General features: G+C 39.6%; 2 long non-coding RNA genes across 2 annotated transcripts; one reads left to right on the plus strand and one right to left on the minus strand.

Moving 5' to 3' along the window:
• Positions 1 to 205: 205 nt before the first annotated feature.
• LOC109499710 lies at positions 206 to 22,639 on the plus strand. The gene is made up of 2 exons (XR_002157167.3): positions 206 to 1,060; positions 22,330 to 22,639. It is a non-coding gene; the product is annotated as an uncharacterized LOC109499710 (long non-coding RNA).
• Positions 15,017 to 42,181, minus strand: LOC123385401. Its single transcript, XR_006597846.1, has 4 exons — positions 41,251 to 42,181; positions 22,888 to 23,095; positions 19,573 to 19,692; positions 15,017 to 16,852 (listed from the first exon to the last, which is right to left on the minus strand). It is a non-coding gene; the product is annotated as an uncharacterized LOC123385401 (long non-coding RNA).
• Positions 42,182 to 72,089: the final 29,908 nt, after the last annotated feature.

A 72,089-nucleotide genomic window follows, 5' to 3' on the forward strand; every position in this document is an offset into this window, starting at 1 on the left:
AAGGAAAGTAAATCTTTAAAAAAGAAAAAAAAAACGGAAGGACTTAATGTTGGCTATCCAGAAAGTCAGGAAAAATGATATATTAAAAATTGTTTAAATATTTATTTATTTTTGAGAGAGAGACAGACAGAGCGCGAGCAGGGGAGGGGCAGAGAGAGGGAGACACGGAATCCAAAGCAGGCTCCAGGCTCTGAGCTGTCAGCACAGAGCTCAACACCCACTAACCACAAGATCGTGACCTGATCTGAAGTCAGACACTTAACCAACTGAGCCACCCAGGCGCCCCCAAAGGAGATAATTTTTGAATGATATTTTGTCCTAAGTCTGCTAAAGAAAAAAATAAGAGAGAACTAATATTCTGGTGGAACAGCAAGGCCCTGGGCATTTAGAAAAATATTCCCAGAGCATTTACATGGATTTTAAGACCATAACAAAACAAAACAAAAAAACCCCACAATGCTTTGCTTTTTTTTCTTTTAACTCTTACTTAAGATACTTCTAATATATAACCTTATCCAAGGTTAAAGCAGGAATGAGAAGTACAGCCCATCCCATTTTAATGAATTCACCCTGGTTCCCAGAGATCTCAGCCATCACCCAGGTGTCTACTTGATATAGAGCTAGGCTGCCACCAAGTGGCGGACCGTGGTTGTTCCTGCTCTGTCTTCCAGGAAGTATAACTGATTTTGTGTTTCCAGGACGTGATCTTTGGCAATTTCCTCTCTTTTGAAGTCAAGTCCAAATCTAAAATCACACTTTAAGTGTCCCAAACTGCTTTTGCTGGTTGATTTTTTCCACCAAATAAATAGGCGTTGGAGCTCGCTGGGGCCCTACTCCTAACTTCTTGAGAAAGGGGTTCAGAACAGTCCAACATCCAGTAACCATCAGATTAGTTGAGAGTTTCATTTGTAAAGTAAATTCAACTCAGACTGTCTTACACCCAAAATCTGAATTTATTTTCTCCTGTAACTAGGAAGTCTGGCTGTGGAATTGATCTCAAAGACCCCCCAGCACCCAAGGCATGTGTGGTGTAGGACACAACTGGGAGTCACAGAGCAAGGTTTGTTTTGCTGTTCCCTTGCGCTCACGCTCAGCATCCCCACTGATTCAGAGGTCGCCTTTCCTCAAGAAAGGATCAGGATTGTTATAGCAAGAAAGCAAAGAGGAAATATAGTGCTTATCTTTTCAATTTCTACACATATTTAACAATTTTCCATAACACAGATTTTTGAAAGAAAGCTTTGGATCTGCAAAACCAGAGAGTTCTGAGAGAAGAAAGACTTATCGAGAATCAAAAGAGCTAAACTCTAAAGGAATCAGGGGGTAGGGGATATGCCTTGACCAGTAGGTAGAAGAGGAAATAGTTGGCCCTGGTCCTGCAGACCAAATTAGGATTGCCCAGATGTGGAGTTTGAAAGAGGAAGAGATGGAGTATGATCTAGAGGGAAGCTGGTGATCCTATGAATGGAGGAGTGCACCTGGGGGGGATTTTCCCAAGAGGCTCTGGGGTCAGCACTGGGGTACTGCCCAGCAGCATTTGAGATTAAATACCTCGTTTGAATCTCCCACTGAAATTTAAAAAAATACATATTTTAAACAATCTTCTTAAAAGCATTGATGACCTGGAAAAAACGTAAAGAGTATTGAGGATAAAAGCTATCATAGAAACATGAAGTGATGAGAACACAGATGTTGTTCTTCCGAAAGGAGTAAATGTGAGTTTTGAGTTTTAAAGGACTTGCTAAGGGGCACCTGGGTGGCTCAGTTGGTTGAGCATCCTCACTCTTGATCTCAGGTCAGGTCTTGATCTTAGGGTCATGAGGTCAAGCCCCACATTGGGTTCCATGCTGGGTATAGAGGACCTACCAGTTACAGAGTACAAGAAAAAAAAGCCCCATAAAATAGGAGACATCACCCTGGGTTCTGTAAACAGAACCTTCCATCACCAGCTTCATAATTTTTTGGGCCCCATGCAAAATGAAAATGTGGGGGTCTTCATTCAAAATTATTAAGAATTTTAAGACAGTAACAGCAGAGCATTAAACTAAGTAAGGGGCTCTTCTGAGCTCACTGTCCTATGCAACCCTTTGTGAAAGGGTGAACTAGATGTAAGCCCAACTCCCACCAACCCCAGCAGACTGCCTTTCTAAACAGTCACAACACAGCGTTCGTGTGAGTTTGTAACTGAAATTCGGACTGTCTGGGTCATCCCAAAATACCTCCAGCAAGGAATTTAGTGTAAGGGAGACTTGGGTTGGTAATCCCACAGGGCACTGGACAGAATCCAAGACAAATCCTGTTTGATAGAATCCAACTTCAATCCAAAGACTAAATCAATCTCCTTATTTCCAGATCCAAGTAAAACAGTTCACAGCTACAAATCATATACTACACAAAGAAGCAAGCTACCATGAACAAGAACCAACAGAAATAAGAAAATTGCAAAACAAACAAACAAACAAAACAGAGCTACAAAACACCGAACATTAAAAGGCACTGTTTTTTAAATTAAATTAAATTAAATTAAATTAAATTAAATTAAATTAAATTAAATTAAATATGTAGTGTCCCGATGTGCCACTCCACTACAGTTTGGCAAGATATTACCATGGGAGGAAACTGGGTAAACAATGCATGGGATCTCTTTGCATTATTCCTCACAACTACATGAGAATCTGCAATTATCACAACATAAAAAGTGTAATAAAATTTTGAGGAAAAACTAGATAATATGAAAAGTGAATAGGATAATTAAAAGGATGAACCAGTAAAAATTTTAAAGTAGGTAGAATTGAAAAGAAAGAAAGAAAGAAAGAAAGAAAGAAAGAAAGAAAGAAAGAAAGAAAAAGAAAGAAAGAAAAAGAAGGAAGGAAGGAGAGGGAAGGCATAAAGAAGAAAGAAAGAAAGAAAGAAAGAAAGAAAGAAAGAAAGAAAGAAAAGAAATGAACCAAAAAAGAAAAGAAATGAACCAAAAAAGAAAAGAAAAGAAAAAGAATTAGTTAACTAGAATCTTCCAAAGAAATTTTACGAATGCAGCTCAGAGAGAAAAAGAGACGGAAAAAGCTGACATGTTAAGAAATGAATGGGGCAGAGTGAGTAGATCTAACATGTCAAATTAGAGTTCTCCATGAAGAGGAGAAGGTCAGAATAGGAGAGAGGAAATACTTAAGGAGATGACAGCTGAGAATTTTCCACAATTGGTGAAGGACACTAATCCACACCAAACATCATAATAAAAATAAACGACAAAACAGCCATGGTGAAGACAGGATTACTTCCAAAGGAACAAAATCAGACCAGTGACTTGTTGACAACTCATTTAGAACCTTCCCACATGCATTGAAAACCTTTCAATAATTTCCCATCAGTTTCTGGGTAGAGGCTAAAATATTTTGCATGGTCTACAATGCCATACGTCAACAGTCTTCTTTAGGAGCCACTGTCACGTCAGCAATCTGTGCTCCACGGTTTTCTTCCAATTTCTGGTATAACTGCCATATTCCCTCCTGACTGGAAACTTCAGACATTCTGTCACTGTCTGAATCACCCACTCCCTCCCTCCTTCACAACCGTTTCTCACCCTGCAGGACTCTGATAAAACATCTTTTCCTTAGGAAGTGCAGCACACAGTTGTTGAATCTGTGTTTGTTTTTTGTTTTACAACCCAACATCTGAGCTCCACCTCAAGGGGATTCTTATAAATTGTATCCTTTGACTGATAAGGCTTCAAATGTCATATTCAGAATAGCTATTAGAAAGTATTCAGCATATGTAATACGACTGCCAATAACTTCTTGATCCTATTTTCTTAAAAATGGCCTTGCCACTTTGTAGAAGTGTTTCACGTAAATAGTTATCTTCAACTGAATTTACACTGGAATTTAGAAAATTTGAAGATAGAGTAGTTCACATAAGAAAAATACACTTTCTTGATTAAAAAAAAAGTACAAAACTTTTCACTATTCAATATGGAGACATTTTACTCCAGCCCCACGTGCCACCAACCACATCCTCTCCAACTCTAGCTCTTGGATGAGAGAGCCCCATTTAAGTCAGTCAATAGGGACCCCAAAAGGAACTTGGAGGGAGGGAGCACTGCCATTCCCCGAAGCTCCCTGTGCCATCACCTGACACTGGCTGCATCCTAACATGCTGTTTACAAGGTGGCTCTCTCCATTAGCATCCCCATTACCACTCCCTCCCTTTGCCCTGGATTTGAAGGTAGTAACCTCTCTGCTGCTAATGCTCTGCTTTACTTTTGGCGCTCTCTCTCGTGTGCCCCTGCACCTTACCCACACATTAGTAAATAAACCCTCCTGGGACTTGGGCATGCTACCTGTTTCCTGCTGGGACCCTGACCGAAACACTTTCCAGCTTCTCCAGGACACGATGTAAAGTCGTTGAGAGTTAGAACTCACTTTTTCTTGCTTTGAATCTCTCTTACAGTCCTCCATGCTCGGGGGGGGGGGGGGGGAACGTTCTATAAAGGCTGTGAGAAGTACTGGCATTACAAAATATGAACATAAAATATGTGACCGCTAAAAGTCTTCCTTGGAAGTGATCTGTTTCCATCCGAGATGAAATGATGAGGGTTGAATGTTGCTCTGTCTCTATTGGAGCCACTGTGGTCCACGTGAAGGTGGTTTCTTGGGCTAGTTCTCATGTGACACAAACCTACGTCTCCACGGTTCCCTTTGAGTTGGCTGCATGAAATCACTGCAAGGGGGGAATTATTGGAAGTGTTTGAATACACCTAGGAAGGCCAGTGTAGCCCCTGGGCAGCTGGCTTTCTATCCCTGAAGTGGACGTGTGCCATGTTGCTATTGACGTAAACCACTTTCCAAATAACCTCAAAATTCCCTTCTTTCCTTCTCTCTGAAGGAGCCAGCTGTCATGTTCACTACAAGATAGTGTCATTACTCAAAGGTGTTTGAAGCAAATGCTACCTTTTACCTTTGGTTTCTACTCTTCTCCCGGTACAATTCCAAAGGAACCTTCCTTGCTGGATGCTTTATTCTGTGCTTGTTTTATTAGGAGCTACCTATCAACCGCTGCAGTGGCTGAAATTTTGAAATGCTACTAGCGTCTGAGCTGGGGCTGCTGCTCTGCTCTGCCCTCTAGTGGCAGCAGGATGTCAGAGCGGCGGCTCCTCTGCCCTCCTGCGGCCGAGGCTGCCAATGCTGAACCTTCAGCCCCCGGCAGTTTCTCAGTAATGGAGTTCTTGCTTGATGCAGCTTTCTTTCCAGAAGAGGATCGACTTGAAGGGACAGCAGCTGTCTTGGACCCTCGTTTGAATCAAGGTGCCCAAGAAATGTAGGCCATCCTGATGCGTACAATATGCTACTTTGGAGTAACTACTACGGGATCCAGGCCCTTTAATGGGAGCCTACAATTCAGCATGCTGGAAAAAGGATGTCAAGATGTCAGGGATGTGGCAGGGCCAGAGTCCCGTCTTCACCATCACCTCTGTCTTTCTCTGTCCTCTTGTACTCCCTCCTGATGGGGAATGTATTAGTCAGGTTCTCCAGAGAAACAGAAACAATAGTAATCTGTCTATGTGTCTATCTATTTATCTGGAGATTTATTATAAAGAAGCTGGCTTACACAATTACCAAAACTCAGAAGTCCCATAATCTACTGTCTGTAACTTAGAACCCCAGGAAAGCTGATAGTTACAATTCCAGTCAGAGCCTGAGAACCAGGAGCTCCAGTGGTGTAAATCCCAGGCCAAGGGCAGGAGAAGACCCATGTCTTAGCTCAAACAGTCAGGCAGAGAGAGAGAATTCAACCTCCCTCTGTCTTTTCATTCTATTCATCTTCCCAGTAGGTTGGATGATGTCCACGTTGGGGAGGGCAACCTACTTTACTCCGTTCACCAACCCAAATGCTCCTCTCCTAGAAACACCCTCAACAGATACACAGAAATAATGTTTAATCAGATTATCTGGACCTCCCATGGCCCAGTCAAGTTGACATGTAAATTCACCATCATAGGGAAAAATTATTTGAAAGACAATGCAACATGACAAAATTAAGGAATGTGCTAGCATAATAATGAGAGCAGGCTAATGGTAGCAGTGTCAGCCACATAGATGCTGTAAGATAAAGAGATGAAAATTGCCAACCATCACCACACATACTGTATAAGATAGCACAGAGGGGGCTGCCACCCAAAGTCCAGAGTGAAGCAGAGAAGGAGCTTCAGAGGCTGGGGCATCTCACTCTGCTCTTCAGAGATGAGGCTGGGAGCCCCAGGGAGGGGCAGAGTGGGAGCCAGAGCATCCCGAAAGGATGATGTAAGAAAGACCAGAGGGAGGGGCGCCTGGGTGGCTCAGTCAGTTCAGTGGCTGACTTCAGCTCAGGTCATGATCTCACGGTTCGTGAGTTCAAGCCCTGCATTGGGCTGTCTGTTGTCAGTGCAGAGCCTGCTTAGGATCTGCTGTCCCCTACCTCTCTCTCTGCCCCTCCCCTGCTCATTCTCTCTCTCTCAAAAAATAAAAAAACATTAAAAAAAAAAAAAAAAGAAAGACCAAAGGGAGGAACTTTCAGATGCCCTTTTGGAGTATGTGTGTGTGGGGGACTCTTTAGAAATTTAAAGTTTAAATAAAAAAAAAAGACTAATGAAAATATTTTGCAATGTTTTCTACCCTCTGTGGATTCATTTTAGTTGTAATGTTAATTTCTTGTGATAACGTATTTTACCTACAAACCATTCCAGGTGCAAAAAGTTTAACACAGGGTTCCGTTCATTCCTGGTGCTCAAGAAAGTGAAGATGCCCATATCCTAATTGGGATTTTGTGTTTTCCCTGTGGAATGTCATCAGTGTATAACTCAATAGGCCTCCACCCTGACTTCACATTAGAATAATCTAGAGATTTTTCTAAAATTAAATCACAACAGGGAGGGATTGTGGGGCTCGACATTTGCATTTTAGAAGCTCCGCAAGTAATCTTGGTATTGCCAAGACTGAGAACCACTCTATGAGCACTTCAGACACGTTCGGTGGGTTAGCTAGACATTTTGGAGAAGGGGAGACAGGTTCTAAAATGACTCCTAGACTGGCCTGCAGGGGTCCCAGATGCACCCCTGCGCACACAATAAGAATGATATTCAAATGGCTTCTTTCAGTGCAGTGTGGTCATGTTATTGTTTTCTTCCTAAATTGCTTTTATCCCAAACCTTCTGAAATCTAGAAAAGTGCATAGTTGAAAAAACCATGGTTTTTCTGTACCAGCTATTGACTTTTCTCTCTTATTTTGCATTTGGATATTTTTTTTTCCTGTTACATATTCTGTTGCACTGAAAGCACTTTATCATATTTACCCGCTAACTGGATTTTTCTCACCTCAGCCCCCTTGTGAGAAAACGGAGATTTTTTTTTCCCCAACAAATGTGTGCAAGTGAGATCCTTGGAAATAAGCAAGTAATCAGATTAAACCTCTTTCTGCCTTGTCTTTCTCCTTCCCTCAGTGACTTCTGATTTGGTCCTTGAGCCTCTGGCACATTCACTTATTAAATCTGTGGGGAAATAAATGCTACCTGCTCACTCACACCCAAATCTGGCTTAGATTCTCTGAGCTGTACTGCATTTAGAAAGCTGTATTCTCTTGATTAATTCACCTGTGTTGGCCTTGCTGCCTAAATTGTAAGCCTGTAGAAGGGAATACTCGAGAGCTACTTGGATTATTTTCTCAGTGCCTACCAGTCTCTGGCACATGGAAAGGGCTGAAATATTTTAATATATGAAAGTTATCAAAGGCAAGATTCTCTTCTTCAATGAAATACTACATTTCAATGCAATTGATGCCGTGCGTGCCTGCTCTTCCTTCTGCCCCTAACCTTCAGAGGTGATGCACATGTTGGGTGAAGTTAAAAGGTGGAGAGACTTTTCTGTGCAGAGAGAGGTCTGCCCAGCATTCAGCCCTTCCTTCAGAACTGGTCTTTCAACTTTTCGCTGGGGAAAACGTGTGGAAGTGGTCTGCTCCGCCCTCTAGTGGTGGCCAAGTTGCAGAACACCTTCAAAGACTAGGAATTACTACTCTGTAAAAGCTCTCCAGAATAGTATCGAAACTCCAGTTAGTATAGTAATCTGTGTATTATATATACGTTGTTATCTGAGCCTTCATTTTCTGTTTTTTGTAAGAGGCTTTCAGTCCTTTGGTCAAAGGTCTGTAGTCATACATGGGAGGATGTCTCCAGAAGGGTGTTTAAAATCAGAGTCCTTCCCGCTCTAAATGTTGGGCGTCCCAGCAGCCCCATCAAAGGAGTACATAGGCCCCTTCGAATGTTTTCTCCCTTCCATACCCAGGTGTTTTCCCATATGGAAAAGGGGTACCTGTGCAGATCAGGTTTGGTAAGGCCCCAGGTATTACAGTCCCTTAGGGTAAAAACTCAAACACAATTCTACAATAACAGTCCAATGTGGTCCAGAACAGTTGATCCATTATATACCCCCAGGTGTTTAAACAAGCCTCACTGACTTAAATAAAATTACTTTGTTTCTGAGTTTTGCTGTTGTTGATAGCAGTGGTGGTGTGGTAATTTTTTGTTTGTTGGCTTTTTAATTCAATCATGACAATAGAAACTATTGCTGGTGCTTGGGGGAAGAAATCTAGAATATCACTGAAGCCAGCAGCTTTGTGGAACCTACCACATAAAATATGTTGATAAAGGTAAAGGACATGCTGATTCTAATCTGACCTTTTCCAGATAGGGGCTATGTAGAAGATGAGGGAAAATAGGGGAAAGAACGTAGCATCTGCAAAGAGAACATGCCCACTGCCTGAGAACGGTGCTGTCTTCTGTGGACGGCATTTTGTTGGCAAATTGCAAACACTTTCTCCAAATTGCAGGCACATTTTGAGTCCTGACAATGTGGCTCATGAGGCAATTTGTAGTCAGTTTCTTTCACAAAATGATGATGTTTAAGAACATCTTGTAATTAGGTCAAAGGAAAACAGTGTTTATTCTATGAGCTGAGAATAGGCAGCATGTCTGAGTTCTAATTAACCCAGTGGTTGATTCACTAATGCCAAGCGTCTGTTGTCAAGGAAGATATTAAAGCAGTTCCACAGGTAACATTTTGCAAGGGGCTCTTTCTAACAGCAGTTCACATGGGCAAACGATGGTAGCAATGCATACCCTAACCCAGTCTGATGAAATGTTTACCTACGAATTGGATTTTTCTCACCTCAACCCCCTTGTGAGAAAATGGAGATTTTTTTCCCCAACAAATGTGTGTAAGTGAGGTCCTTGGAAATAAGCAAGTAATCACAGATCAAAGTATTAGCCCATGCATTCTGAACAAGCACAAACAGCAAGGCTCAAGAGAGAAAGCTCTGTTTTGTTTTCAATGCTAGATCACAATCGGCTCCTTCAGAGCCCCAGAGAGCCAGAGTCAGAACAGGCTGCCTCGGGAGCTCTTGTTCCACATTATGCTTTCCTTTTGCAGAGTTAAGGCTTTGACTGAAATGCTAATTGTGAAAAAAATCTCCTCAGGAGCTTGTAGGGTTCCACTCTGTCCCACTTGGAGATAGTTATGAAGTCCCTTTCTGATAAAGCTCCACAATCCTACAAAAAGTCAGACTAATTAATGAAAAAACAGGACTTCACCTGGTACCTCAAAGTTGAAGGATGGAGTAGAAAATTAACCTTAGTCACTTCAGTGTGGCAGAAATGCTAGGTATTCCTGCTGCCCAAATTCCTCTGTCCATTCTCGATAACACATTAAACACACACACACACACACACACACACACACACACACACACACACACCTTTTAGTCTTTTTGGGGAGTGTGTTTCCTTCCTGATGTTTCTTCACGTGGGAGGCAGGTTAAGGAGAGAAGGGATTGTCTAGGTGGAGGGAAGAGGCTGGATTTAAGAACCTTAATCCTTTTCCAGAGGCACGAACCTAGACATAGCAGGACTCCAGTCTCTGCAAATTTAGATAGATACCCAAGCTATGGCTCTCATGCTCAGCGCCTCACTTTCCCTCCTGTGCAGGCTGCCACCCTCAGTCCTGACTTCCCTTTACTGCCTCTGTGACCATCCTCCTCTTGAAGGAAAGCTGCCTTTGGAATAGTCTGCCCTTCTTGGCTCTTGACTGATAAGAAAGGGCTGGAGAAAATCCTGCATGGCTATATATGTCTCTCTCTCTCTCTGTCCATATAAATATATGTACATAGATATATACATCTTTGGGGTCCTCTCTAATGCAGTTGTCTACTGCCCACCGAAATCTCAAAAAATCTTCCACTTCCTGCCCACACTTTAATTTTGCTGTGAGGCCAGGGAGATCAAATATGAAACCTCCCATTTTAACCTGTGGGTTGCTGAGGCTGAAAATCTGAACAGGGTTGGCCCGGAGCAAAATTGTGAAATAGGTATTAGGTATCTTCCTTTACCTTTAGCTTCTCTTCCCTCCCTGTCTGCCTCCCTTTAATGCCTCTTCTTTGTTTATTCTATGCAGAGCCTTCCAAGAGCAAATTCTCAGCTAGCTCCAAATCCTTCCACCTTCCACCTCTTTAACTTATCACCAATAGGGTCTCAAGGCATTTTAATTCCCTGCAGTGACAAGCTGGTGGGTAGGGAATCCTTTCTGTCCCCTAGGATCATGCTTCTGGAGAGCCTGCCTTGGGATAGGTATGGTCAAGTTCTCCCTGGAAACGTCAGGCTCTCCAAAAACCTGTTCTAGCACTCTGCTCCATCACCAGCATAACCTGCAAAATGTGGATTTTCTTTAAACAGAAGATTGGCAATAGTTACTGATGTGAATTTTTCTGTTTTCATTTGCTTTTTTGATCTCAGAGGGATTTCTTATCGCTTTAATCCAAGCAGCTACTGTTTTCATGGGACACAACAATTTTTTCAGATACAATTTTTTTTTTTCCCAAAAGGAACAAGCCTGGGTGAACAAAGATCTGGGTTCTCATTCTTACCTGCCAGTGAGTAGTTGTGTGACCTTGAGCAAGTTGCATCCATTCATTCTACAAGCATGAGAACCCTGCTCTGTGCCAGGCACTGGGATATAATGGTGAAGGCGGCACAGGAAACTGATTCAAGAAACAGGACATTACAGCTTGCTGTATAGGAGGTTTGCCCAGGGCACCCAAGAAGAGAGAGGAATGCACTTTGAAGTTTCTTTGGAGGGGGGGACCTTTCACAAAGCAGGTAGAATGTCAGCTCTAGTGCTGTGAAAGACTTTGTCAGCTGCACTAGACTGCAGGCTTTTGGACAGCACCTACTGCTTTGAAAGCTGTGTGTTTGAAAAATATATATTTCTACTGGTGGTGATAGTTAACATTTGATCGTGCACATGTGACTTTCGATGTCTAAGGTTGACAAATGTCTCACCTCCCAAGTAATAGACTTTTGAACACTCTAAGCCAAAATCTCTTTCATCTCATTTCAGTTCCATCCTATTTTTGTGACCGCAAATAGATCATTATTATGTTGTTTTATCCAACAAAGCCTATTTAGAATTATCTGAATATTTATTAGTTTCTTTAATTATGCCTTTTTGCATCTCACCCCTTCCTTCTGAGTTCAATTTTGTTCTTCTTGAAGTATTAGGGTTTGTTATAGGTGCACCTCTCAATTATTATTATTATTTAATGGTAGTTTAGTCTGGCATAGGATGTTAGCTGGATGACTATCTTCTCTCAGCACTTGAAGATATTATTGCACGGTCTTCTGACTAGAGCATTGCTGTTGAGAATTCTCCGATCAATCTATTTATTGTTCATTTTGGGTACACGTTTCTGACTTTTGCTGCTAAGATCTTTGTCTCTGATATTCTGCTGTTTCACTACAGTGTGTTTCAGAGTGGATTTACTTTTATTTATAGTAGTCAGGACTTCCATGAACTTTCTGAATCAGATGACTTATGTGTGTCATAAATTTTGGAAAATTCTTAGTCATCGTAACTTCCAATATTGCCTCTTGCTTATTTCTTCGTATATTTTCCTTCGGGAGCTCCTGTTAGGTAACATTTCATCTCATCCCCAATGTCTCTTCATCTCTGTTCACAGTTTTCATCTCGTAATCTCTCTGTGATTCATGCTCACATATACCTCCAGTTTGACAGTGCTCTCTTAGCCCTTCCTAATCTGCCTATTGAGTTTTTAATTTCAAAGAATGCATTTTTGTGTTTCTTTTTTCCCCTCATCTTTGCAGTTTTATTTTTCTCCTGATTCTTATTGTTTTATGCTTCAGATTCTGTGTCTCCCTCTCTCTCTCTCCCCCTTCCCGCTCACACTCTGTCTCTCTCTCTATATAAAATAAACATTTAAAAAAATTTTAAAAGAATGTTTGGTATAACTCATTAAGCATTTCTAAGTGTTTTATCATTGGGGGTTCTACAATTTTCTATATTGTTAGAAATGAACACCCCTATATACTCTAAGAAGTAGATCACAAAGGAATTTTAACTAGGCAGAATCATTTTGGTTTTTGCTTTTGGGTTGTTGTTGTTGTTGTTGTTTTGCTTTTATTTCATTTCATTTTATTTTTTATACTCTCAGGACTAGAATTTAGTGATTCATCACTTACATATAACATCCAGTCTCATCCCAACAAGTGCCCTCCTTAATGCCCATTGCCCATTTAACCCATACTCCCACCCAACACCCCACCAGCAACCCTCAATTTGTCCTCTGTATTTAGGAGGCAGAAATCATTCTGTTATATGAAAGGGTGGTCATATTTGATAGCTAATGTGCTAATGAGAACTAGCTGTATTTAACATACTATTACCCAAAAAATTGGGAATAGGGGACTTAAATGAATCAAGAACAAAACTAATGCTTTTTGAGGTAAGAGGTAATCAAGAAGGAAATGATACAGCTGTAGGGGGCCTCAGAGATTAATGCATTCATTCATTCATCAGTTTTTTTATTTATGTTTCCTATGACCCAGAAACCGCTGGAGATGTAGTTCTTCTCTTTACAAAGCTCACCTGCTGTTGGGCAGCAACACCGTGAACAGTAAACAAATGATTAAATAACGTAGATGGTGATAAAGGCTACAGAGAAATAGAGGGACTGGGAGGTGTTAGTTTCCATGAAGTAGCGTCAGCTGAGTGCTAAACATTTAGAAGGAGCCCATCATGAGAAGAGCTAGGGAAGGACACTCCAGTAGGGAGATAGCCTGCAATCCAGCTGGTGGAGCGCATAGGGAATCCAAGGGAGAAACCAGAGGAGACAGAGGGTCCTCAGAACACAGAAACTGACTTTGGCCGCAGTTGGGCCTCTGATCATACCTTTTCTCTTCTCCAATCCCCAGCTCTCCACATGCCACTAATCCTCTTGTCAGCCGTCCTGTTCAGGCTCATCATTAAGCAAGCTGTCATCTATCACGTCAAATATTTCTAAGCGCTCACACGAGCCATAAGAAGAGGTAGAACACCTGCTTCTGTGGTATTTTATAACGCTGGCTCCAAATCCTCGGAGCCTTTGCAATTAACGACAATCTATGAGTTCTTGCACCTGTTGTTTTTATATAATTCTGTCCGTGTTCCTGTGAATAACCACTAATTATGTTCTGGTATAACAAATATAAAAATTGCTATCGTGGTTTTTAGAAAACAAAGAAAGTGCTTGATATGTTGATAGAAAAAACCTCTAGCTTTAATTATAAAATTCCCATATACCTTTGTTCGGTGTAGATCTATATAGCTGTGCTTCAGGTTAACCAGAACAAGAATAAATATATACCCATATATGCATACTTACATGTATTTATGTGATAGTATGAAAAGACTGGAATTTATTGTGTGTCTTTCCTCATAATAGTACTAATTAAGAGTTCTATACTGTTAATAGTTTTTTAAAACTATTGTTTACTTGATTTTGCTTTATTATCATAATAATGATGTGAGGTCAGTAGTATTATCCCCCTTCTTTTACAATGATTTGAATACTGAGTCCTCAAAAACTGGACTGACCTGTCATGATGGCTCCACAGAAAATATTACTAAGATCAGAGTAAGGGTAAAGTGTGCAGTCCATCTCTGTGAACATCATCAACATTTACACCTTAATTTGCAATAGTTCAATATTTAAATAGCTATAATTTCCTACCATTAGTAGGAAGGTGGCTGTACATGCCTTTTCTTTTGAAATAAACATTCATTGACCAAGATTTGTTATTGAATACAATATCAAAATCAAAATTTTGTCTGTTAGACATCTATGATTTTATTTTCTTTACCTTGTTTTTCGAAGGCCTTTCTATAGGAAGTCAGGGTCTTCTATGAATTCTACGATGGGATATATTTCTGAAACATTAATCACATGAGAAGGAGTTATGTTCACTAATCCTTTGTATAGCAACTGAAAACAGATCTCGAGCTGAGTGTTGAGAACATTAAGCTTCAACGTGAAAAACACTCCGTGGGAGGAGTATCCTGGCATAGTTATGCTTTCCTGGGGCACAGACTTAATTTAATCTTAGCATCAGAGCCGCTAATGGTGCGGCTGTTGGCAAGATTAGGATTTGTCAAGTGACTTTTCCCAGTGACAGTGTTGTCTCAGTGCTGGCACTGTCTGCCCATCCCATCACGTTCTGTCAGTACACACTTCAGGACAAGTTAGAACGGCAAACCAGGGATGGGAAAGCTCTTCTGTCGCATCTGTGTTGCATTTCGGGTTTGGTTTTACTTGCTCTAGGTAATTCTCTTTACTTCTTGTCCTTGATGGCAAGTACTCTGTTCTGTGCTAATCGCCTGTAAAACACATCGGTCAGGAAAATCAACTGCTGTGGAATCACACACAGCTGATTTATTTTTTCTTTCTTTTTTTATATTTTTCAGAGAGAGAGAGAAGAGAGAGAGAGAGAACACACATGTGTGAGCAGGGAAGGGCAGAGAGAGAGGGGGACAGAGGATCCAAAGCAGGCTTGGTGCTGACAGCAGAGAGTCCGATGCATGGCTCGAATCCATGAACCGTGAGATCACAACTTGAGCCAAAGTTGGACGCTTAACCAACTGAGCCACCCAGGTGCTCCCCCCAGCTGATTTCTAACCATCACTTGAATAGCTAAGCTTTTGCGGGGGCACTTACGTGGAGTAACAGCTCTTGGAAGCAAAGTAATGATCAGAATATAAGGCCTCCTTATCATCCTTTCCTTATTTATTAAATTTTAGGTGTCATGGAAACAGATAAAAATCCCAGCAGTCACTGCCATGTTGTCACTTGATTGAACAACAGTTTGGAAACTGAGACAGTACTTGTCACAAAGAAATTAGAAAAATGCTGTGGGGTCAGACTATAGTTACTAGGTTGGGTGATGTAAGTTCTCCTTCCTCCACCTCTACTTACAAATTTCTCCCTTAAGGCAGAAGTTTGAATCTTGAATGTAAGGAGACTATTATAGAAATTAGGAATTTTTGGAGCACCTGGGTGGCTCAGTAGTTTAAGTGACTCTGGATTTTGGCTTAGGTCATGACTTCACAGTTCGTGGGATCGACCCCCACGTTGGACTCTGTGCTTGGGATTCTTCCTCTCCCTCTCTCTCTGTCCCTCCCCGCTTGTGTGCATACACACACACTCTCTCTCAAAATAAATAAACTTAAAAAAAATTAAAGAAAAGAAATTAGGAATTTTCCAAGTTAATAACAGCTAATGGTTATGTGATAAACATATACCAAGTGCTTTATATAAAACAGCTAATCCTCACCTACCCAGTGAGCCTGGTACGTCAGCCCATTTTTACAGATCAGGAAAAGAAGGGGTAGAGCATTTAGGCACCTACAGTAAAGAAGGAATGGGGCAAGATCCGAACCCAGACAACCTCACCCCAGGGCCTGCGTGCTTAATCACCAGTATGTAGAACATGGCTTGCTTGTTATGTGCAGAGCATCTTTCTAGGTATGTCCTCAGGAATCTTATATTCTAATAAGGAAAGAACTTAAGAGTCTGGGAGGAGGATGGATAATGCAGAGTCCAAAATCCTTTGCCTCATCTTCACGGCCCTTTATTCTGTGATTCAACTTATTTTCCAAGTCTTTTCACCTATCACCTACCATTTTCCTACCTGAGCCCTGGACTCACTGCGATGTTTCAAGAGAAGCTCTCATGTTCACAGCTCCATGCCTTGGTTTACTTGACTACAATATGTTGTTCTCTGTCCCCATTCAAAATCGGTTTTTCTCTGGGTGAATCTTAATGACTCTCCATGATGCCCTCCTTACACTTGAACTCATAGTATTCCTTCCCTCCTCTTATAATAGCTCCTGTGATCCAGGTATAATTCTGTGTGCTTCGTATCTCTCACTGACACAAGCCTTGAGGACACCTAGAAGAGTGTTCTAGGGACAGGGGATGGAAAATTCAAAGGCTCCAAGCAGCAGTGTGTTAAGCATGTACCAAACCACAAGGAGGCTACTAACATCTAAGAGTAACAGAGCAAAAATGAGCTATATGAATGATCCAGGCCAGCCAGAGGTCTTTCCAGGTCTCCTGGATAACCCAGCACTTAGGGTTGCCCAGTGGAGTGGTTCTTTGGAAGATTATCACTATTGATTTTTGTGTAGCCTCAAAATATGTGAAACAACATTCTCAGAACTAAAGGGGAGAAGTAGATCAATTCATGATCATAATGGGAGATTTTAATACAACTCTTTTGCTAAAAGTTATAAAAAGAATGAGCAAACAAAAAAAAAAGTAAAAATGTGAGGATTTGAGCAACATGATTAACAAATTTGATGAAATTAATATATAGAGAAGAGTGAACCAACTGAATTCTAGAAAGGAAGTCTTAACAAACATAAAAAACTGAAATAATAGAACACTTGCCTAGTTCAGTCAGTAGAGTGTGTGACTCTTGATCTTGGAGTCAAAACTTTAAGCCCTGTCGGATGTAGAGATCAGTTAAGTTAAATAAATAAATAAATAAATAAATAAATAAAAACTGAACTAAAGCAGAGTATGTTCTCTGACCACAATGTAATTAAGCTACTAATAACTAACAAAAATACCTATACAAACTCCCACAATTTTAGAAATTAATAATATATTACTAAACAATCTGATAGGTCAACCCAAAAATCACAACAGGAATTCAAATATATTTTTAATTGAACGTGTTAAGAATGCGATGTATCAAAACTTGTAGGGCTGCATCTGAAACTGTGTTCCCAGAGAAATTTATACACTTAAGTGTAGCCTTTAGAGAAGTAGAAAAACTGAAAATGAAAAATCTCAATATTTCAACAACATAGAAAAAGAACAGCAAACTCAGATTAAGTAGAGAAGGTAAATAATAAAGAACAAAATAGAAAATAATAAAACAGAAAACAAATAATGAGGTTTATCTGATCCTTAACAAAACAAAACAAAACAAAACAAAACCTATGAAATTGACAAACACCTGGCCAGTCTGACCAGGAAAAGCAGGGGAGGGAGGGTAGTGGAGGGGGGAGAGAGGAAGAGAGAGGGAAAAAGGAATTGGCAGGGTAGGGAGTGCAACTAAACAAGTTTAGAAATGAAAAAACAATCATTGAAAAGATCATTAAGGTGACCATGCAAATAATTTTATACTGATAATTTTGCAAATCTGGGTAAAGTTGACAAATTGAAAATCTCAATGTATCAAAATGAACACAGTAAGAATAGGAGGATTTGAATAATGTCACATCTATCAAAGGAAGTGAGCCTATAATTAAAATCTTCCCCACCTGAGATGTTTCACTAGTGCATTCCACTAAACATTGAAAAAAGTTATAACATCAATTTTACACAAACTTTTCCAGAGAATAGGAAAGAAATAGGAAAGAAATTTATGGGATTTACATAGCCTTTATACCCAAGCCTGACAATGACACACAAAGAAAGAAATTATAATCCATTCTCTCTCATGAACATGCATGCAAAATTTTTTTTAAAATAACAAGGAATCAAGCTTTGTAATAGGTAAAAAGAATAATACCTCATGAACAAATTGGATTTATTTGATATGTAAGATTGGTTTTAAAGTTAAAAATCAATGTAATTCATCACAGTAATGGATATAAAAAATCATATTATCATCTCAATAGATGCAGAAAAAGTTTTTTATAAAATTCAATACGCATTTATAATAAAAATTCTTGCCTTCCCAAACATATCTGGAAAACCCACACTTAAGAGTTAAATATTGAGGGGTGTTTGGGTGGCTCATTTGGTTAAGCATCTGACTATTGATCTCAGCTCAGGTCTTGATCTCAGGGTCATGAGCTCAAGCCCTGTATTGGGCTCCATGCCCAGTGTGGAGCCAACTTAAAAAAAAAAAAAAAAAGAAAGAGTTGGGGGCACCTAGGTGGTTCAGTCTGTTAAGCCTCCGACTTCAGCTCAGGTCATGATCTCACAGTTCGTGGATTTAAGCCACATGTTGGGCTTTGTGCCAACAGCTCAGATTCTGTCTGTCTGTCTGTCTGTCTGTCTGTCTCTCTCCCTTGGCCCCTCCCCCGCTCATGCTCTGTCTCTCAAAAATAAATAAACATTAAAAAAAAACAGTTAAATATTGAAAAATTTTTTAAAAATCAAGAATGAGACAAGAAAGGCTAGTTCATTATGCTGGAGGTCCTAGCCAGTGCAATTAGGTAAGGAAAAAGGAAATAAACTCTATTAGAATTGGAAAGGGAGACATAAATCTGTCATTATTTATACATAATTTCATATGTAGAAGAATCTAAAGTATCTACAGATAAACTGTTGAATTAAGAGGAGAATTAAAGAAGGTCACTGGGTACACAGTCAATAAAACAAAATCATGTATTTAGTTTCTATACACAGTTAAATTTCTATAAGCTAGCAATAAACAATTAGAAAATCGAGTGTTAAACATAGTGCCATTTACCAATAGTATACACAAGCCATGTGTCTAAGAACCAATCTAAAAACATGTGCAAGATCTCTACACAGAAAACTATAAAACATTGTTGGGGGAAATTGAAGATCTAACTAAAGGAGAGATATAGCAGGTTCACAAAGTAGATAATAGTATAGAAATGTTGTTTTCTTACCACTCCAAAACGTAGTGGCTTAAACCAGTCATAATTCTGTCATTGCTCATAATTCTACGGATTGACTGGGACTCAGTGGGCGGTTGTGGTGGTGTCACTTGGGGTGTCTCATGGAGCTACGATTAAACATCAGCTGGAATGACAACAGCCAGGATGACTTCACTCACTGACATCTTGTGGGGGGAAGGCTGGGAGGTTGGGCTCAGCTGAGACAACTGGGCTCCTCTCTTTGTTTCCATGGATCTAGGCCTCTTCCCTGTCCACATGACCTTTCCATATGATCCCTCCATCAGGGTATCTGAATGTCTTCTATGACAACTCAGAGAACCCCAAAATGCAAAAGTGAAAGCTGCCTGGCCTTGTTGAGTCTTAGGCCCAGAACCGGCATGATGTTGTTTCTGCCATATTCTAATAGTTAAAGCAAGTCACAAAGTTAACCCAGATGTCATGTGGGAGGGGACTAATTACATAAGAACAAGAATACTGGGTGTCATGTGTAAGACTAGATATTACAGTGTACTTTCTGGTCTTTAAGGATTCACATCCCACACAGATAAAATATACTTACATTCACCTCTCTCTGGACTCCCAAAGCTCATCCCATATGGCATCTTGTAATCTAAGTCACGTCCAAATTCAGATGGGGCTCATGAGATGCCTTCCTGCAGATACACTGAGGTAGTGCAGACTGTGAATTAAAAAGACAAGTTATCTCTATCCCCCTTCCCCTGAATACACACAGACACATACACTCAATATACCTTCATAAGCTAGGGATACGATGACCAAAATAAATGCTTGCATTCAAAACAGGGGAGTGAAAAGGAGGTGCAGAGCGGTCACTGATCCGTAGCAATTCCCAAATCCACTGGGTATATGTTGCTAGTCCTGCTTCTTGGAATAGATCTCCGTCGCTCTTCACCCTAGCCTCTGGAGAGCCCTCTATCCTGCTTTTTCCACTGGATGTTTGTAGCTGAGAAGCCTTAACCTACTTCCTCCCCATAGAAGTTTGAGGACTTAGAGGCCTCTTTTCATTTGGAAATGTCTCTGCCCAGGCCAACACAGTTCTTTAAGAACTTTTCCAGGTTTCTGATGAATCAAGTGATAAATTGACTCCAAGTGATAAGATGACTCCCATAGATAAAAGACTCTCTTACTCTTCTGCTTCACGTATCCATTGCTCTTGAACACACTCCCCAAACAAAGTGGCTTAAAATAACAGCAATGCGTTATTTCTTATGATTTGGTGGGTTGTCTGGAAAATGCTGATAAACTGGACTCTATTAAAGTTATAAAGAACCTCTAAAAACAATAACAGAACAGACAACCTTGGGGGGGAAAAGTACATGTGTAAGGGGTGATGTAAACAGGCACTTCAGAAAATAGGATATCTAAATGGCCAATAAATATATGAATGCTCAACTTCATTAGTCATTAGAGAAATTAAAATTAAAACCACAACAATACTCAAAATGATAGCTAAAATAAAAGAGCTGATTACAAGCAAAATTGCTGGGGGAGTATAAATATACACAACTACTTTGAAAAACTGTCATTATCTCTTAAAGTTAAACATATCACATATCTTATGACCCAGGAATTCCATTTTTAGGTATCTGTCCACCAGAAACATATACACACATGTGCACCAAAAGACATGTGCATGCATGTTCATAGAAACATTTTTTTTAAAGTAGACTCCATGCCGGGGCGCCTGGGTGGCTCAGTCGGTTAAGCGGCCGACTTCGGCCCAGGTCATGATCTTGTGGTCTGTGAGTTCGAGCCCTGCGTCGGGCTCTGTGCTAACAGCTCAGAGCCTGGAGCCTGTTTCAGATTCTGTGTCTTCCTCTCTCTGACCCTCCCCGTTCATGCTTTGTCTCTCTCTGTCTCAAAAATAAATAAACGCTAAAAAAAAAAATTTTTTTTAAAGTAGACTCCATGCCTAATGTGGGGCTTGAACTCACAGCCCTGAGATCATGAGTCAGATGCTCTACTGACTGAGCCACCCAGGTGCCCCAGAAGCATTATTTTTAATGTCTCAAAATAGGAACAACTCTAATATCCACCAACAATTTGAAAAACAAATCAATACATGCAATGTTGACATAAATTAAATACTATAAAGCAAGGAAAACAAATGAGCTGCTCTATACAGCATGGGATAAATCTCACAAATACAATGAACGGTAAACTAAAGAAACCAGACAGAGAAAGTACATGTTATGTGCTTTCATTTGTATAAAGTACTAGTTAGTGGAGAGAGGGACTCATAACTTTCCATTTGTTGGCCAGGTGATGGTTACACCAGTTGTTCTTTTTGTAATAATTCATTGAGCTATGCACCTTGGGCAAAAGTTTGTTGTAAAAAGGAGGGAATGTGTGAACACTTTAATTTAATACAGCATACAAATGAAAATAATCCATTCTCCCTGAGAGAGGCTTCATAGTTGAGTTATGAATGAGGAGGAAATGTGCACCAGGCCAACTGGGGGAAGAAAGTATTCTGGGAATAGGCATTCTTTAAGCCAAATGACAAAAGTGTGAAACAATTGGCCATAAACTGGGGCTCTGCAAGAAATGTCATCTCACAGGCTAGGAGGAAGGGAAGGTGAGAGGGATGGAAGAAACAGGAAAGATCCAGGCCAAGTAATTCAGATTTTATAATGCTGTAGGAAGGTATCGAGAGGTTTTATGTATGGAAGCATAGGTTCTGGTTTGCATTAAAAAAAAAAATCAGGCTGAGTACAGGGTGATTGGAAGGGAATGCCTGATAAAGTGTGCCCACCTCCATACCTTCTCCCCAGTTATTTCGCCCGTACCAAAGGTAGAGTGAGTGAGAGGTCAGATCACAGCTCCAGAAAATAACAAAGCTCACAGGTGAATTCAGTCTCACTCTGTGTCTTCAGCCTCATTAGGACCAGAAAGTCACTGGCTATCAGAACTGGATGACAGGTACAGAATTCTCAGTGATAATTAGTCCACTGAAATGTCTTAGTGCTGATGACTGAATCATTGTCCAAAGTCTAAAATACCAGGAAAGACACTGAAGTACCTGTGTATACGTTCATTTGCTACAACTAGCTTTTCCCGTCCTTCATCAAGCCAAAACTAGCTATTCTAGGCTTTTCTTAGTCAAAACCAGTTATACCTGTTATAATACTTTACCTCCCACAGCTAGCTTGTTACAGACATATATTCACAAATGCAAACTGAGAAAATCTACCTTGTCAGAGTCACACAAACGGGAACCTAACAAACATATAGATGTCCAACCTAACTATTAATCAGATAAGTGCTATAATTAAGATGAAATATCATTTCACAGGTACCGTGTTGGCAAAGATTTTGAAGTCTGACAACGCAACTGGGAAAAAAGAGAACCTTCATATACCGCAGAAGAGAATGGAAATTGGTTTGACTGTTCCGGAGTGCAATTTGTTAACACCTTATAGAGCTAAAAATGCACCAGTTCATCAAACCAGACATGCCACTTCTAGGTAGAAACTGTCTCGAGATCCTCAAATTCTCTGAATAAAAAACCAAGTGTTAACATTCCAACCTGTTGAAGATTAATATTTTTGTAAAATACAGTAAAAACATAAAACAAATAAAACATAAACATAGACAAAATAGGAGCACCTGGGTGGCTCAGTTGGTTAAGCGTTCGACTTTGGCTCAGGTCATGATCTCGCGGTTTGTGAGTTCGAGCCCCACATTGGGCTCTATGCTGACAGCTCAGAGCCTGCAGCCTGCTTCAGATTCTATGTCTCCCTCTCTCTCCGCCCCTCCCCTGCTCACACTTTGTCTCTATTCCCCCCCTCCTCAAAAAATGAATAAACATTAAAATTTTTAAAAATACAAAATACAAGCCTGCATATGATACCTTTTTTTTTTTTCTTGTCAGTTCAGCAGACATCAAAGTACCCAGGTAATTTGCTTTTCAAGTTTCTGAAAGCTTATTCTCAATTTCTGTACTTTGTAGTCATTATCTGGTAATAGTCTTCAGTCCACACTTTGAGGAGCCCAGACAATGCTAACGCTAGCCCGTAGGAACAAGGACATGCATCGAGAGGAGGATGTTCATTGCAGTACTGTTTTAAATATAAAAAAGTTTAAGTTCACTACCATAGTGGAAAATAAACATTATAGTCAAACAATGAAACACAATACAGTAATTAAAATGAATAGATCTAGGGGCACCTGGGTGGCTCAGTTGGTTAAGTGTCCAACTTTGGCTTAGGTCATGATCTCACAGTTTGTGAGTTCCAGCCCTGTGTCAGGCTCTGTGCTGACAGCTCGGAGCCTGGAGCCTGCTTTGGATTCTGTGTCTCCCTCTCTCCTTGCCCCTCCCCCGCTCATGCTCTGTCTCTTTCTCTCTCTCTCTCTTTCTCAAAAATAAATAAACATTAAAAATTGAAAAATGAATAGTTATATAGATATTAACATGGATGAATCCTGAAACTAAAAGATTGAGTGAAAAAAAATTGTTGATGGAATCTTTCTTGCATGGCGTCCTTTGAAAGTTTCAAAAATACTCAAAACAACATCATATGAAAGTGTTATAGATATAAATGTATTTATTACAATTAAGGAATGCGAGATTACATACCAGCTTCAGGGTAGTAATTTTCCTTTGGGAAGTGTGAGAAGGAATATGAGGTAAGGAACCTGATTTTATCTGTAATGTTGTATTTCTTTAAAAAAATTGAAACAGATACTATATAATGTAAATATTTGTTAAATTCGGGTATTGGGTACATAGGTGCCATGTTATTTCCCTTCAAAACATGTTTGAATTATTTCATAAGTTTTCACTTAAAAAGGCAATGAAAACAGTTCAAAGAAATTCAGTACATGTTTGAAAAACAAACAGTTTTAAAGTGTCATAGTTTATTTGGCCAGAATATATGTAGCTTTAGAGAAATAGACTTTATCGTATTAAAACTTTAATCAGTTTTGGTTCACAACAAAATTGAAGGGACGGTACAGAGATTTTCCCTTGTACCCCCTACCCCCACACAGAGAAAACTCCCCCACCAGAGAGGTACATTTGTTAAAACTGATAAACCCAAACTGACACATCATAATCACCCAAAGTCCATAGTTCACTCTTGCTGTTGTATATTTTGTGGATTTGGACACATGAATTAATCATGTACTTTTCATTTCAAAGTTCTCTCTTAAAACTGGAATAGTCCACACACTCATGAATAAATGAATGAATGAAAAAAGCTGCCCTGCTCTGAACACAAAATCTGTGTTCCAGTCTCATCTCTTCCTATAATAACCTGTGTGGATATCAACAAGTCTCAAATCACAGTGGGAAACTTAGAGGTCACCTACTCCACCCTCCTCACTATAAAAGAAACTTGCTTAGGAGCGCCTGGGTGGCTCAGTCGGTTAAGCGTCCGACTTCGGCTCAGGTCATGATCTCACAGTTCGTGGGTTCGAGCCCCGCGTCGGGCTCTGTGCTGACAGCTCAGAGCCTGGAGCCTGCTTCACATTCTGTGTCTCCCTCTCTCTCTGCCCCTTCCCTGCTCATGCTGTGTCTCTGTGTCTCAAAAATAAACATTAAAAACAAATTTTTTTAAAAAAGAAACTTGCTTAGAGAGGCAGTGAATTGACCATCGCCACACACTGATTGTTGCTGAAACCAAGATGAGGGTTGGACATTTGAACATTTTCTTCATTAAAAAAGTCAAAGTCATTTAGAAACAAAAGTACAGCATTATAACTGCTCCTTGTGTCTCTAAGTGTCAATTTCAGACACTTAAATCCAATAGCCCACACTGTTTCTTCTTCAAAACTCAGCTGAGGGATCCCTGGCCCATAAGAAGCAGGGAAAGAATGCTGGCTTTGGAGTCAGGCAGATCTCAGTATGATTTCCAGCCTTGCTCTGTGCTGAGGGCCATATGACCTTGAGCCCACGTTTACTCATCTTCAAGCATGGGAAAAAACAAGTTACAAGTCATATAAGGAGCCCCTGGCACATGATGGACACAATGAGTGTCTAATGAGTGCTCTTTTCTTTCATGATCCTTAACTGCTAAGGCACAGAGCATAAAATGACTCCATGCCTGCCTGGAAGTGATGAGATGGACATGTGACAAACAACTGCAAGAGAGTGAGGCAAGGGCCAACCTAGATACATTCAGAGTACTCTGAGGTAATCGAACAAGCAGCAAGTCACTATTTTGCTATACTACATTGCCACTTAATGTGTCTGAGTTACAATTTATTCACCTATAAAATGGTTCTAGGGGCGCCTGGGTGGCTCAGTCGGTTGAGGAACCGACTTCAGCTCAGGTCATGATCTCACGGTTTGTGAGTTCGAGCCCCACGTTGAGCTCTGTGCTGACAGCTTAGAGCCTGGAGCCTGCTTCAGATTCTGTGTGTGTCTCTCTCTCTCTGCCCCTCCCTCATTCATGTCTGTCTCTTTCTGTCTCAGAAATAAATAAACATTAAAAAAAATTTATGAAATGGTTCTCTGCTTACTATTCTGCTGATTCAAAAGTGAGGGCAGAAAAAAATGAAAGTGCTGGTATGTCATCGAGCATAATGCCAATGCATTGTTTGTCACCCCCACTCCCTGACACAAGTGGGAGGCAGAATAACGGCCTTTCAAACATGTCCACATGCCTAGGTTGCATGGCAAGGAGGGATTAAGGTTGTAGGTGGGATTAAGTTTGCTAACTAGCCACTCCTAAAATAAGGAAGCCATCCTGGATCAACAGGGTGGGCCCAATATAATCACAAGGTCTTTTAAAGGTGGAAGAGGGATGCAGAAGCCCAGAGGTAGTTTTGAAGATGCTCCACTGCTGGCTTTGAAGTTGGAGGAAGGAAATACAGAACAAAGGAATGCTGTTGGCCTCTGGCAGCTGGCAAAGGCAAGGAAACGGATTCTCTCCCAGAGTTTCCAGGAGGAATGGAGCCATGCCAACAGCCCGACTTTAGCCCACAAGACCCATTTCAGAACTGTGAAATAATACATTTCTGCTGTTTTTAGGCCATTACATTTGTGATAATTTGTTTACAGCGGCAGTAGGAAACCAGCACAAACCACAAACTCAATACTCGGAAGACAACAGCATAAAGAATGGGTTGGTGCAAAAGGCAGCACAGACTGTGAGTCCTGGTTTCCTTCTTTTAGATTTCAAGGTCATCACACCAGAGACACTGGGTTAAAAACCAGAGACACTGCCCTTTCACGGTCAATCTGGACCTAGAATCAGCAGGATGGGGTCTTTCATTGAATAGCCTCTAGATCTACTTAGCTCTGACAGGCATAGGCTGGGCTCCTCTCTACTCACTACTGGCCCCAGTATATTCCATGACGGACATCGAACATGGATCCCCCAGAAAAACCCCAACTCCTACGTCTCAGAATATTTCTCTCGGGCCAAATACTGCACACGAATGTTCCTTTATTTCTCCTGATTTTTATTCCAGATATTTAGGTCCACCAGATAAAACTTGTAATCCTCTCTCAGAATGTAGATCAAAGGTCTCTCTCCTACAGTAAGTTCGCTTTTTGGTTCCAGCTCTTCACTTCCCTGTAGCAGTATCCATATCCACGTAATGGAACGGTTGAGTATACTTTCCTACTCGACTTTGGGCTTGGCCAGATTACTTGCTTTCGTCAATGGAATTTTGGTGACTGCGGCAAGAGCAGAGAATGAAATGATTTCTGCACAGTCAGGCTCTCTTGCTTTTTAGTGACTCACTATGAGACCATCTGGTCTGAGGAGGAGGATGAGAACCATGGAGAGCAGATCTGAACCCAACCTGCAGCTTAGAGAGTGCAGCCCAAAGCCTGGAGTCAAGCACAGCCCAGGGAATTGGCTCTCATCTTGCAGACCATAAGCCTCAGAAGCATTCAGTCATCACGTCTTTGAGCAGTTTGTTGCAAAGCATTATTGCGGCAATTGCTGATGGATAATACCTCCTACACGAAAGCTTTTATAGTAACTCTTCCTCAGTAGAAGTGACCAACAGTATCCTCTTTTGTGCCCACTGTACTGTTACAGATTTATATACCTGCCTCCCCAAATGAACTGAAGTTTCTCAAGGGCAGGTACAGAATATCATTTGACTTTGTATCTATGATCCCTAGCATGATGGCCAAAATATAATGGGCCCCTATGCTTTTTTTTTTTAATGAAAAGCTACAATTAAACCAATAAACAAATGAATGAATATAAGGAAGACACTATTCCAAGTCTGAGACCTTGAAGTAGGGGCAGTGCAGGAGAGGAGGAAATCATGGGTTTCTGGGCTGCTGGAAGTGTCTTCAAATACATAAGGAGCCAAGCTTGGTGAGTAGATGGAATAAATCACATTTTTAAAACACAGATGTTCTGTTTTTCAGGTATCTATGCATGCTATTGTGATGAATGAAACACATTTATCTCTAAGTAATAAGAAGTGTGTAGTTACTTGTATTATGTATTTTCGCACATAATGTATAAAAAAACCTCTCATTTCGTATGAGGAATGAAAAGTTTTGACATTACTACAAAATGGGGTAACAACTGTTCTAGACTATTCCCTCTAAAGAAGGGAACTCAGCACTGTGCTGGGTCTCCCTTGCTTGTTGACTGGTAGACCATGTAGCAGGGACTTGGCATGTCTGTCTGGCTTAGTCTTTCCTGAGTGTCTGGGTCACTGCACATTTACATCACAAGGGCAAGGCTACTGTCAGACTTCAAGATACCTCAAAGAAAATTATAAGCTTTCATTCTTTCTCTACCCTTCCTATCACAAAAGCTGTCACATCACTGCATTTTCCAGCTCAGTCTTTGGGTGTAATTATAGTCATTGCCATGAGCATTCTTCCAAAAGAGAGGCTTATTTAATAGGGGGGAGCTCACATGCACAAAAGGAAAGACTGCCAGAACAGGAGTAATGATTGAACACTGAGAGTTTCAAACATAAGAACTATACACTGAAGGTGGCAGGGAACTGACTTAACTGTGTGCCTTCCTGTCCTGAATATTTATAGCAGCAAAGAGGTTTCTGTGCAGAAGCCCTTTCTCCTTAAGTGGGTTTATTTCCTTTATTCTAATTCATTTAAAGGATGCCATCTCTAATCTGTGGATGGAATAGTAGATAGAAATATTTAAGAGTTTGAAGGCATGCTATGGCAACTGAGAATGGAGGTTGGGGAAAGGGAAGCAAATAGATCAATGGTGATTTCACTTAGAATTTTTTTATCTATTCACGGGTGACTCTTCTTTATTTTTTCAAAAAAATTTTTTTAACATTTACTTATATTTGAGAAAGAGAGAAAGAGAGAGTGCAAGCAGGGGAAGGGAAGAGAGACGGAGACACAGAATCCAAAGCAAGCTCCAGGCTCCAAGCTGTCAGCACAGAACCTGACGCAGAGCTCGAACCCATGGACCCTGAGATCATGACCTGAGCTGAAGTCGGACGCCCAACCAACTGAGCCATTCAGGCACCCCTCAAGTTCTTGACTTAAGCCAGGACACAGGCATAGTTCTCTGGGGCTGACAGAGCTAATAGGAAACTCTGGGGAAGATGTTAGGTAAAAAAACATTTATTGATGAACACATGAATGAGTGAGTGAATAAACAAACAAATGCTTCAGACTAACCGTTTGCTCTCCTGCCCCCTCAATCACCCTTCCCTGAGCACCCTACCCTCCTGTGGCAATAAAGTACTTTCTATTTCCCAAACATCATGCTTCCTCGTGCTGTAAACTCTGGCTCCCTTATCTCCCCATGCAGACCACCATAGCCTGGTAGCTTCCTCCTCAACCTTCAAGTCACAACTCAAGCTCCGTGCTCTGATAGTACTTTATACAAATATAATGGTACAAAACGTATTATAGTGCAATTCTCCCAGCTTCAGTGCAGGAACCATGCATTTTAATCACCGCAGCTAGTCATCTGCCTTAACGCCTGGCGCATCGCAGGTATTCAGTAAGTGATCACCGAATGACCTATCTGACTCTTCCAGTGCCCTCCAAATCAGACTATAAATTACTTCAGTGCAGGATGATCTCTTCTACAATTCTTTCCTTATACATCTTCCTTCCCCAGCACATACCAGTCCCTCACCCTGTCCCAGAATTGATCAAGCAGCAAAAGGAATAAGACATAGTTGTGGGTTTTGGGAAGGAGGAGAGAGGAAAAAATCACTGGATGAATTTTAGCTGGAGGTGACGTCACCAGATTTACCTGTGGGAAAGAAACGTTATAGTTTATAGACAGTAGCATTTTGAAGTAGACAAGAAGGTCATAGTGATAGTACAGAAGAAAGATGATTACAGGTTAATGCAGATTTTAACTAGGATCAGGGCAGTGGGAATACAGAGCTGGGGATATAGATCATGTGTCTCAGAGACAGCATTTATAGGATTTGGTGGCTGACTAAAAATGATGCAAAAGATGGAAAGAGTCTAGGATGACTGGAAGGTAGTTACCTTGGGTGAACCATGTGTCCTTCAGTAGGTGGGGGTACAGGGGGGATAGGTCCACCAGAAGAAGGGAGAAGGGCCCTGAGTTAAGTGTCTCTTTTAGTGCAAATGAAAACCCCATGGATCCTCCAGAAGATAAATACCCACCAGCTGTCAGTTGTTCCGGAGGAGAGCAGTCTGGGCTAAAGATACAGATTTGAGAGTCATTAGTGAACAAGTGGAAGTTGAAGGTTAGGTAATGACTTATTTTGCCCAAGGATATTATTGTATACAGAAGAGGTTTTAGGGATCTGGGGTGGGAAATTATATGGTTATATAGAAAATGTTGGGGAGTTGACTTAAACTACATGCCTTCCATTGCTAAATATGTGCAGAAGCAGTTTTAAAGAAGTGAGTATTGATAGTGTAACACCTTTCCTCCGGGGCTGGCTGTGTGTAATTTGAAAAGCTCCCTACGTGTGTCTGATATAATCTCTCATCTCGTGAGCCACTGTGGAACATACTTCCACAACACTCGATATACCTATCTACGTGTCTGACTTTCCTACTAGATTCTGCGCTGAGAGCAGGAATTTTATCTTGCTCAAATCTATATCCCCAGCACTTAGCACAGTATCTGGCACACGGGTATCCAGATGCTGTAGGAGTCAGATGATCTTGTTGATTATTATTGATTTCATGGGTATGGCTTGTCACCGACATCTTAAATGTGAGGAAAGGAGGCCCCACAAGATTGAATAACTTCGTCATGTCATGCCGCTAAGAGGTGGTTCAGCAAATATCTTGCCCCAGTGGCAATCCAGTGCTCTCTCACCATGGCCCATTGCCTCTGCTCACTTAGATCCACTGCCATCACCAGGCAGGGTGGGAAGATAACTTAGCAACTGGCTGTAGCATTTCTGAACACCTTGCTAAATTAAATTCAAAGTACCCTCTAAAGTTTGCTCAGCTTGCCTTCCCACTCTCGGCTAGCAGACGTCTTGAAATATCAGGTGAGAAGAATAAATATTAAGATAGGAGCCATATCAGAGTGGACTCACTGTACAGAAATACTCAGGCTGGCTGGAGAAATAGAAGGAATGACTAAGTGAAGGAGAAGTGTGTGTCATAATTCTAGATAAGCCTCACCCCTTTTATCTGATCAAATAAGGAGTTTGTTTTCACATGTTTCTTATGTGAATAATCCAATTTTTCAAGCAGGAAATTAAAAGCTTTGCTGCTCTTTAGATCTGTCTTTAACCAAAAAAATTGACATGTGGTTTCTGTATTTAATATATGGAATATATGCTAAAGAAAAAAAAAAGAAAAATGCTAGAGGGGGTTTTTATGAGAGGAAATTTTATGATGGAAAAATGTAGAGGAGCAGTACGGAAATCCAGCTCATCCATGGTTTGGGAACAAACAGCCCTTGACTTGTAAACACCTACTACGGATGAGGTAACATTGACTCTCAGCTGGCCAGAACTCCTCCGGGAAAGCTGTCATGGAGAATGTGGCAGCTTTCTGAGAGCCTAGGCATCCAAGGGTGGTAAAAGGAAGACCCTGAAAAATCAACAAAGCTTGGAGGAGCTGTCTCAATGGGTATACTCTCACGGGGCAGGGATGCTGCTTAGATTTCTCTTTGTGAAATAAGCCTCAATGAGGAAGAACTACGAACGTTAGGAGGGTAGAGGCCACAACCAGTCATGGAACTGGATGGGGGTTAGTATAATCTGTTTGCTTTGGAACAAATAGCAGTAGCTCCAGAAGCAAGGGGAGCTGGGTTGGGGGAGCTGGCCAACACTGCCCACTCCTCTGAGTCAGGCAACGTGGATGGGCTTCACTCCACCTAAGGATCCAAAGGGCAGAGGAAATAAGAGTCAGGAGACAGGTACAAGAAGAAAGTAGAGTGCCAAAGACCAGATTTGCCCAAGTAGAAACTTGGCCATGGGATGACCACGTACTAGGAAAGGGGAAGGGATTCTCTTTCTCTTTTACTACAGACCTGGAAGCCTTCCCGGAGCTTTCTTGGCTTAAAGTCTCCTTTCCTTTCTCTGTGATTCAAGGTCCTTTGTTCATCCTTTGCTTATAATGGATGTTTTTGTAGTTATCTGAATTGACCCCTTGAGTTAAGCTCATGAGAGGGAAATAACACTTAACAGTAATCAAATGTACTGGCTACTTTAAAATTGTTATTTCATTTCAGTCTTATGCCAATCCTGTAAAGAGAGAACTATTATTATCCTCAGGAAACCAAGCCTCAGAAAGTTAAATATTTTATTCATATTCACCAAGAAGTAAGGGGCAGGGCAGAAATTAAAATCTGAACCTGAAATCTTCCTTCCAGAGATTTGCTTGTCTCCCATGAGGCCCCAAATCAGTTCTTGCATGCCATTTTCCTCTCAGAGTACTTAGCATGGCAACTTGCACATGTTAAGTACTCAATACAAGTTTATTGAATTGATTTTGAGTTTGTCAGTTTTTTTGGGGGGGTGTCCTTTTTTATTGAATTGATTTCAGGGTATTATTATTACATGAGAATGTATGTTAGTAGAGACGTCCCAGACATAAATCTTGTCTCCCTTCTTGGAGTCTCTCAAGTGCCTCACCCACCTACAGTCCACTCTACTCTAGATTTGGACGGGAGGCCACATTTCAGGACATTGGTCTGGCTTCCTGGGAGCTTCTGAAAGTCCAGATGACAACACTGAAATATGGGGGGATCAGGTCCCAGTGGGATAAAGTTCAATGAAAGGTAAGTGGGAGAGAAGGGAGCCAGATGGATAAACCGTGTCCTTTCTTTTCTCGTAACCTTTGTGGAGAAAGTCCTACTGAATGGTGAAAGTGTTATGCTTTCTGAGCTATCTGGCAAGTACTAGTTGGCAGGGTAACTCATTGCCTCATAAGGCCTTGCATTTTTTCTTATGGCACTTTTGTTCTTCTTCACCTGCACTGCCCTGGGCTGGCACTTCCCAAGTAAAACGTCACCGCTGAGGCTAAGGAATAGACATGTGCTAGGTCATAATATAAATAATCCAATAGGGGGCACCTGGCTGGCTCAGTCCGAAGATCATGCTACTCTTGATCTCAGGGTCAAGAGTTCCTGCTCCCCATTGCACATAGAACTTATTTAAACAAAGAAAAGAAAAGAAAAGAAAAGAAAAGGAAAGGAAAGGAAAGGAAAGGAAAGGAAAGGAAAGGAAAGGAAAGGAAAGGATCCAGGGAAACCGTAACAAACATATATGCACCTAGCAACAGAGACGTAAAATAGATTTATAAAGAAAAAATGATGAGATTGGCAAACTCTTAAGTCAAACTGGGAGATTTTACTATACTCCCCTCAGAAGCTGATAGATTTCAATACTTCTCACTTTGAAGTTGAGACAAAGAGAAAAGAAATTAAGTGTACCAGATCCAAATAAGAAAAATGATGCAAAATATCTTTGAAAACCCAACTGGAACGTGGAATCCTATTGAATAATCATAACATAGCTTCTATGGAAATATAGGTTTGGGGTTTCAGAAAAATGTCATAGTTTAGGATATAACAAATTTCTAAGTCAAGGAGAACCCAGTTCGCAAAGTCAGGGTGCAGTGCTATGGCACCTAGATTCCCATGTGCAGATACTACTGGCCCCAGGCTCCTGGGTCACTGTACATGGAAGATCACCCTTCCATCTGGTCAGAGCCCATGCTGAGCTGTTAGAAGGTGGGCTTTTGAGGATTTTTTTGGTCTCTGCCCCCAGCCTCCCAATCTTTTAACTCTTTCCATGTGATGAAAAACTGCATACCAAGCAAAGTTAGCCCAGAAACTGGAGAACTGTGAGAAAGTTGTTTTGATGCTAATGCTTCTACTGAGTTTTGCATTTGAAATTCTTGGTGGTCTTTTACAGTAAATACACATAAAATTTTACCCACTCATAGTTTCTCATGTACCATATATTCAGGTCACTATTAATTTGAATTCCTGCCTTCCTGAACAATCTGCAGTTTTCTAATGACACATTGGATTAATTTAAAAAACACTTGCCATTTTTTTCTTCATTATAAAAGCAACACTTATTCGTTGTAGAAGACTTGGTAAACACAGAAAAGCAGAAAGAAGAAAATAAAATTCACTCATTATCCTACCACTCAGTGGTGGCCACTTTTGCATTTTATCTTAACCCCATCACAACTTTTTGAAACTGACTGACTAGATTTTCCTGAAGTTCTCAGGCTGGCTTTTCCTTCCCGCCTCTGTCCTTTCTTTCTGTTCTCCTTCTGGCCTCTCTCCCGCCCCATTTCCTTTATACCTGCCGTTCATCACTAAATAACAATCACCTTCCCAAATTACTATTTCAAATTTCGTTATATTTATTAACTCAGAAAATTTAGGTGTAAGAGATCCATAGGTGAAGACATGAATTTGTTCATCAGATTTGATGTAAAAGGTAACTACTAGCACAGGTCACGGGAGGGATGGATTGGGCGAGACAAGAGGAAGAATCAGTACCTGGAGCTACCCCAAAAGCTCACTTTCTCCCAGTTCTACCGAGTCACCAATCTGGATGAGCAAAAGCTATTTACTGTGCTCTAATAATAATGATACATAGGCACATAGCACTCACTATGTGCCAAGCCCTTTTAGAAGCACTTTGTATATGCTAACTTATTTAGTTTTTATACTAGTTTTGTGTCAGAAGTACTAGTGATATCATCCCATTTTGCAGAGAAGGACACTGAGACATGAAAAAATTAAGTCACTTGCTCAATGTTCCAAAGCTACTAAGAAACAGAGATTGGATTTGAACCCTGCCCATCTGTTTCCAGACTTGGTCTTTCAAACCACTGTGCTACCCTGCATGCAAAGTCCCTTCATATTCTGGAAGTGGTGATTTCCACAGCATGGGATGTGAGAGACAACTTTAGGCAGTTCATGGAGAAATTTCTAAAATACTTTGTATTTACTTAAATGTGTGTTAGAAAAAAATATCCTTCACAAGAGTGATATTGCAAATATTTTTGCTCAGGATGAATAAAGCTTAAAGTCAATTTCAAGAACCATATTAATAACAGTACAGATGGTATATAAAGGTTGCAAAAATAAAAGTGACACGCTAATGAAATCTAGGAAACACTGTTCATTTAAAACCAACATCTCACCTCCAACTCAATGCATCTTGAGGAGATTCCCCACCAGCAGAATGGATCAAAGATGGCTGACTCTAATCCTTGTCCATATTGAATTCTGCTAGCACACTAAGCGAGGGTCTTTGGTGGAACTGCTTTTTAAAAAAGTCATACCCTTTCCTCTCCTATAAATTAAAATTCTACTAGTTTATTAGACATTTTCTGTGTTGAAAAACTGCCAGTCTGGGTTTCTTAGTCTAAGGTTCTAACCAAGGAGTGGTCAGGAAACTGATAGGTATTCTGTTGCTAATCTTTTCTACATTTTTATTGACTTTCAGAGGGTTTTGTTAGAAGTAACACACGTTGTGTGTAGTGCTTACACCCAATGCCTTGGCCATGGGCTGGCTGGATGAGAGGCAAATAGACCTCCCCTCACTGATATGCACCAAATTCTGCCCCAAAGGAGTCAGGGTCAGGAGGGACAGTGTTTTGGCAGCTCAGATAGCCATTTGCAGTGGATAAATAAACATGTATTCTGTATACAGTTCTTTTAAATTTATGTTTCAAAGACTTGAAATCCTACAAATCCATAATCCTACAAACTTCTTGGCTATATAGAAATTGAGGATGTTTTTTCAATTTTGTACAAGGTCCTTTTTATGTCAATGCAAGAGGCATTTTTTTCTCTAGTTTCAGTTATAGAAATAATAGACCTTTATTTTAGGAAATTGTGAATATACTGTTTTGATACAATAAATCTCAGAGTCCAATTAGTAGCCCTCTCTCTTAGTAAGTAGTGGCTTTCATACCTCAGATACACAGAACCCAGTGCATACAATTTTTTTTAGTTTTTAAAACTTATTTATTTATTTAGAGAGAACAAGTGAGGGAGGGGCAGAGAGAGAGAGAGGGAGAGAGAGAATCCCAAGCAGGCTCTGTGCTATCAGTACAGAGCTACACATCAGGCTCGCTCTCACGTGAGATACTGTGAGATCATGACCTGAGCTGAAATTGGGCTTAACCAACTGAGCCACCCAGGTGCCCCTCTTCATTCTTTCACTCAAAATTATTTTCTTCTATGGCATAGTATCTGTATAATCCACTTTATAGGCTGTATGGAATAAAACAGAAGCAAATCAATAAAACTATTATTCCCCAAATACTAAGTGTTCAGTAGAATGTGACTCAAACAAGTAAAAGCAGGGAAACTGTAGACATTTTTTTTTTTTTTTTTTTTTTTTTACTGCCAGTCACAATTAATTTGGCTTGGTGGGGCAAACCTAATTCAGGGGTCTTTTCCAATCCCACTCTGAGACATATATATTCACAGTACATTTGACAGCATATTTTTTCCTCTTCCTGCCTTATGTCTCAATAGGAGAACTAATTGCCTGAGTGTGGAGCTCAAGCAAGTGGACATATCCTTTTTTTTTTTTTTTCTGGACAGACTACCCAATCTTATTTTATTTTATTTTATTTTATTTTTTTAATGTGTATTTATTTCTGAGAGAGAGGGAGACAGAGCATGAGCAGGGGAGGGGCAAGAGAGAGAGGGAGACACAGAACCTGAAGCAGGCTCCAGGCTCTGAGCTGTCAGCACGGAGCCTGACGTGGGGCTTGAACTCATGAACTGTGAGATCATGACCTGAGCCAAAGTCGGATGCTTAACCAACTGAGCCACCCAGGCACCCCAATTTTAGACTGGGTCTGGGTATTTGTGATTATATGCATGATTCTTTTGCTTTATGACAGTTCATGGTCATTCTAGATCATAGATCTATTTAAAATAAAAAGAAAAAAGCCTCTAAAGAAATTCGCAGCACAAAGAAAGAAGTTGGAAAACCTAAGTGTTGGTCAAAACACTTCCCTGAGACTGGTCAGGGTGCACCCTGCCTCTGTAAGGGCTCATTGCAAAATAAATGCTGAATACGATTTTTGCTTGTTTTTTGTTTTTTGTTTTGTCAAAGTGAAAGTTTCCTTCAGATTTCTTTTGGTTAGCAAAGAGAGGTATTAATATAGGCATTAATCAATACAGGTATTAAAAAGTAGGCAACACCTGTGTCCAGAAATGTACCATGTAGTACATTGGTTTCCATACTTTGCTGCACATTAGAATCACCTAGGAATCTTTAAAATATACAGATGTCCCCTTCCTATCAGACATACTGATTTTATTGGTAAGGGTGCAGCACAGGGATTTTGATAAGCTCTCTAGGTAATTCTAATGTGCAACAAATCTTAAGAACCATCTTAAGCTAGTAGATGCCATCTGATCTTTGGGCACATAATATCCAAAAGTGCTTAGCAAAATTATAATAGAAAACTTGATCTGCCTAAGCCTTCTACTGGAAAGGATCTTCTGAGCTTTCAACTCAGACACTTTAGATCCATTTTCTGGTAGTTTTTATGAAAGTTTTTCTAGGTTTTAACTGTTAACTGTTAAAAGGCCAACCTTGATAGTCAAGCAAAACTAGAAAAAAATTAGTTATTTAGGGTAACATAAAATTAGTTATTAACGTATTAGTTACTAACATAAAATTAGTTATTTAGGGTAACATAAAATAGATATTGTAAGTAGAATCTTAAATGATGCAAAGAAAAATAGTTCAAAGTAGCATGAAAAACTGCTTTGTAAACAAATTGATAATGGAAATTTCCTATTAAAATATGTAGGATCCTAATGGGGCACCTGGGTGGCTCAGTCAGTTGGGCACCCGTCTTTAATTCAGGTCAGTATCTCATGTTTCATGAGTTCGAGCTCCGCATCAAGCTCTGTGCTGACAGCTCAGAGCCTAGAGCCTGTTTCAGATCTGTGTCTCCCTTTCTCTTTGCCCCTCCTCCACTCACACTCTGTCTCTCTCTCAAAAATAAATATTAAAATTAAATAAATAAATAAATAAATAAATAAATAAAACATGTAGGATCCTAAAAATGGGTTCTGGATCCAACTTCCAAATTATGGCAGGGATTCCCCCCTCCTTAAATGAAAAGCAATTCTCCGGACACCAGCTGGGTGTACTACAACTCAACTCAATTCTGACACTATCTACCTGGAGGTAGTGTCAGATCTCACAGATTTAGGGCTCAATCCCACAAAACTGTCCCCACAACTTCAGATACCAACTGAAAGCCCAGGCTTCTGACCCACTGGCCATAGATTGAAGGTTCCAACAACCCCAACCTTGGATTCAATTAATTTGCTAGAGCTGCTCACAGAACTCGGAAAAAACATTTTACTTACTAAATTACTGGTTTTTTATAAAAGGGTATATAATTCAGGAACAGCCATATGGAAGAGATGCCCAGGGCAAAGTATGAGGAAAGACAGCAAAGCTTCCATCCCCTTTCTAAACACACCACTCTCCCAGGACCTCCAAGCTCCAATCTGGAGTTCTCTGAACCCTGTCCTTTTGGGGTTTTAAGAGGTTTCATTACAGAGGCATGGTTGAAAAAAGGAAGCATTTGAAACTGGATATTATTCAACATCTAGTCCCCTCTACCCTCCTGGAGGTCAGCAGGAAATGGGACTGCAAGTTCCACCCCTACAATCACAAGATTGGTTCTCCTGGCTACCAGCCCTCAACCTCAGGTGCATTCAAAAAGTTACCTTATTAACCTAAGACAGCTTTAGCACTCTCATCACTAAGGAAATTCCAAGGGTTTTAGGAGCTCTGTGCCAGGAATAGTGAACCAAGATCAAATATATCCTATTATAAATCACAATATCACAGATCCGTATGAAAAAAGTAATAAAACTTTATTGAGCTATAATAGAAGATTTAAATGAATGGGAAAATATAGTGTGTTTCTGGGCAAAAGGACAGAAATACAATATTATATTTACCCAGATGGATCAAAGAGTCAGACCTCTGTTTGAATCCCAGCTCTTCTATTTATTAACTTCTTGAACTTGGACCAGGATTCATGGGAATATGGGAAGATGCATACTATCAGGCCTCATGAGGTCAGGAGGACCAAGGCTTTTTGGGATCCAACACAGCTGCAGGGTCCAGGTCATCCAGAGCAGTGCTTCCCAAATGTCAGTAGGCAAATCAGCTAGGAACCTGGTCAGGTTGCAGATTCTGATTTAAGTCTGGGATTTGGCCTGAGTTTCTGCATTTCCAACAAGTTTGTGGTGATGCTGAGGCTGCTGGTCTGCAGACCACACTTTGAGGAGAGGAGATATCTATTTCCTCAGCTGTGAGAGTTACTAGAGCCCCTGTTCTTTTCTCTGTCCTGTGTCTCTCCAGGAATCTGTAGCTTCTGTTCCATGTCCAGTTGCTAATATCTTAATTACAATTTCCACAACAGAAAAGTCTGGATGGATTGATTAATATCAGTGTGACGAAAATATAGGCACCTTTTGAAATACTCTTTTGTACCCTCTAAAGGTACCTTCTATTTGGTATCGCTTACATAATCAGAAATTAAAAAAAACATATTTTATGCTATTTGTAACTAACATTATCACTTTGGCTGTCTTAGTCGTGATGCTGGATACCTACAGAGCTGTAGAGAAAAACAGATTTGAGACGCAGGGAATAGAAGCCAGAGCACTAAAGAGCAAATCCTAAGGACACAGCCAGCATGTTTGGAAGGGACTGCAGGATTCCAAAGGGGCCAGTAAATTGCATCCAAACACCAAGATGTAGAAGCCACTTGTAGGCAACAGGCTTGAGCCATGGAAACTTGAGCAAGGCAAAGGGGCCCACAGCGACCCCCCAGCTGACTGACACAAACAGGCTCATTATGCCCTAGGCCTTAGCCAACCAATGGGATCCTTACAACTGGGCACATTTCCTAAGATGACCAAAACAAGTAAAATTCCATATGTCTCTATACTCTTTTACTCTGCCCTGTAACTATAGCCCCTCACCATTGCTTCGTGGCAGACAGTCTCTCCTTTGCTGTCCTGCCTGCTGTTCCCTTGTAGTGTATTCAATAAACTTCTATCTCCTTTGGTCGGACTTGGGTGAATTCTTTCACCACCCTCGACACAGGCACCTATCCAATCAGGACAACCCACATGAGAGCCTTGCTCTCCTGAACCGAGGAGATTCCTCATGTTCTTATTGGTCAGTGAGTCTTAACCTGCACTGCAGCTTTTGAAGATTAATAAAGGGAAATCTTGTTTAGAATAGAGTCAGGGGGCCAGAAGGAGGAGCTCTTCTGCCCTATGGCTCACCATCAATTGCAAATCCAACAGGAAGAGTGGGACTTTGGGAGTGTTTACTAACTACCCTAGCCGGCAAAGAAAGGTTTTCCTCCTACCCCAGTGGCAATAGCCCAGCCAATGAGAGACTGTCAGAGCTCAGTCAATAAAAAGCCACTATACAGCAAACTCTCAGTTTATCTGGTGGACTTTTTGCTTCTAACAGCCTTCCCAATACCCCACAATACCCCACTTTGCTCTATGAAAGAGCCGCCGTCTCCTTTGTTCTGTGGATTTGCCTATGGTTTTGCTATAGCTTCCTAGTTCTGGATTGCAATTCTCTGCCATGCCCAAATAAACCCATCTTTTGCCAGTAAAATAACTGGCAGTTTTAGTTTTTAAGGTTAACAATCTGTATGGGATCACTTTGTAAGGGAGTCAGAGAGCTCTGTCATTCTATCACTGCTTCCTTCTTTTTTTTATTAAATTTTTTTAATATTTATTTTTGAGAGAGAGAGAGAGAGAGAGAGAGAGAGAGAGAGAGAGAGCACAAGCAGGGTAAGGGCAGAAAGACAGAAAGACACAGAATCCAAAGCAGGCTCTAGTTGGTCAGCACAGAGCCCAATGCTGGACTCAAACTCACAAACCACGAAATCACGACCTGAGCCAAAGGTGGACGCTTAACCGACTGAACAACCCAAGCGCCCCTATCTCTACTTCCTTCTCTAGACAGGCTTGCAAGGACTCTGCTGCCTGCCACGCAAGGGAACACAGATAAAAGGAGCAAGAGAAGATCATCAGAGAGTATACCTAGGAGCTAGAGTTGGCCTCTCGGTAACTAAAAGTTCTAATAAAATATTTCTCCAGATCTGTACTAATGACTAGCTTAGGGCTTAACCAGACCAAGATGGTATGTTTAACCAGCCTCTTTTATTTTCAACTAAGTAACTTCATCAGAGAAACAAATGTTGAACATAATGTAGTTAGGTGTAAATCAACTTATAGCCCTCCCCTTCTTTTAAAAGCTCTAGGGTTCAACTAAAAATTCCTTCAAAAAATGGCCCAAAGACCCCAGCCTCTCAGTAGGCCAGAGCTAAAGGGTGGCTCCACTGTGCTAGGCTTCAGATACTGTTTCAGTAAAAGAAAAGGGCTCTCTTTAGCCTGGGTCCTTGCCCCGCCCCCAGCAGCCCCCCTCCCCCCGCCACGATGGTCATTAGCCTTTTGTTTGTATCAGTTACAAGAAGCCAGAGGTAGGAGAGGACTGCTTTCTGGACTCAACGGGCTGGGATGTCAGCTGATCCTGCCTCATGCAGACCCCACCTCCCATTCCCTAGTTGACCTTAAGTACAAATGACACCTGCCCCGAGACCGAAACTGAAGGACAACCTTCGAGACTGCCATTTACAGGGTTCTGCCCCCACAACATGAGTTCTTCACTGGGGGTGCTCAGGGCACACATAAGCTACTAGTAGCATCTTATGAGCTGCTGAAGGTAGGGCAGGGCTAAGGACCCGACAGTATTTACCAGTTCAGCACAGATACCATTTAGATCATATGGTACAGACCTTATCCCACTGTGATGAGCCAACTGGTATGTGTAGATATTTATAATTGAGTCATTAAATAGTTATTCACTTTGGTTTGTTTTGCTGACATTCTCACTTGATCCCTGAAGACCCTCAAACACCAGTGGTTTTATGATGTAATAAAGACTTTCTGTGGTGGCTTGAGGCTATTTACTTCCTTCTTCTATGCATTGTTATGGCAGTTGAGAGAAATCAAAATTAAATGAGGAGGAAAATCAGTGTGCCTCTAGGGGTAAGGACAAAAGGGGAAAATGTCCATAGGCGAGGCAAAGCTAAATAGCATCTTTGGAAAATTAGAAATGTCTACTGGGTGATTTTTAAAATGTTTACTGCAGGTGTGGTGCAAACTCCCTCTGCTATTTCTCCCATAAAATATTCAGTAAAATATATGGTATTAACTATAGTTAGTGTGAATGTGTGAATGGAATATTTCAGAGTACGCCAAGATCTGCTACGCTCCACGTTGTGGTGGATGTAAAGAAAACATGCCAGGACTCTTGGGCACAGGGGCTGGAAGACAGGCGCCCACCAGTGGGGCGCTGTTTGGGGAACTGTTACTCACATTGCAATGTAGGCGAATGTTGTCCCCTAAAGTTGTGATGTTCTCAATCTGCACAACCATCCATGGTGGTCTTAAATTCAGGGTCAGCTGGCAGATAGGTAGACTATGCTTTGTTTTTTATATCGGCACATTTATAGAGCATTCCCTGAGTATATGAGTAGGATTTTATTCTTGCCCTTGAGTTTCCTTTCTGCTTTAGGGAAGGCAAAATTAAATGTAAAGATAAAAATGTAAAGTGGCACATGCTGAATGTCACATGAATGACGCTGAAAACTCTTCTCAGATATACTAGTGCTATGGGATGCTCTGTGAAAAGCATCCTGAGGCCAATTAAGTTGAGGAAACATACTATGTCCTTTCCTTGGAGACTCACCATGCATATGAGCATATTAAAGGAGTCTAGACAATAAAATCTGCCTACCTTTTGTTAGCCCAGAGTTTCCTATCTATTTCAACATGAAACATGTTTTTGTGTAACATCTATGGACATTCCAAGAAAATGGGGGAGATTTTGTTGTAGAAGGTGCATGCGGAGGATTTAAGGAGGGAAGGAATCACTCTGGGCTGGAATTACTGTTCTATGGAAGCATTTCGGGGATGCGAAGGAAAAGCAGTACAGCCTTATGAGATAGGCAACATGTAGGTGAACAGAGCTGGGGGGGGGAAGAAGAATACCCAGGAATCATGACAGCAAGGCAGGAAGGTAGGAACACACAGCGGGGTTTGGAGACCTTTGAGCCTTGACTTTTGGGAAGAAGCAGGGTAAAAAACATTTTGAGAGCCTTTAAAAAATTTTTAGAGTTTATTTATTTATTTTGAGAGAGACAGGGAGAGTGCAAGTGAGGGAGGGACAGAAAGAGAGAGAATCCCAAGCAGGCTCCACACTGTCAGTGCAGAGCCCCACGTGGGGTTCTGGCTCATTAAACTGTGAGAGAATGACCTGAGCTGAAATCAAGAGTCAGACGCTTACTGATGAGCCACCGAGGCACTCCAAGATTTTTAGAGTCTTAAATGTCAGGCTACAGCTTTAACTTCATTCTGTGCATCACAGTAAATAAAGGTTCTTTTATATATATAAAAAAAAAAAAGGTTATTTTTTATAAAGGTTCTTGCATGGAAAATTGCCATGTACCAAGCAATGTACAAGGATGTTAGAGGTGTTAAAATAATTAAACAAGGAGACTGTCAGACTGAGGTGGGTTTTAACGTAACACTTTGGTGGTTGGTCTGCACAAGCACAAGCAAACCAAGATCTAAGCCTGTAAGCGCCTCAAGGTCATGAAATCAAAATGCTAAGGACAACCACTCACAAACAGCCAAACAGGTTTTAAATTATAGCTGATCATAATTTCCTTCTTCTGCCTTTTCTCTATAAAATTCTCCTTTGGCTCCTGTGGGGGAACACGTCTAACCACTTCCGGTGTGCAATGCCTGATTCAAATTGATCTGTGTTCAGATCAACTCTCAGAAATTTTAATATGCCACAGTCTATCTCTTGACAGAGGAGAAAGACTGTTCGTAGAAAGGAGAGTGGTTAGGAGACCAAGATGAGGAGACCCGATCCAGGGCAGTGGCTCCAGTGAATGGACAGTAAGGGAGATACGAAGAATCTAACAGAGAGAATCAACTGGTGGCAGTGGTAGCGGGGGTGGGTGGAGGGAATGAGGGGGTTCCCACGAATGACTCCAGGGTGGTCCCAGTAGCAAAAACAGGGAAACAGGAGGGCAGGCAGTTCTGAGAGGGGCAGGGCAAGTTTCACCCTGGCCTGTGTTTCAAGGTCAGTGGGTTAACATGCGTCTGGCACAGCCGCAGTCTTCTGTTCCTTCCTGAGTCACATGAACATGAGATTTGGCCACAACTATACTTGCCTTTGAAGTGCAGAGAACTGTTCAGATTGAAGTTATATATGATCAAGTCCAAGTGGACTTTAACTAAGATTGAAGACATTCAGAATCCCCTCCTCTAATCAAACTCTTTTATCTTTCCCTAGAAGTAATTACATCCTCCAATTTTTGAGCACCCACTGTGTACCTGGCATAAACTGGATGTTTTACATACACTCTCTTGTCATTTTCATCACAACCATATAAGGCAGACTTTATTAATTTCATTGTTTTTCAAAAAAGGAAACTTAATAAGCTTTGGTTAACTCAGAGCCCCCAAATTTATTTGTACTGGAAAACCGAGGCTCAGAGAGGTAAAGTATATTATCCATGATCACACAGCTAGGATTTGAGCCCATGTTTGACAGACTCCAAGTTCTGTGCTATTTCCAGCACATTTCCTGACTCTTACTGAAAATACTCATCTTATCCTGATGTTCCTTCTCCTTTTAGACTATAATCTGCATTCTGGCTTCACATATTTCAATTATTTACTGTTCTAAGCAGCAGCTCAAAATCAACATTTTTCGCAGCTCACACACATTTTTCGGTTCTCACTTTCCCCATCCTCAATCCTGCTTAACTCTTACGTGATTTTGTATTTCTGGTCCAATAATGTCAGGTACTGCTAAATATCATCTTATTACAATGGAGAGTAAAACCTTCTGAAGCTGGAGGATTTATTCAGCCCCTAAAACATTAACTTGGGAGCCCAGGTAGGTAAAGCAGCTAGAGATGCTCAAAGAAGAACCCAGTCCTATGAAGATGCAGCCAGACCTCCCGGGATCAGGCCAGGACCTGGGCACCAGTTTTAGCTGTGGACCAAGAATGATGCTAAATGAGTCCACAGGGCACATTCCAGGGGTCACATGAATACTTGAGACTTTGTGCAAGGGGATGAGCAGGGCTCAGGTCTACAAGAGCCAGAGGTCATGCCATCAACATCTGAATGGACAGAGTGTAGGCTGCCAGATGTAATGGAAATCCAGCATTCTGCGTGTTTTCTGAAGAGCAGCCTGTGATCTCTCCCATGGAGAAACTCACTGGTGCAGCCTGAAACAGAGTATCTACAATGGCCTGGGCTGAGGCCTCTCTGAAGTCAGCCATCTTTGAATCAGCCCTTCTCCAGTCCCTGTTACATTGCCTACAGCAGTACCCTACCTGCTTCAGGCCCCAGAGGCTCACCCTGTCCACACAACTGCATCAGGCCTTTACTATAAATTTGGAGATGGTTCCTTGTAAGCATCAACTTCCCTCCTCTCCATGTTGGCAAATCCCTCAGTATTTTTATTTATCTCCTTCCAACCTCTTCCTTCTGGAAACTAATACAATTCTGCTCCCACTTCCTTCCGTGGTTCTTCTATCACCTGCCTGTTCACTGCCCTGCTCCCTCCACTCTTATTACCCAGATCTCCTGTTTCTTAAAGGACCTGCTTTTGATGGCCTTCCCTATTTAAGCTGTCACTCTTTTTCTTCCTTCCTTCTCGGGTTTCTACTTCCTCACCTCCAATTATCATTAAAATTTTTGCAGAAATACATTGACTTCTGCAGAAATACCTCTTTCCCAGAGAATCAGGGACCTCCCGTGGACCCCTTCACCACTTCTTCCATGACTCTCTCCTCTATGATGCTCAGTCCCCTAGTGCCGCTCCTGCACCTTCTTTGTGTTTTTATTGGGTCTTTTCCCCACAGTCTGTATGTAGACCAGTCCCGAGATTTTGGCCTGTCCTTCTTTCCTCCTTACTCTTATTATCTCCCTAAGAGAAGATAAAACTTCCATGACTTAAGCTGCATACTCTGCACAGCACAGGTCGGTCTACTTCTCTGTCTCCAGCACAAACCTGCTGAATTCTAGCTCTGCTCTTTCAATTGGGGAAATTAAAAAAAATTTTTTTTATTTAAATCCAAGCTAGTTAACAGATAGTGTAGTAATGGTTTCAGGAGAATTGAGTGATTCATCACTTACATATAACATCCAATGCTCATCACAAGTGCCCTCCTTAATGTCCTTCATACATTTTGCCCATCCCCCCACCCGATGCCCCTCCAGCAACTCTGTTTGTTCTTTGTATGTAAGAGTCTCTATGGTTTGCCTTACTCTCTGTTTTTATCTTATTTTCAATTGGGGAAAATATCTTAACCTGCCTGTCCTGATTGGGCCTCAGGGTGCCCATCATTCTCTATCTGCCCTTCCTCCCCAACCTCAGGTAAAAATAGTTATCCTAATTATAGCTACTTTTAATGAGCACTTACTATGTACTGCAGGTCACTTTCTTCACTGCAGAGCTGGGATTCAAAGCCAGGTGTAACTGAGTCCCCAGTTAACTTTTATACTTTGAGAAGAGCTTAGGATAGTGGTTAAATGCATGGCAGCTGATGCTAGATTACCTGGATTCCTACCCTGGTTCTGCCACTTTTGAGCTGGTGATTTTTAGCCTGATTCTTAATCGCATCTGTGCCTCAATTTCACAATTTATGAAATGGAGACAGTGGTGTCCACTTCTTGGGCTGTTCTAAGGTCCAAGAACTTAGAACAGTGTCTGGCACAGAGTGAGGGCTATGTAAATGTTAGCCATTATGCAGCATTATCACTTCTTGTCACCCCTGTTTCTTGTTAATCAAGTAACCATTCTTACGTTGATCTTTGCGTTTACAACACCCTTTTGACAAATACTGTCATTATTTTGGTGAAAATCAGTATTTGTTTTTCAAATACATCTCTCCCTCACTATGGCTTATTTTTTCACTCCTTGATTACAAGAAGTAGAATAGATAACTGGTCTGCCCTCCTATAATTCAGTGTTTCTCAAACCGTGTGCAAAGGTCAACTGCATCAGCATCGAAGGGAGTACTTGTTAAAAGTGCAAATATTGGGCCCATACTTAGACATATTGATTCAGTGAGTCTGGAGTGAGGCCCAGTAATGCAAATTTTAACAAACTCCTCAAACGGCTTTGATGTCGACAATTTTGAGAACCCTTCATCCCTCCTGCTCCTTCCACTACCATGTAGCTCATCTCAGTGGTGGATCAATCTTTCGGGTGTCAGAATCATCTGAGCTTCTTCTAATTTAATTTTAACCCTCATCAAAGTAAAATATGCTTGTGAGTTCGAAAGTCAAATACGATTACATGGCATATAATTAAAATCCACAACGCCTTGCCCCATCCCGACTCTCTGGATTCCTGCTTCCCATAAGCAACCAACCATTTTCATCTCTTTCTAGGTTTCTTAATAATGTGCATATATTGCTATTTTCATTTTCCGATTTCAGACATTATCTGTATCCATTCTGTTATGGCAGGAGAGGAGAGGATATAACTCTCCCGCCTCCACCTCACACCCCCACCCCCAGTATCCACATGCCCACTCAGCCCTCCCCACCCTACATACTAACACTGCCAACTCCACATCATGGGGCTATATCATGATTTTTGGTTAAAGCTTTATTTGAACCATCACAGCCAGTATGACTATTTTTGTCTTCTCAGGAGCTCTGGTGCCAGATACTTGATTTGGGCTCCTGGCTGCATTACCTCTAAACTTGCAGGGGTGAAACCACTCTATGTCTCACAAACCTCATCTTTAAAATGGGGATGATAATAGTAATACTCATTACATAAGACTATAGTAAGGAATCGGTGATTTAATACATGGAAAACACTTAGAACAATAACTGGTGCATAGTAAGTGATCAATAAATTTTACATATGCTTATCATGTTTATTACCTGTAAATACCTGAGGTCTAAATTGTCCATTGGAGTTTAAGCCTTTGTAATTTAGGCAGTCACATCGGGAAAAATATTGTTTTTATTTATATATCAGAGACCTCCCTCTTGGAGCCTCTGTCTCCTGTCCCAATCTGGGTTATGCTCCTAAGGACAGCCACACAGGTGCTTATCCTGGGACTTCCCTTTGTTATCATCTTGAGAATCTCTTGATCTCTCCACCAATCACATGCCAGGGACAGGGTATGGATTAGTTCTGTGAATTTAGTAGAATATCAGAAAGGAATGAAGATAAATGAAGGTGTTCAATCTGCCATGTTTAAATAAATCTGGCAAGCTCTTAAAAAATGAGATTTCTGATGCCCCAACAAACACATTCTGGATATATAAATTCACACATGGGGCTCATGAACTTGTGTTTAAAAATTTTCCCCTAAATAATTTTGATAGAAAACAGAGAAGACCAGATTCCTAAGAATATAGTTCCTATCAGAGGCTCATAGAGACTAAAATCACTTTTATTATCTTAGTTATTTGTAAGACTTAGAAAAAAACAAAGAGTCAGAAGCAACAGATGAGTAAATCATTAGAAAAAGCTTAGAGTCCCAACCCAGTAACGAAGGGGAGAGGCATAATTACTCTAAAAATTCCAAGGTAAGGAAAGCTATTGAACTTAACCATGATACTCATCTGTGAGCTTCCTTGCAACCAAAGGGTAAAAAGGACTACATGAATGGATTAACTGGCCAGGAATTAAAAGAAGCATGCCAAGTTCATTTGCAGAGAGGTCACTTTAGCTATGAGTCTGCTCACAAATTTTCGTTTGTCTTATTTCTACCAAGACATTTGAATTTCAGGGTTCCTCAAGCTCTGACTGCAGGCTCTTGGCTTACAAACTTCTCTTCCACTTACCCGCTGCCAAGTTAAATTCTCTGAACACATGCAGATCTTCACTGCCTTTGTCTATGCTTCTTCTCACCCTGCATTCATTCCTGCTAAGTAGTATCCATTTTTTCCTGATGCATTTCAAATGGGCCCCTCCCAAACTAGCCACGATATGGGTAATCACAGTATTAGATAATATTTACAAAGCTCTTATGTGCCAGGCTTTGTGAGAGTCAGGTGTTAACTCATTTAACATTTACCCTCCAAGGCAGGTACTGTTATCCCCCCATGGCACAGATGAAAACCCTGAGTCTTGGATGGTCATGTAACCAGTCTGAGATCCCACTGCTAGATCACACTGATCCCAAACCTGTGTTTCCTAGCCTCCCGTATTTGGATCCTCTTAGAATTCTGTTTGTAATTCTGTTTTGCCACTTATCCTCTGTATTATACTCATGCTATTTATGTATTTATTCTATCTCCATTAATTTGAAAGCACCTTGAGTACAGGGGTAGTTTCTGATTTATTTTTATATGTTTCCCAGATTATAGCATACTTTATATATATATATGTGTGTGTGTGTGTGTATACATATATAACATATATATACATATATATATAACATATGTGTGTAATTTTTTATTGTAAAAATAAAGGAATCTTAAAAAACAAAACAAAACAAAACGAAACAAAACTCCTAGCCCTGCTCATGAAGGAATGAAGAAGAGAAATGAGTAGGCAGCTATTTGCTTTATTGATTTGTATGATAAGTGTGAGCCAGGTTTGGTTCTTAAATGATTCAGCATCCTACCCCTTGGACCATCAGCATCAGAGTATCTGGGCGCTTATCAGCAATGCAGAGTGTCAGGCCCTACTCCAGACTGACTGAATCAGCATCTGGATTTTAACAAGATCCCCAGGTGGTTCCTATGCACGTTCAAGTTTGAGAAGCCCTTCTACAGCCCCTTAGTTTCCACCTCGGTCTTAGATGAATTCTGGATCATCATGAAAATGATAAAATGAAGGAATAGTTCCAGATTCCCCAAGGGTTCTGGGTTAAAAATCTGCCTGGACCTATATAGAGCTTTTCAACTGCTTTTCATCAGGGGAGACCCTTGGAAGTTTCCTTTGAATCTTTAAAGTCCTTGACAAAACAAGAGAAGCTTCTGACATCTGAAACTGTATTGATTGTAACAGTGACAGACAATCAGAATGACCCTCTGTGGACTCTCCATTGACATTTTGGGAGATCCTTCTCCTGCTCCATCAATTGACCATCGGCGCTAATACCCACTAGCACATTATCAAATGACTCCTGAATGCTGCCAGTGCCCCAGTCACTGTAGTAGACACACAGTGATCCCGGTAGTGAACTCTCAGATATAAATAAAACTGCTTTATGAGGATAGGATATACTGAGCCTGAGTGAAAGTGCAAAATCATGAGATAGGCTCCATGGAATTTCCTTCTCCTTCCATCATCCCTTTTGGCATGAACCCCACCTCTCCTCAAAAAGCTTAGTTCTTTCAGGGACCCTGGGTGGCTAAGTTGGTTGAGCATCTGACTCTTGATTTCAGCTCAGGTCATGATCCCAGCGACAAGGGGTAGAGTCCCACACTGGGTTCCGTGCTGAGTGTGGAGCCTGCTTAGGATTCTCTCTCTCTCTCTCTCTGCCCCTCCTCCCTGCTTGTGTGCCCTCTCTCTCCCCAAAATATAAATAAATAAGTAAATAAATAAATAAATAAACAAACAGATAAATCTTACTTAAAAAAAAAAAGATCTTAGTTCAGTGCTGCTGTACTTTAGATTCCTGAAGTGGCTACACGTTAAGCAAAGTCACTTTAACAAGGTTCTGAAGACTTTTCTTGATCCTGCCACTATATGTCCTCAGTCATATTGCTTCGCCATAAGGGGTTTCCGTGTCCCCAGCTGTAAATGAGGAGTTGTGTTGCAGAAGATACCATCAACCTTTATCAATTGCATAAGTGTCTTAGGCTCTGGAGTAATTATGTTAGAAGGGACCTTTGAAACAAAGTAGCCTTAATGACAGAAGAATTGCTATTAAGCTTATGTTTCCAAAATGTCTTACTCTTAAAAGCAAATCAACAGATGAGTAATGTGGCATAATGGTACGAGTCCTCATTTTGTCTATCCATTTGTTTCTAGTATTTTTTAAATTACCCACTGTGAACACATTGGCATCCCTTAGCCGAGTATACAGAATAAAAGCTTTCCCCTCCTCAAACTCATTGGGAATCACTTTGGATAACTCTTTAGAAGAATAAATAAGATTAAAAATGTTATTTCTATTATACGCTTAGGCAAAGCGGAGATGTTATGAGGCTTTTAAAGTATAAAAGAGTGAAATGTATACTACCGAACTGAACACAATCTGTATCAATACTTCGTTAGTTAGAGCAGTGATTCTCAACTAGAGGCGATTTTGCTGCTCCCCACCCCTACCCAGCCCAAGAACATTTGTTAATGTCTGAAGACATTTTTGGTTATCACAGCTTGGAAGAGGGTGTTACTGGCATCCGGGGGGTAGAGGCAGGGGTGCTGGTACATATCCTATAACTCACAGGACACTCCCTCTCCAACAAAGAGTTATCTAATCCAAATTGTTAATAGTGCCAAGGTGGAAAAACCCTGATTTCAAGATACAGACAGGATGGTTCGAACTTGTCTTCCAGTTTTTAGACATAGTTCTTGTTAAACGTAAACAAAAATAAAAGTCACCACATGAAGTTTCTCTGCATTTCATAGGGATAGAGTTAGAGGCATTCAGCTGAGGGTAATGTAATCACCACTTCTGACTTTATTTTGGAGCACAGAGTTTAATTGCATACGACAGCACCCACGGTGAGATAAGAAAATTGTCATGATGGTACAAGAAGAAATAACTACCCTCAAAAGTCCTGGGAAAGTTTTAACAACAAAAGTGGTAGCCAGCAGAAATCGAAGCAGATAACTGTCACCCTGTTTCTAAAACAGCCGAACCCTCCTGGAGGCAACTGCCATCAGCACGCTGTGTCAAAAGGACCTTGTCAAGTAAAGGCTGTAATTGCCAACAGGTTCCCTGGGCAAGAGAGGGAGAGAAAAAACTGGAAAATTTCCATCACTCTGTGAATTGCTTTAACACAGAACACAAAGGGGAGGTGGATGTGACAGCTTTTAAGCAAATGCTCTAGGTGAGCCAGGAATAGAGTGACCCTGCAGATGTTTAATGAGCCCACTTCACTTCACTCTGCTCCACTAGATGTAGACTGTCTTTCCAAAAAAAAAAAAAAAAAGTCATTGACTTGATATGTCAATGTTTTTGCATTAAGATGTCTTACAACCTCTTGGTCGCCTATGAATGCATTGCAAAACGTATAGCCTTATAGAATTATAGTCTCTTAGAAATATAAGGAGATAAAGAAATTAATGGTGGATACTGTTTACTCCTGCATAGCACAGAAGACAGAAAACCCTGAAACATGGCAAGCATATGAAACATCAGAAACTTTTGTGTCAGTGAAGGATAGGTACCTTCCCTTTCTTCCTCCTCACTAGAAAACACCCCAAAATCATATAGTGTTGCCTCAATGCTATCAATCAGTAGATAATAAAGGATGGTAGGTAAGAAGCTAAGAATGGAGGAACTGTGTCTGGCAGGACAGAGTTTTCTGGAGAGGTGCACACGTGGGGAACAGACCAGACGCTGGCATGGTTTCCAGATGCTGATTTCGAAGGTTCCAAGGCGAGTGGCGAGGGATGGGGTGTATATGTCCCAGTCACTAGCCCAAATGCAACCCCGTCTAAATTAGAAAAGAGGCCCTTTCCTCGACACTTTTCTGCTATCTTCCAGAAAATTGTCATAATAATTATACAAGCCTGCAATGACTACTATGTCAACATCTCCTCCCTCCTCCCCATCTTGAGTTGTGCAAAACACAATCTGCAAAATTATAAAGAAGGAGTTCTGGTGAAGAGATCAGTGGTCATCAAAGCCTGAAATTTTAAAATTCAATGGTTGGTCCCAGCTTTTTCCAAGTTAACAAAAGGAACCTCTTTCTTCATAGCACAAAACTAGCTAACAAATTTAGGAAGAAAGAGACCTAGAAACAGCATTATTTTTGCAGTTCCCACCGAAATAATTGATGCAGGCAAAAATCAGCAACGAATGCTAAAACTACTTAGTAGGTGAAAGATGGTTGGAGAACAATATTTATGTGGTGCTTAAGCAACACCCTACAAATTACTTGTGTGTGTTTTTAAACAAACACGTCCTTTTCTTTCCCCCCAACAAACTCTCCCAATATACATTTTATTTATACACTGTAATCCTATACTACTGTATTGATGTATTTCTACAACATACACACAAAAATCCATCCAAAAGAGTGAGATAAAAACAACTGGAATAAGCTGTTACAGGTTTTTCTCCTGACATCCCAAATCATGGTTTTTCCTGCACACTTTGGAAAGCATCAATTTAGTCTATCCATTATTTTGTGCTTGGAGATTTCTCTGATGATTGAAATCATCGGCCAAAGCAGAAGAAATAAAAGCATGGTAGAACAACTTGACAAGGGTTCAAGACCTCGAAAAGACTCTCCTTCTCCATCCCTGAATGGTGAAGATGAATCTTTCTGACCCGAAGAGAGCCAAATGTGTTATCTGTTGTGTCTCTCCGTTTCTGGAGACATCAGATGTGATTATGATTTTTGTGCTTTTCTCTCCATCCCACATTCTCCATGTGTTGCTCATTTTTACCATTTGCTTTGGGTTTCATGCCATTCTGTAGCATTTCCCTTGCATTCCCTGTCCTGGGCTTTTACTCCCACTTCAAGCTGCCGGTTCATTTCAGAACAACTTGTTGCATTCCTAAAACAGACAAAAGTGGGCCACTCTTCAAAGAACAAGATGGAGACAGGGACCAGGGGAGGCATCTACAAGCTGTGATGTACTGAAGGAGTGAGAGAGGACTGTATTTGGTTTGTTTTTGTTTCAAATATGTCTTTATAATGGAGGAATCTGGTGGTCCCCACCTTAACCAAGTAACCACACTTAGCATCGCTAATCTAATGAGTTGTGAAATGAAACACACAGCATCAACTATGAAGTATACTTAGCAAAAAAGGTTTAACCTGCATTTAGTCAAGCTTTTACACCTAATTTCCTTTTCATAGGAAACACAAGTGATAAAGAAAATAATGCCGCAATGAGTCAGATCCAGAATGTAGGTCTGGTCTTGGGCAAAGCTGTTATCATATTAAACAACAAGTTAACCACTTTGTTGCCCCAAATTAGAGAACTTATTATTAACTATTAACATTACTATAGTTGTGAAGGGTGAATAGCAACACTTGTACTGAAAAGTCTCCTGGCCAAAATACCATATATCTTTATTTATTTATTTAATTTATTTTTTAAATGTTTATTTACTTTTGAGAGAGAGAGAGACAGAGAGTAAGTGGAGGAAGTGCAGAGAAAGAAGGAGACACAGAATCTGAAGCAGGCTCCAGGCTCTGAACTGCCAGCACAGAGCCTGACACGGGGCTCAAACTCACAAACCATGAGATCATGACCTGAGCCGAAGTCGGACGCTTAACTGACTGAGTCACCCAGGTGCCCCAGAAATAGTCAACTTTAAGTCTTTTGGCTATTTTTTCAAATCGGTATTATCATGTCTTTAAATAATGTGCTCTTATTGGAGTTTTTTAGTTTATCAGTGTGAGACCTGCTATGACAAATGAAGATTTAGCTCTCTTATCTCATCTCTCTGTCCTCCAATATAGTTGTATCATCACTTTTAGTGAAATTAATGAAAAATAATTGCATGTAAGTATCACTGCAGAACCAGGTAGTATCCTATGAGCATACTTCTTTCTTGTATGCCTTTGTCCTTGTCCTAAGCAGTTTTCCTTTCCTTTTGTAATGTTTTCCTAATGTAATAATCCTTTTTCGTTGGTGTTTTTTGTTTGTTTCTTCTTGTTCTTTAAAAGCACCACAGTATGTATCTGGTGCCATTATTATTAATTATTATTATTATTATTATTTTTTTTTCCAGAAGAGCTTTCTGTGATGCTCCAACCTCTACTGGTACATCTCTAGATCTCCTTTGTAGTATATCCTTTGAGGATCTCTTCTCTTTTGTGGTATACTATCTTGTTTGCTACAGCATATTTTCTGGAAAATTCCTAAGATGGGAAAGAAATTATTTCTGAGTCTTTGCATGTCAGAGAATGTCTTTATATTACATTTGAATCATAATCTCGCTGAATGCACAGTAGGCGATTGGAAAGCATATCCTTTGATGTTTGGAAGGCACTGCTCTATTGTTAGGCATTGTTTAATTTTCAGATTGTTTGTTGCAAGAGTTTAGAAATATAGTTGACTTTTATATATTGGTTTTGTATTCTGCAGCCTTGCTGAACTTGTTTGTTAATTCTAACAGTTTTTTAATGGATTCTTCATGATTACCTGTATGTAAGATTGTATCATCTTCAAATAGAGATAGCTTTATGTCTATTTTTTTCCCATCTGGATGCTTTGTATTTCTTTTTCCTGTCTAATTGTCCTGGCTAGAACCTCTAGTACACTGGTGAATAGAAGTGACAAGGATGGATGTATGTCCTTATCTTGTTCCTGATCTTGGAGGGTAAGCATCCAGTGTATACTAACATTTAATCATGAAAGGGTACTGCATTTTGCAAATGTTTTTCTTGTATGTGTTGAGACGATTGTGTGATTCTTATTTTCTATTGATAGAGTGTATTACATTAGTTGATTTTGGGGTATTAATTCCTGGGATAAATCCCATTTGGGTACGGTATGTAATTCTTTTTCTTTATATGTAGAATTCATTTTATATATAAAATCCTTATGTTTCTTTTTTATATGCCTTTTATAGGCTTGCTAGTATTTTATTGAGGATTTTCATATCTGTATTTACAAGAGATATTTGCTTGTAATTTTCTTCTATTGTTTTTGTCTGGTTTTGGTATCAGAGCAGTTCTGGCCTCAGAGATGAGCTGGCACGTGATGTCCTGCCCGTTCTGGGAATATGGCCTTTGGACTGGGAACTGGGGGGCAGGGAGCCTTTGTTATTGGTAGCACATGTCTGAAATGGAGTTGCTGTCTCTCTGAGCTGGGAAGTAGGGGAAGGAGTAGGTCTTGTTTCAAATGCCACACACTCTTGTTTTTATAAAGTTTTAGCAGGTTTTCTTGACTAAGTGTGTCTTCATTTGCTCTTTGCCCTTAGGATAATCTCCAGAGATTTTCAATTGTTGTTTTTTAAACATAATTTTGTTTTTGTTCTTGAACACAAGTTTTGCTAGGCAGTAGGTCTGTGAAGTCTTTTACACTGTCATGTCAGAAAACAGAAGTAGAACTCTATCTTTTTGTACCTCTGCTAAGGGTCTTTTTGCTTTTCAAAGTTATCTTGGTGTCTCTATTTAATACACAGCAAATCCCCAAAATGTCCTATGACTTTTGATTGGCCATTCATGTTTACAAGTCAGGTATTGAAGAGCTGATTACTCTGCAGAGGGACAAGGGCAGACACATGGAAACTAATGTGAGTCAATTACAGAATTTATCTCGAGATTATTGGGCAAATTATGGTTTCAGAAAAGAATATAAAAGAAAACAAAAAAAAATCAGAAGTCTGGCGGAAAAGTGAGCGTGCTAATCAGCTCATCTTTCTGAGTTGGAGCAAATCATCACTGTCTAGAGTAGAAAAATCTAGCTCTTCTCCCCTGGCCCCGGAATTCTTAAAAACACTCTCCACACTTGAATAATTTCAGTAACTATTTTTCTTTAATTTTAGAAGGATCTTTTAGAAAAAAATGTCTTTTGAGTAAAGGAACATATACCTAAGTTTCAGTCATGCCTGTAATTTAAGTGTAATTAAGACAAAATCAGATTTTTCTCTTAAAAATATCATGTGTAGTATTATCCTATCTTTATAAAATAATTTCTACATGTATCTGTTTACCTCTTCGACTAACTACATTGCTTATGTATCTACCAACCTTCTGTCTCTCTATATGCATAGAGTGTATAACAATGTATAGCAATTCCTAACGCTAGTTATTTCTGGGCAGTAGGACCTGGAGTGCTTTATTACTTTCTCCCTTTAATATTTTGTATTGATTGACATTTTAAACTTTTTAGATTTATTTTTTATTTTTTCATGTTTATTTTTGAGAGAGAGAGAGAGAGAGAGAGAGAGAGAGAGACAGAACATGAGTTGGGGAGGGGCAGAGAGAGGAAGACACAGAATCCAAAGCAGGCTCCAGGCTCTGAGCTGTGAGCACAGAGACTGATACGAGCCTGAACCCATGAACTATGAGATCATGACCTGAGCTGAAGTTGGACACTTAACCGACTGAGCCACCCAGGTGCCCCTAAACTTTTTTTTTAAGTTTGTTTATTTTGAGAGAGAGAGAGAGAGAGAGAGCGAGCATGAGCAGGGGAGGAGCAGAGAGGGAGGGAGAGAGAGGATCCCAAGCAGGCTCCCCTCTGTCACACAGAGCCCGATGCAGGGTTTTAACCCCCAAAACTGAGAGATCATGACCTGAGCCAAAACCAAGAGTCGGACACTTAACCTACTGAGCCACCCACGCGCCCCATGTATTGATTGACATTTTAAATAAGAATTATGTGTCAATTAAAGAAAAATGTCAATATGAGGCAAAAGCAAAACTCAACCCACTAACAGAGAAACCAGTCAACCAGTCAGGGCTGGGACTTTGGTGAAGCCAATGAGGAACCCGGGATACAAAGTCTGGGCAGGCACTCCCTTGCAGAATCACACGAATGCACCCTCAGCTCCTCTCTGACATCACTGTAGCCCTGGACAGCCTTGCAAACAACACGGGGAGGGCTGGCAGGTCAATGCAGGTGACGAACAGCATGTCTGGAATTCTGGGTAGATGAGTAAAGCATACTTTTCCTGAAAAAACTACTTGCAAAAGAATCAAGCCTTTACGCTTTAAATGTTAATTATCCGACACTCGGGAACTAACCAACTTCTAGTCTTCCCATTCCTCCCTGTCCCTTGATTAGGCACTTGAGTGAGTTGCCTGCACGGCTGCAGACTGGAGGGGGGGTGTTGCCGTGAGCTGCCGGTTCTCTGGCTTCATCTAGGACTTTCTTGATCACCCTAGCTAAAATGACACAATACCCTCCTTTGTCTTTCCGCCTGTTTCCTGCTTTAATGTCTCCCTAGTAGTACTCATATTCCAAACGTATTCATCCTTTCTGCATACGGTTTTATTTTGTATATTATGTGTTGATTTCCTGTCTTGCCTTGTTAGTATATAAGCTCGGGGACGCCACCCTCATGGAAGCCTGATGGTGCACAATAGGTTTCCACAGTATTTGCTGAATGGAAGAATGAATGAGTTCATTGTACACTCACTGAATGACTGTGGACCTGATGTTGTTATCACAATATGAAAAATGCACGGTCTTTATGTCCCACAGAGAGAGTCCACATGACAGTCTCCCTCCCTGCCTCTGTTCCCAGAAACAGTCACTGGCCTCACACAATCATTATTTCACAGTCACATACAATTGTTTTTACCCACCTTTCCGTTTTCTCATATTCTCTCTCTTTGTTTTTCTTGCTTCAACTCTTGCCCAACTAGCATAGGGAAATTTTTCTTCTTCCCTTAAAATAAGTCACTCTGACTGATAAGCATGAAAGGCAATACTAGTCATAACACACTCATGAAAATAAAGTCAGTCGTGAAGAGAAAACAAGAGTATTATTAATTGTGAACATCTATTAAGTGCTTGTTATATACCTGGTTCTCTGCCAAGCAATTTATATGCCTTGGCTCATTTAATCAGTACAGATAAAGAAACTAAGGCAACAAGAAGTAACTTGTCCAGGTCACAGAGCCAATAACTGGTCTGAACCCATGTCAGTCTGATTCCAGAGCCCAGGTCCTTCCAGGAGTAAGAGAGAGGCTGTGCTGTTCATTTCTAACATAATCCCCTCTGTGGGTTTTCCCTGCCACCCTCTTCCCACACTACATCCTCATCCGCACTACAAGCAGCTGCTCTCTCCATGTTCCCATGGCCCTCTACGCATGCTACCTCAGCTGTGATCACATAAAGTGCTAGGTTTGTGTCTGCAAGGTTCAGCTGGATGGATGCATTTTCACTCATCAGTGTTATGAGGTATTTGCTGACCTTATTCATTGCAATGAATAAGTTGTAACAGAAGCAGGCTTTGGAGCTACTACGTATACATATGTATATGTGGAGGATAGGGGAGAGGAAGTTCAAAACCTAGCACCTGCTGCTTACTAGCAGTGTTAAGTTGGGCAAAGTATTTAACCCCTCTGAACGTTAGTACTCAAGTGTGATGTGGGGATAATGATGCTATTGTTACAGTGTAATGAAAATAATCTAAGATGTGTCTATAAGGTGCCTGGCATGGTGCTTAGTGAGGCTTCTTCTCTTCATCTCTTTCCTGTACAACCCTCTGCCTACCCTGACTCTGACTCTTCAGTTGTACCTCATACAACATTTCAGCTATGTTATGTGTTACCTCTGGTTTGTATTAGGTATCTATTACTGTGCAACAAATTACCCCAAACTTAGCAGCTTAAAACAATAAGTAAATATTTTTTTAAGTTCCTTTATTTACTTTGAGAGAGAGCAAGAGAGAGTGAGGGAGGGGCCAAGAGACAGAGGGAGAGAGAGAGAACACCAAGCAGGCTACACACTGTCAGGACAGAGCCAGATGCAAGGCTTGATCTCATGACTGTGAGATCACGACCTAAGCCAAAACCAAGAGTCAGATGTTTAACTGACCGAGCCACCTAGTGCCCCAACAATAAATATTATCTCAAAGTTATATGCATCAGTTATGCTGGGAACATCCCAGTGAAGCTGGGAACAGCTTAGCTAGTGGTTCTGGTTCAGTCTCTCATGAGGTTGTAGTCAAGATGTCACCTGCACCTGCAGTCATCTCAAGGCTCAACTGAGGGAGAATTTGCTTCCAAGCTCCCTCATGTGGCTGTTTACACACTTCAGAAGGTTTGCTTTCAAGCTTACTCGTGTGGACCTCTCCACAGGACTGTCTCAGGCTATGGTAGCTGACTTCCCCCAGAGGAAGCAATCCAAAAGAATGAGAGAGAGCACTCAAGAAGGAAGCCATAGTCTTTTTATAATCAAATCTCAGTAGTGATATCCTATGACTTTTGCTGTATTTTGTATTCATTATAAGTAAGTTAAAAGTCTAGGCAATATTCAAGAGGAGGGAATAATTCAGAGAACGAATATCAAGATGTGGAGATAATTAGTTCCATATGAGATTTTGTCCACTGCGTGGTTTAAATAGTCACAAAGAGCTAGCTTAGGGAATGTGATGTGCCCAACTGTTTCACTGATTTCATAGAAAAGTTTTTATATAAGGGAGAGTCCTACATTTATATAAGGACTTACACAGTTTGGAAACATACAAATTGTTAAGAAGGATAACTGGCTATACCAGCAATAAAGATTTAACATACTGCACAATAAAAAATAATAAGATAATACTTCTTTTCATAGTCTTACAAGTTTTTACACCATCTTTACTTTTCAATTTCTACTCTATGCGTAATTATTCTTTTCCTCTGAGTTGGTTTGTTTCTTAAAAACCATTTCCCTTTGACTGTCTCTTTGGTACATTTTCCACTTCCCCCTCTTTAGTCTACACACACACACACACACATACACACACACATACACACACACACACACACACACACACACACACACACACACACACACACTTCCTTCCTTAGAGAGCACCAAAGATCAGGTAGGTAGTCATGGTGATTTATAAATATTAGTCCTAGCCCCATATTTGGAGGGAAACTTATGTTTTTATTCCCAATTAAGTCACAGTATGCTCCAGCCACCTCCCTAGAGTGAAGTGTCCTGCCTCAGGATGATCTTGGCCCCATTTCCCCCTTTGTCTTAGTCATAGCATTACCTAATTGCATTAGCCTCCCAAGAGGGAATGACATGGGTCAAATTTGATATTTGTGTCTTCTCAGGTTTAAAAGAAAGATTATACAAATACAAAAATATACATAAGTAACTAGTAAACATATAAATATTAAGTGTTATAAATACTAAAATTTTATTGGATAAATATTAAAACACATACTTTATACAAATATTATCTGCTTTGATATTAAAAAGGTAGATTCAACAATAGCAGGTTGACATTTTGCCTTCTTCCATTTCTATAAATTACTGAGAGTCTATTTTGTTAGAGACAGTATTTAATTATTGGGTTGTCTATGACTGCCAATAAGTCTATTAAACTTAACAATTTTTGCTTTTGAAATATTCTTTCTCAGGAAAGTAGACAGAAATGAGCCAGAAGAACAGTTAAAGAAAGAAATATAAAGGGTCATAGGCAGGTAAAGAGTCTGAGGAAAAAGGATTTGATGTTGGGAAAGGGGGAGAGAAAAATTGAGCAGCTGGCTGCGAATCATGAAGGCAAACTGTTTATAAAAATGAAAACCTGATAGGATCGTTTACTTAGGAGGGGCTTTGTGCCATCTACATTTACTAAGAGGTATACTAGGAGAACACTTTGAGGAAGAAGTATAATCATGGGCCTTTTAGAGTTGCCACAGATTTTATATACTTTTTTTTTTATACCATCTGCTTTGGTTAGGATGAGAAACAGCAACAAAAGACATGAATCTTTTGATATCCAATGTTATTTTGTTGAAGAGCCAGGACTGAGATTAACTGAATTCCTAATCCAGTAAAGTTTATTAATAATTGCACTTTATGATCTGGAAGAGAATTGGTTAAAGTTTTTACTTATAAATGTGAAATTTATTATTTTCTACATCACTTAAGAGATTTAAAAATCTGAAATAAGTCTGTCAAATGAACTATACTTATATTCTCACGTGTATGTGAACTCAGTAGAGGGGTTCCATAACAGGTGAGATGAAGCAGAAAAAATGATCAGAGCACTTGAAGCCAGGGCAGTGGAATTCATCCAATCAGAAGAGCAAAAAGAAAAAAAAGAATGAAGCTAGCTTAAGGGACTTATGGGCAAACTTCAAGTGGTCCAGCTTTCATATATAAGGGCCCCAGAAAAAGAAGAGTGAGAGTAAGGGGCAGGCAGAAAACTTATTTGAAAAAATAATGGCTGAAAACTTCCTTAATCTGGAAAAGGAAACAGACATTCAATCCAGGAAACTCAGAGCATTTCAAATAAGATGAGTCCAAAAAGACCCAAATCAAGACACATTATAATTCAATTGTCAAAAGCTAAAGACAAGAAAAGATTCTTAAAAGCAGCAAGGGAAAAACAACTTGTTCTGTACAAGGGAATCCTCATAAGACTATCATTAGAATTTTCAGCAGAAACTGTAAAGATCAGAAGGAAGTTTTTAAAAAAACTGAAAGAAATGGAAGGAAAAAAAACTGTCAATCAAGAATACTCTACCTAGCAAAGTTGTCTTTCAAAAATGAAGGAGAAATAAAGAGTATTCCAGACAAGGAAAAGCAGAGGGAGCACATCATCATTAGACCAGTCTTACAAGAATGTAAAAGGACCTTCTTTAAACTGAAACAGAAGAGAACTAATAAGTAAGAGGAAAACATATGAAAGTATAAATATCACTGGTAATTATAAATATATTGTTATAGTTAAAATACTCTAGGGGTGCCTGGGTGGCTCAGTTGGTTAAGCGTCCGACTTTGGCTTAGGTCACAATCTCACGGTTTGTGGGTTCAAGACCTGCATCAAGTTCTCTGCTGACAGCTCAGAACCTGGAGCCTGCTTCAGATTCTGTGTCTCCCTCTCTCTCTGCCCCTCCCCCGCTGGCACTCTGTCTCTTCCTCTCTCTCAAAAATAAATAAACATAAAAAAATAAAAAATAAAACGCTCTAATATTGTAATGATAGTAGTCAATCACTTACAAATCAAGTATGAAGGTTAAAAGACAAAAGCCATTAAAAATAACGATAACTACAATAATTTCTTAAAGGATACACAAGATTAAAAGACTTTTATTTTGACAACAAAATAAAAAGAAATGTGGGGGGTGGAGAAAAAATATGAAGCTTTAATGTGTTAGAAGTTAAGTTGTTTTCAGCTAAAAATAGACTGTTAATGAATATAAGATGTTTTATGTAAGCCTTATGATAACCACAAAGCAAAAACCTATAGTAGTTACACAAAAGAAAATGAAAGGAATCTAAGCACATCACTGCAGAAAGTAATTAAATCACAAAGAAAGGGACCAAGAGGAAAGGAACAAAGGAATTACTAAACAGCTAGAAAATTAACACGGCATTAATAAGGCCGTATCTATCAACAATTACTTTAAATGTAAATGGACTAAATTCTCTAGTCAAAAGATGCAGAGTAGCTGTATGCATAAAAGAACAAGATCCAACAATATGCTGCCTACAAGAGACTTACTTCAACTTTAAAGACACACACAAATTGAAAACGAAAGTATGGAAAAAAGACAGTTCATGCAAATGGAAACCAAAAAAAAAAAGAAAAAAAAGCAGAGATGGCTATACTTATATAAGATGAACGGCTTTAGTCCAAAGACTACTAAGAGACAAAGAAGGTCATTATATAATAGTAAAGGGATCAATCCAACAAGATGATATAACATTTATAAATATTTATGAACCCAACGTAAGAGCACCTAAATATATAAAGCAAATATGAAGGGAGATCTAGATAAAGATCTGAAGGGAGAAATAGACAGTAATATAATACTAGTAAGGGGTGCCTATGTGGTTCAGTCAGTTAGGTGTCTGACTTTGGCTCAGGTCATAATCTCGTGGTTCAGGAGTTTGAGCTCCGCATCAGGCTCTCTGCTGTTAGCACGGAGCCCACTTGGGATTCTCTGTCTGCTCCCCTCCTGCCCCTCCCCTGCTTGCATGCACTCTCTCTCTTTCAAAAATAAATAAACGTTTAAAAAAATAGTAGAGGACCTCAATACATGTAACAATGGATAGACCATCCAGACAATAAGAAAACACTTAAACTACATGTTAGATCAGATGGACTTAACAGACATTTACAGAACATTCCATCAAACAGCAAAATATACATTCTTCTCAAGTGAATAAGGAATATTCTCCAGTTTTGGTCGTATGTTAAACCATAACACAAATATTAATACACTTAAGAATATTGAAATCAGAGCAACACCCTTTCCAAACACAATGGTATGAAACTAGCAATCAATTACAAAAAGAAAAATGAAAAATTCACAAATATATGGAGATGAAACAACACACTACTGAACATATAATGAATCAAAAAAGGGATAAAAATAATAATTACTTGAGAGAAATGAAAACAGAAATACAACATACCAAAACATAGGATACAGCAAAAGCAGTTCTATGAAGGAAGTTCATAGTAATAAATTTCTAAATTACGAAAAATAAAAGATCTCAAATAACCTAATTTCATACCTCAAGGCACTAGAAAAAGAAGAATAAACAAAGCCCCCAAATTAGTAGATGGAAGGAGATAACAAAGATCAGAGTAGAAGTAAAAGAAATAAAGACTAAAACACATTAGAAAAGATGAATGAAATGAATGAAACTATGAGATAGCTTTTTGAAAAGATAAACAAAATAGGCAAATCTTTAGCTAGACCTACCAGAAAATAAAGAGAGAGGAATCAAATAAAATTATTAATGAAGGACGAGACATTACAACTAACATCATAAAAATTAAAAAGATCATAAGACGCTACTATGAGCAATTACATGTTGACAGATTGGACAACTTAGAAGAAATGGATAAATTCCTAGAAACAAACAACCTGAATCATGAAGAAATAGAAAATCTGGACATACTGAACACCTGTAAGGAGATCATATCAGTAATCAAAAACCTTCCAACAACAACAAAAAGTCTAGAACTAGATGGCTTCACTGGTGAATTCTATCAAATAATTCAAGAAGAACTAATAACAGTCCTTCTCAATCTCTTCCAAAAAGTAGAAGAGGGAACACTTACAAATTCACATTATGTTGGGGCACCTGGGTAGCTCAGTTGTTTAAGTGTCTGACTCTTGATTTTGGCTCATGTCATGATCTCACAGTGCTGAGATTGAGCCCTGTGTTAAACCTGCTTGGGATTCTCTCTCTCCCTCTCTCTCTCCCCACCTCCTTCTGCCTCTCTCCCCACTGTGTTCTCTCTCTCTCTTTCTAAAATAAAAAAAAAAATCACTTTATGAGGCCAACATTACCCCGATACCAAAATCAGAAAAGGAAAGGAACTTACAGATCAATATCCCTTATGAACATAGAGGTAAAAACCCTCAACAAAATATTAGCAAACCAAATTCAACAATATACCATACACCATGATCAGGAGGGATTTGCTCTAGGGATACAAGTTTTGTTCAATATTCACAAATCAATGTGATATACCACACTAACAAAATGAAGGATAAAAAGTCATATAATCATCTCAACAGATACAGAAAAAGCATTTGACAAAATTCAGTACTGACTGTCATGATAAAAGTGCTCAACAAATTGGGTATAGGAGGCACAAATCTCAAAATAATAAAGTCCATATATGACAAGCCCACAGCTACTCAACGGTGAAAAAATGAGAGTTTCCTCTAAGATCAGGAACAAGAGCAGAAGGGCCATGCTTTCCACTTTTATTCAATAGAGTACTAAAAGATCTAGCCAGAGCTACTAGGCAAATAATAATAATAATAGGCATCCCAATCAGAAAAGAAGATACAAAACTGTCTGTATTTTCAGATGACATAATATTATATATAGAAAATCCCAATGACTCCATCAAAAAACTTTTAGAATTAATAGCAAATTCACTAAAGATTCAGGATATAATATGAATAGACTAAAATTAGTTGTGTTTCTGGACATTAACAATGAACTATCAGAAAGAGAAATTAAGAAAGCAACCCCATTTACACCTGCATCAAAAATAATAAAATAAATTTTATGGGAATAAATTTAACCAAGGTTGTGAAAGATCTGTACACTGAAAACTATAAGATGTAGATGTAGATGAAAGAAATTTATGAAAACACAAGTAAATTCTGTTTATGGATTAAAAGAATTAATATTGTTGAAATGACTAACCAAAGCAATCTATAGATTCAATGCAATTCTTACCAAAATTCCAATGATATGTTTCACAGAAACAGAACAAACGATATTAAAATATGTATGGAACTACAAAAGATCCCAAATAGCCAAAGCAATCTTGAGAAAGAACAAGGCTAGAGGCAACAAGCTTCCTATTTCAAACTATATCACACAGCTAAAGTAATCAAAGTAGTACAGTGTTGGCATTAAGAGCAGGCACGTAGATTAATGGAACACAACGGAGGGCCCAGAAATAAACCCATGCATATATGCTCAATTAATTTACAACAAAGGAGCTTAGAATATACAATGAGGAAAGGACATCTGTGTATATTTAAATGACTAAAAGATACATTCTGGACAATTGAGATTATGTGTGTTAATAGCTCTTTTGATCTATAAAGCATTATATGAATGTAAAGCATTGCCGGAACCTGAGGAAAGATTGCTATAATTATAAGCCTCCTCTAGGCTTCATCTCACAAGTTTTCTGTTTTATTGGAGAAAGAGGCTGTGAAGCAGTGGCCTGGAAAAAGATGAATTCAGTTGCAGGTGCTTGTTTTGATTGGTTTGTCTGGTGCACTCTCTTTCACGTTGAAATACTTTTACGGTCTCATTTCTACCAATCCACTATATTGTTTTCCCAAATAGAGTACCCACATGGTAGGCTTTCTTTTAAGGTGGTAACTGAGAAAAAGTACTGACAATGACTAATGCCTAATGGGTAGTTTTCTGCAGTACGGAAAGCTGTTTCCACTACATTAACCCAAAATCTTCTCATCAGCTTTTTGAGGGTGGCAGTTTTCATCTCTTTTGCAGAAATAGAGAAATGAATATTGGAGTTAATATGATTCACCTATGATCTAATCCCTAATAGTGGCAGATGCAAAAATTCAATGCAAAATCATGAGTTCTTTATACCACAGCACATGACAGATTAGTATTTGGCCCATTTCCACCAAGGCAAAATGTTGCTCGATATTTGATTCATCATTAGCACATTTATTAGGAGACTGAGAAAAATAGAAAAGCAAATGAAAGTCAAGCTGCTCACTTGTAACTTCTCTGAATGGAGGAGTAGATTAAAATCTATGTAATACGAAATTTTGGATTTTCCACATACTACTACAATTTGTGAAACTGAATAAAGAAATAATGATTATAATTAATAAAAAGCAAGGAATCGTGTTTTTCTCTGAGTAAGAACTAAGTGGTTACTATAAGACTAACCTTTCTGCAGATAACAATTATAATCCTAGACCAAAAAAACCCAAACAAACAAAAAAACTATCTGAAGGTGCTAGAGGGTGACCAAAAGCAAGCAGGAACTGAAGGGGACTGTACACTTGGAAGGAGGGAATAACATGGTGTGACTTTTCTGTTATTATGTCTTTGACAAGCATAGACACTCTAATACATAGAACCACTAAAATTTAAAGTATAAATTAAAACAGCCAATTTTTATAGCAATCTAACTGGCCTGAGTTGGAGTGGATCAGAGTTGGAGTGACCATTTCAGTTGGGAAGTGAGAGAGGGAAACCTAAGAAGGGATTGAGTAAGAGTATTAACTCCAAATTCTGCATATAAACTCCACCCATATCTCTGGCTTACCCCTTAATTATGCATGTGCAGCTCTGTTTGAAGTAGCACAGTTAAGAATAAAATAACAGAACACAAAATTTCAGTTGCCATCCACCACAGAGAAAATAAGATACCATAGGCCAAATATTTGTGCCCCCCCCCGCCTCAAATTTATATTGTTGAAGTGTAATCCCCAAAGTGGAAGTAGGGCCTTTGGAAGGTGAGTAGGTCATAGGAGTGGAACCCTCATGAAAGGGATTAGTGTCCTCATAAAGGGAGCCCCAGAGAGCTCCTGTGTCCCTTTGTAATGTGTGGAGACACAGTGCTAAGAAAAACATCTATAAACCAGGAAGCAGGTCCTCACCTCACACTGAATCTAGTGGTGCATCGATTGTGGACTTCCAGTCTCCAGAGGTATAAGAAATACATTTCTGTTGCTTGTAAGTTATCCAGTATATGGTATTTTTGGTATAGCAGCCTGAAGAGGCTAGGACATAAGAGTTTGATGTTTGATTTCATCCAAGCTAACTGTGTGCTAAAAGAAAATAAAAAAATAATACCCTTTGAAGTAATATCACATAATCCAGAGATTTTATCATTTATAATGTCCAGGATACATTTGAAAGTAACCAGGCATATTAAGAGGGAAGAAAATGTGACCTACACTTAAAAGAAAAGACATTCAATGGAAATCAACGCTGAGATCACTCAGATGTTGGAATTAGTATACAAGGAGTTTAAAGCAGGGGTTATAACTATATTTGGTTTATAAAGGAACATACACTCTTTTTTAAAAAATTTTTAACATTTTATTTATTTTTGAGACAGAACATGACCAGGGGAGGGGCAGAGAGAAGGAGACACAGATTTCAAAGCAGGCTTCAGGCTCTGAGCTCAAAGGAACATATACTCTTAATGCATGAGCAAATAGGAAATCTCAGCAGAGAAATAGAAACTGTATATATAAAAAACAATGAAAGAAATTCTAGAACTACAAAAATACACTATCTAAAGTTGCATTTCATATGGGCTTAATAGTAGCTTCAGATGATAAAAGAAAGAACCAGTAAATGTGAAGCTGTATAAATATATATTATTCAGTTTGAAAAACAGAGAGAAAAAAAACAATGGGGACAAAGCAGAACCTCAAGTACACGTGGGTGACTACCAAAAAGTCTAACATTTGTAATACTGGAATATCAAAAGGAAAAAAGAAGAAATTGGGCAAAAAAATTTTAGGGACTCCGTGACTGAAAATATCCTAAATTTGGTGAAAGATAAGTTTACAGAGTCAATAAGTTTAGTAAACTCACATCAGGATAAATACAGACATATAATAGTCAAATTAAAAAAAAAAGTAAAGAGAAAATCTTGAAAGCAAACAGAAAAATGATACATTATATACAGCTTAGCATCAATTTGAAATATTGCTGACTTCTTATAAGAAACAAAAATTGGAAGAAAGTTGTTCATTTTTAGAATGCTGAAAGAAAAAAATTATCAATAAAAATTTGATACACACTGAACATGTGCTTAAAAAATTAGGATGAAATAAAGACACTTTATAATAAAGAAAACCAAGAATCTTCTGTCAACAGACCTTTACCAAAAGGTAAGAAGAATGAGATCAGGTAGGAATAAAGAACACTGGAAAGAGTAAACATGTGAGTAAATATAAGAGACTATTTTTCCTCTTGTTTCTTTAAAATACATAGGACTGTTAAAAAAGTTATAAAATTTCGTTGTGGAGCTTGTAACATAGGCAAATGTAATACATATAAAAATTGTAACATAGGGGCGCCTGGGTGGCTCAGTCGGTTAAGCGGTTAAGCGTCCAACTTCGACTCAGGTCACCATCTCGCGGTCCCTGAGTTTGAGCCCTGCGTCAGGCTCTGGGCTGATGGCTCGGAGCCTGGAGCCTGCTTCCGATTCTGTGTCTCCCTCTCTCTCTGCCCCTCCCCCGTTCATGCTCTGTCTTTCTCTGTCTCAAAAATAAATAAACTTAAAAAAAAAATTCAAAACAAAAACAAAAAAAACCTGTAACATAAAGGACCAGAGAGGTGGCAAATGGACCTGGATAATTACAAGAGTCTTATGTTTAGCATGAATTGGCATATACTTTCATGGTAAACTGTGAAAATTTAAGGATGCATATTGTAATCCATAGAGTAGCTACTAGAGCCTAGAAGGCCTATAGATGAAATGTGGTTATTTATTTACACAAAAGATGGTGGAAAAGAAAGAACAGAGAATGAAAAATCAGATGGTACAAACAGAAAGAAAATAATATGTAGCGGACTTAAATTCAACCATAGCAATACAGTTGACCCTTGAACATGGGTTTGACATGAATGGGTTCACTTATATGCAGATTTTTTACCATACAGTACTATATATGTATTTCCTATACTTTATGATTTCCTTAATAACGTGTTCTTTTCTCCAGCTTACTTTATACATATACGTATATATGTATTATATATAAAATGTATTACATATGTATTAAAACAAAATATGTGTTAATATACTGTTACCAGTAAAGATTCTGGTCAACAGTAAGCTATTAGTAAAGTTTTTGGGGAGTCAAGAGTTATGCATGAATTTTCGACTGTGCAGGGGTCAGTGCTTCTAACCACCATATTATTCAAGTGTTAACTGGTGATTATATTAAATGGAAATGAGCTAAACATTCCACAGAAAGAGCCAGGGATGGAAGGGGATGGAATTTTAATTTACTAGCAAGAAGAAATCACAGAAGTCTTAGAGTGGCAACTTTGCTTCTGATTATATAGATTGTTGAATTATAAACCGATTTACCCATATGATCGTGTAGGCTCTTGAGTTTCTTGAATGGTTTGGGTGTCCTTCCCTTACAGCATGATCTCTAGAAAATGATCTCTAGAAAATGTCCTTAAATTCAAATTTGAAGAAGCAGAGGTTGGGGTCTGAGTGCTTCCTCTCCCTGAGGGCTTTGAGATTCTATTGCAAATTTCTTCCTAGTATCCAGCATTGCATACAGTAAGATTTAATTTGCCCATTTGGCTGACATGTAAATAATTCAGAGGGCACTCAAGTAATTTTTTATAAGACAAAGATTAGATTCCATAGGTTAAGAAAAAAATATTACTATGATTGTTATAATTTTCTTGATAACTGCCATTCTTTCAGTAAGACTGAAAGCTATGCCTTATTCCTTTTTGTCTCCCCAGAAAATTAATCCAGTGTCTGGTACAATAGCGGACATTAAATAAATAACACAACATGATTCCTAGTCCTAGAAGTAATTTACAATTGCCTGTTAAATACATTTACCTGTATATTTATTTGTTAACTTTTAAAACTACTTTTATTAATGAATCATTTTATTTAATTTTAGTTATTTACTTTTTAAAAGTTTAAATAAAATTTCAGTTATACCATTTATTACAGCATAAAAAATTAAGTGAATCTAGGAAGAGGTCCTACAAAAGATATATAAAACTTCTTAAGGAAAGTAATAAAATTTTATGAGTTACATTAAAAGATTCCTAAATAGGGGTGCCTGGGTGGCTCAGTCGGTTAAGCTCCGACTTCGGCTCAGGTCATGATCTCACCGTCCGTGAGTTTGAGCCCTGCGTTGGGCTCTGTGCTAACAGCTCAGAGCCTGGAGCCTGCTTCGGATTCCGTGTCTCCCTTTCTCTCTGACCCTCCCCCGTTCATGCTCTGTCTCTCTCTGTCTCAAAAAAAAAAAAAAAAAAAAAAAAACATTAAAAAAAAATAAAAAAAAAAGATTCCTAAATAAATAAAAAACAGATCTTGAGCATGGATTAAAAGACTCAATAATATAAAGGGGACAATTCTCCCAAACAAATTTATAGATTTTCACATGTTAATTAAAATCCGTACACATTTTTTTATTATTTAAAACTTTAGAAGCTTATTTCTAAAATTTAACAAAAGTATCAGGAGGAAAGATTAGCTAAACTACTCTTGAAAGAGCATGGTGAAAAAATTTGCTCCACTAAATATCAAGATATCAAATAAAACTTCTGTAATTATATGCTGTGGTATTAGCAGAGACATAGAAAAACAGAGGCATAATATATCCCAAAATAAGCTCCATATATATATATTTACACTAAATTTGTGACTCAGGTGGCACTGGAGATTAATGAGGAAACAATGCTTTTGTTAATAAAGGTGTGTCCATGGGTGAGGGTGGGAGGAAGTTAGATATAGTCCTTACATCATGTTTAAACTGAACCTAGACGAAATTAAAGAGCTGAGTCTGAAATGCAATATTACAAACGCATTGGAAGGAAGAATTAGAGAACACATAAAGAACAATTTTATATAATAAAAATTTTCCCATTTTAAGTGTACAGTTTGATAGCCTTAAGAAATGTATACATCCATGCAGCCATCGCCACAATCAAGACACAGAATATTCCATTACCCACAAAGTTCCCTCCTGCCTTTTGCCATCAATCTTTTCCCCCACACTTTCTTCCCAACCCCTAGGTGCAGGTATCTATGGATCTAGATTGTGTCACCTTATCTTAGTTTGTATATGGAATCACACAGTATGGATTCTTTTGTGTCTGGCTCCTTTTACTCAGCATAATGTTTTTGAGATTCATCCACAACGTCACATGTATTAGTAGTTTGTTCCTTTTTATTGTTGTTATTCCATTGTTTTGATACAGTACACTTTGTTCATTCATCTGTTGATGAATATTTGGGTTGTTTCCAGTTTATGGCTATAATTAACACAACTGTTATCACTATTGGTAAACAAGCCTCTGAATGGACATGTGTTTTCATTTTCTTGTGTGTGAGTGTGAATACCAAGGGGGTAGAATAGCTGGGTCATTAGGGTGGGTATATACTTATAAAAAAATTCTAAATTGTTTCCCCAAAGTGGTTTTATTATTTTACGCTCCCACCAGCAATGCAGGAGTTCCAGTTGCCCATATCTTTAGTAACACTTGAGACTGTCAATCTTTTTATTTTTAGTCATTCTAATGGATAGGTGGTAGTGCCTTATTTTAAAATTCACA

Source organism: Felis catus, chromosome B2 (assembly GCF_018350175.1).
Source record: "Felis catus isolate Fca126 chromosome B2, F.catus_Fca126_mat1.0, whole genome shotgun sequence".
Taxonomy (NCBI): domain Eukaryota; kingdom Metazoa; phylum Chordata; class Mammalia; order Carnivora; family Felidae; genus Felis; species Felis catus.